Here is a 71793-nt window from a genome sequence, read left to right on the forward strand (position 1 = left end):
GAGAGGTCAAATGAGAAATGAAGGGTCTGTGCCCAGATCTGTGAGAACCCAAGTTTAATGTCTTGTCCATAGAACCGTTGCTGCCCAGACTTGGTGCTCTAGAAACACTGAGTGCTGACCGTATGCTGAACACCATTCCCAACTGCTTTATCAATATTAAGCCATTTAATCCCACAACACCCCCATTTTACGAATGAGGAGATTGAGGCCTGAGGAGGTTAACTTAATTGTCCATGGTCTTGCAGCTAATAAGTGGTAGAGCTGAGATTCCAACCCAGGCAGAGTGGCACCAGAGGCCTTGACTAAAAACCAGAGTTAATTTGTTGTCCCTTTAGAAGCCAAGTACAGGTCAGGCAATGGGAACAAAAGAGGGAGTTTGTTGGCCTTGACAGGTTTATTGAGGTGGTTTATGTTTGATTTCCCCAATTTCCAGCTCAGCTGTTTCACTCACATCCCCTCCCTCCAGGGCAGAATCAGCCAGGGGCTACAGGCCACTCCCCCGCTCTGTCTATTGCTTCTCCCACCTCATTCTCCAGGCCCCTTAGGGTCCCCTGTAGCAATCACCCTCAGCTCAGGCTGGTTTTTTGGGCTTCCTGCCTAGCATCCAGTTGGCCAACCTGAGGCCCGCAACCCTCCCTCCAAAGGAAGGAAATAGAAATCGTACAGGTTCTGGAGTCCCCAGGGGGAAGGGGTAGATGATAGCCAGCTGAATGTGTCTTCATGGATCCTCTTCATGCTTCCCCTACCTCAGCATTCTGGTTTCCCACCCTTTTTCCACTGGACTACCACCTGCCAGGCACACCAGTTCCCCAGCTTGGCACAAGTTCGAGGCTGCCAGCTTCCTGTACTGACAAATGGGCAGGTGGGCCTCTGGACGGTCAGACAAGCTGGTAGGTCAGAGTGTCTTGAGGCCATGGCTGTCCTTCCAGGGATAATGAGTTTTTCCAGCTGACATCTTTGTAATGATTGACAGTTTACAAAGGCTTCTCAGAGCATTGTCTTAGTCATCACAAGTACCTTGTGATGAAAGCCTTTTTACACGATTTCTCAGGTGAGGGAACTGAAGTGGTTTCAGAGAACAAAGCAACAGGACAGAACTCACATGGACCTGCTTATGCTGCCTTGAGCCAGTATGGTTCTATGGTGCCCCAATGATGCCACCGAAGACCTGACCTCAATTCTGTTTGGGAGGTATTAGGGCCACTTCTTGACAAATGAAATGGAGTGACTGGACCAGCTGAGAAAACTCTAGGAAAAGTTGGGGGATTTGACATGCTTTGTGCTGGTCAGCTTCAGGGATGCAGGCAGCCTTACTCTCTTGTCTCTTGCAACTGGCTCTGCTGGGAAGAGGTGGACAAGCTGCTGCAGTCATGCTCCCAGAGGACTGCTCCAAGGACAAAAGGCTCTCTCGGGCGCCACCCCAGTCCCTTATCCTTCTTTCCCAAGTCTGACTTCACCCTATCACCACTCTGAGTGTTCTCCATGAATGCCTATTGTACTGGGAACAAAGCTACCAGCCTCCAGATTTTCTCCAAGTACATTCTCCCTTTACTCTCAAATCAGAGCTGAAACCAGGTATCTGCCTTTAGCAATTCTCTCCAGTGGATGCCCTGCTTTTACCTTTGCCCAGGTTGGCTTCTAGGAGCAGTAGGGAAACTGGTGTAGTCCATGTTTGCAGTTGTTTATGGCCCAAGGCTCCTGTTCCTAATTCCAATTCCCTGTCTCCCATAGAAACCCGTGCTATTAACTAGAAGACCCTCTCCCCTTGCTCACCCCCACTGCCCTACAGAATATTGGATGGTCTTCCATTCCCACAGCACCAGGTCCCAAGCCTTTTGCTCCAGCCTGGCCCCTGCTGCCTTCCCTACTGGCTTTAGCATCCTCATGGACATCTCCTTAGCCTGACCCCCAACCATCCCACCTCCATGGCATCATCTACTTCCCCTTCTGTTGAAGTTTCCCACTGGCTTGGCCACATCCAGAGCCTTGTCATTACTTGGGTTGGACTCCAGCTCCAAAATTTCCTATTTTGGCTCCTCTGCACCAGTCCCTCAGATGACTGGCTGCTTTATTCTTCCTGAACCTTGTCTTGGATCCAGTGCTTGGTACTGAGCAAAGCAACCATTTGTTGGATAAATGAAAAAAAGTGAATTGATCCCTCCACTCATGAGCACTTTAGTCTCTCATCCCCATCCCCTATCCCATTCTTCCAGCCCTCAGTTCTCTTTAATTCCCCTCATGTCCCCACTTTGTCTCCTGCGGACCCTGGTGCCAGCCATGACCTTCATGACTTGAAACCATTCAAGCTTTGCTATTTCTTGCCTTCTCCTGTCCCTTGTGCTGGCCAGTTAAATCATAGCACTTGTAAGTTTGCAGCCTCAACAGGAGGCCCCTGCTATGCTGCCGTTCTACAGTTCTTTGGCTCATCCCATGGAGACTGCTATTCCCATCTTCCATTTTTCTTACATTCCAGCCTCACAACTACACCCACCCCAACACTTGGCTTCCAATTTTGCTAAGATAAAGGCTGTCCATCTCAGAATTTCTCTGTATTCCCCCATCCCTCCCAGTCTCTCTTATTCCTTAACCTCCCTTCTTTCCTCCCCTCCTCTCTTCCTCCCTCTTGCTTTTGTCTCCTGGGAAGACATGTCTATCCACCTCTCCATACCTAACCTCTAACTCCATCAATTATTCCCTTTCTCTTATATCTCCATCTCTCCCTCTGTTTTGAGTGCTATTTCCTCCACAACCTTTAAGGATCTTCACTTCTCCCCCATCCTTCAAAGAAACACTCCCTTGACCCTTCTTCCTCCCTCTTAAGCTATCATCTTCTCTCTTTTGCCTTCATTTCTCATCCAAACTTCTTGGAAGCATTGTCTACACTCACTGTCACTGTTTCCTCACCTCCCACTCTCTCCTCAGCCTATTGCATCACGTCCTCTCTCCCTTTCCCCTAAAATTGCTTTTTTAAAGGTCACCAATGATTTCCTTATCTCCAAATTAAATGGCCTTTATCCACCCTCTAATCTGACCCCTCCACATGTCCCTTCCTACTTGACATTCTCTCTTCCCCTGGCTTTTGAGACACTGAATGCCTCCAGGTCTCTTGACCATTGAAGCTCCTTTACTCTCCTCTCATGTCATGTATGAGTCAGTGTTGCTCTAGCTTTTGTCTCAGGTCTTCTTTCTCTTATGTGCTCTCCAGAGCAGTAATGTCTACTTTCCTGCTTAGACATTCTGATCCCGTCCCATTATTTATCACTAGCCCTGGTCATTCATTCAGTCCCAAACTCAAGTCCAAACCTTGAACTCAATGTATCAAACTGAGGTCATCATTTTTTCCCCAAGCTGGCCCCTTCCCATATTGTTCAGTTTTATCAGTTTCATAAATGGCCCAACTATCCACTTGGTTGATAAAGCCCAAAACCTGGAAGTCATCCTTGCCTCATTTCTTCTTCTCCCCACATCCAATACATCACTAAGTCTTATTATGTCTGCTTCCTCAATCTCTACAGTTAGTCTCCTTTTTTTCCAGGCTTATGATCTGTTTTGCCTCATTTATCCATTCATTCAGCAGTTATTGAATTATTTGTAATAGTCGCTGTGTCAGACTCAGGGGGACACCTGGTGAACAAGACAGCCAAAGTGGCCTCATGACACTTACATTCTGGTGAGGGAAACAGATAGTGAACAAACAAACAAATATATAAAAAGAAATGAAGGGAGTAAATAGATGGCTGTGACAGAGAACAGCAAGGGGACCTATTTTAGATATGGTGTTCAGGGAAGGACTTTTAAAGGAAGCCTTATTTAAGCTAACGCCTGAAGGCTGACAAAGAGCCAGCAATGGGAAGAGCCAACGAGTAAAGGTTTTAGGCAGAGGGAACAACAATTGCAAGGATCCTGAAGCCAGAAAGAACTCAAGCATACTAAGAAGCTGAAAAGATGCCAGTATGGCTGAAGTGGACAGAACAAGGGGGCCAGTGGGACAAGGTGTGGTCAGAGAGGGAGACAGGGGCCACATCTCCAGGGAAACTGTAAGCCAGAGTAAGAAGCTTGCATTCTATTCCAAGCACAATCCAAAACCACTGCAAGCTTGTCATTTAGGGAGAGACACAGTCTGATATGCATTTTGTAAAACAATTGTTCTGGCCACTGTGAGGAGACCAGACTGTAGCAGGGTGAGACAGGAAGCAGGTTGGTGGAGAAGAGGTCTGTGCTATCATCCATGAGAGAGAAGATGGTGATGGTGGGATAGGTGAAGAGGCATGGATGGACAATATATGCTGGAGATAGAAAAGAACCTATTTGTAGGTTGAACGTGGAGAGTGAGGAAAAGGAAAGAATAAAATATAACTCCTGGGGTTTGGGCTTAAGCAACAAGTAAATGGTCCCATTTACTGAGGTGGAAAGACTGGGGGAGGAACAGGTTTAAGGGTGAATTCAGACTTTTCCTTTGGATATAGTGGATTTGGATTTTTCTGTAGGCATTCAAGTAAAGATGGCAAGTAGGTAGTTGGTTAAATGAGACTGGAGATCAAAGAGGTTTGTGATGGACGTAGACATTTGGGAGTCACAAGCATATAAATGGGAATGGTTGCAGTCACCCAGGGAGAGAATGAAGAGAGGAATGAAGATATCCCAGAATGGGTCTCAGGGATTTCAGTACTTTGAGGTTGGATAGAGTGGGACTGAATACAGGGACCAGTGAGGTGGTGGAAAGAACTGGGAGAGTATGTGGTCGGTCACAGGGTAGAGAGAAGAGACATTTTACAGAAAGTGGAAGTTGACCAACACTGGTGAAGTCTTATGAGAAGTCAGGTCAGATAGAAGCCACTGATGGAGCCAGCCTATATGGATGTGTGCCAAGCACTGTGTGAATGTACTCAACCTGTATTACCTCATTGAATCCTCACATCAACCCTATGATGTAGGTGCTCTTATTATCACCTCCACTTTACAGATTAGGAAATTGAGTCCCAGAGAGGTTAAGTATCTTTCTCAAGGTCACAGTCACATAGTTGGTTAGTGGTAGATCTGGTGTTCAAACTTCAGCATGTTGGCTCCAGAAGCCCTGTCTTAACCACTACACTGGCTCATCATAGTATCAGCTCCTAGAAGTGTCTGCTGAATCTGGCAATCTGGCATTTGTTGGTGATCTTGACAAGGGTGGTTTTTAACAGAGAGGTGAAACTAGAAGATAGAATGCAGGGGTTGACAGATGAATGGAAGGTGAGGAGGCAGAGATTGAGTATATATAAATGGCTCTTTCAAGAAATTTCCCTGTGAAAGAAAGCCTAGAAATTGTGTCATAGCTGGAGGGAGTTGTGGATCAAAGAGAAGTCTTGTCTTTAAAATTATTTCCTTTTTTCCCTTTCTTTCCCTCCCCTGTTTTCCTCTCTTCTACTCTTCTTTTTTGTTAGGAAGAAAGACATGGAACTTTCATCTTTGTTAGAGGGTATGAGTCAGAGAGTAGAAGAAGCTGCCCTAAAAATCCTAGGGAAGGTGAGAAGGGTGGTTTCTGGAGGATGGTCTGAGATGGGAGAGAGGCTTCATCCTCCATTGTGATGGGGGAAGAAGGAACAATGGGGATATGGGGATATGGAATTTGTGGAGATAAAAGGAAGTTCCTGTCTGATAGCACTTGTTTTCTCAGTGCATGAGGTGAGGTTATCAGCGGTGATGGGTGAGGTTTGGGGAAGAAACAGAAGAATGGAATCATAACTCCATCAATTGCCATTGCAATAATCCCCACCAGGCCTCCCTGCTTTTACCTTTTCCTCCATCCTCCACATGGAAGCTAGATTACTCTTTCTCAAGATTTAGAAAGGTTGACCTCTGCTCCAGAACCTTCAGTGTCTTTACCCATGTCTTCTCCTTTACCTGGAATACCTTCTCCAATGGTCTGCCTCTGTCTCTGTCCTTCTCTGGAGCTCTTCAAGTGGATATAGCTTTTCTGTCCAGATAGAACTGAACACTCCCCCCTCTTTGTAACAGATTGACATGCCCGGCTCTAAGCCCTCAGAGAGCAGGAGTTCTGCCATATTCACCCCTGTGCCACTTCCATCTCAACACAATGCTTGGCACACAGTGGGCGCTCTGCTGTGTGTTTATCTACATAGAAGATAAATGCATATAAATCTGAGCACACTCATGGGCTTGAGAGTCAAAAGAGCAAGTTTCTGGTCTCCCTTTCTGTGCCTCCATTTCCATCTTTGTAACATGAGGGGATGGTATCTGTCCTGATACTTTATGCCTCCACCATTGATGAATGTACCTGACTTTGGGAAATCCAATGCCATTACCAACCTGTAACCTATGTTTCCAAGCCTCTGGATGGAGAGGGATGGCTTTTGACCTATGTGCCAGCCTCTGCCTGAGTCAGCCTTTCTAGCAAATGATGATAGCCAGCCCCCGTTGAGCACTTACTATGTACCATCGTAAGATCTTGGTATTTTTTCATTTCATTTTCCCAACAATCGTGGAGGTCATATTTTACAAATAAGGAAACTGAGGTTTGACAAGATCAGGTAATCTGTCCAGTAAGACACAGCTGAGTAAGTGGCAGAGCTTGAATTCTGATGCAGACCTGCCTACTTGCAGAGCTCCTGTTCTTAACCACTCTGCTGTTTACTAACCTTAAACTTTGGCAGCACAGTAGACTCACTTGGATGGGGGGGCTTTAAAAAATTATCAGTGGCTGAATCCTACCCCCAGATATTCCAACACAGTTGGTCTGTGGTCCTTGGGGATGTCCCAGACCTCCCTAGGTTATTCTGTTGTGCAGACAGGATTGAGACCACTGACCTAGAGGCCCAACCCTCAGGCCTGAAGCTGATCTTGACCTGGACCACCTCAGCTCTACCAATTGTTTGGAATAGGGGTGGGAGTAGAGTTTGGGATAGAGACAAAATGTAGGGGCAGGAGCAGGTAGGGATGGTGTAATGGGAAAGGTATCTAGAAGCTCTCTTATTATTTAGGCTATGGCACCTGGGGCTGGGAGAGAATTCTGGGCCAGATTTGTGTCCTTCGTGACTTCCTCTCCACCTGCAGCTATCCATTGGTCCAAACTGTATGACTTGTTGACCAAAAAGCATATTTCTTCCTCATGGGGTTGATGCTCTGTCCAAAGCCCCCTCCTTACCCACAGCCTTGGATGCTAGTCCATGGATGCTCAGGGCCTGGCTACAATGCCATCATCAATGCAGAGTACCTAGAATTCTACCACTCTGATACCAACAGTCAGCTACCCCCTGCCCTCTTGTCACTGGACCTGCCCCAACACGAAGCTTGACCAAAGGTCGGGGGACACGATCTTTTGGACCAAGCTCCCTACTCCGGAATCAGATTCCTGTACTCAGCTTCCTCAGGATCTGGCTTCCTTTTCCCCCACCAATGCTGACGACTGAGGTCACAACAAGCCTTTATAAAAGCCCACCAAAACTACAGCATGACAAGGTCAAGCAGCTTCTTTGCAGAGGGCTAGGGTGCTCTTTTGAGGACAGTGCCAGGCTAGAGAAGTCCTGTGTCCCTAGAAACTGGTCTCTGCATGCCTGCATGCCAGGGTGGGGCACCCCTGAGGTGGAGAGGGCCTGGTCAGGGGAGGAAGTCTGTGAGCTGCTGCGTGGGCCAGGTGGGTGTGGATAAATTCTCTGTCCAGCTGCACATCTTTATTCATAATGTTTGATTGTTCCTGGCTAAGGAGCTGGTCATGCTGTGTGTGTTGGGGTGGGGGGAGCCCCAGGCAGGCAGGCAGGCAGGCAGTGGGCTCACCCTGCTCCCTTCTTCTGTAAGTGCAGTGGGAGTGGGGGTGGCCACGAGCCCGGGGCTCTCAGGCTGCACACAGCTGGTCCCGATTTGTGGACAATGGGAACTCAGCTCACAGTGCATCTCATCCAAGCCCCAGCTCCGTCTGGGACTGCTTGAAGGCTTGCACAGGAATGTGAGGCGGAAAGGCTCAAAGGGCGAGCTACAGAAGAGGCTGCAGGAAAAAGCTCTGCCAGAGAGGGGAGTGAAGAAGTGCGGGGGAGGGCAGCAGGAATGAGGCATGCCAACTGACCTCACTGAGCCAAGGCGGGGGTCTTCACAGTGACCCCCTACTTGCGCAGCCTGGAGCCCTTGCAGCCCTGCCGCTGGGGGAGAGGGTGCCAGCTAACACCTATATAAGCACAGGGACTCAAACAAGGGTCCCACAGAGTCCCTGGCAAGTCTAGGAGTGGTATCCAGGCCTCTGGACCCCAGCCATGCCCTTCCCACTCCTAGAGCTGACTACTCCCCATGCTGAAATCCCATTCCGGATCTTAGTGTCCAGGCCATCCAGAGCCCCTGTGAGCCTAACATCCCCAGGCCTGCCAGACGGCACAGGGAGGAGCCCTGGGGTGACATGGGTTTCTGAAGTCCTGGCCCCACTTCCTCTGAGAGGAGACTTTCTCCTTACCAGGCATGGGAGCACCAGGGGTGTTCTGAGGGGATTTAGGTTCAGGCTGGCCCAGATGGCACGGTGTGGGGAAATGGAGGCAGAAGGGTAATGATAATAATAGCCCAATGTGTTCTTATCTATCTATCTATCTATCTATCTATCTATCTATCTATCTAAAAAAAACCGTGTGAGGTGGTAGATGTTAACTATACTTAGTGCAGTCATCATTTCACAATATGTATGTATAAAAATCATTATTGTTGTACACCTAACATGAATACAGTGTTATGTGTCAATTATATATCAAGCAAAAAATAATAGTAGCCGAACACATTGATCATCTAGTATGTGTCAGATGCAGTGCTAAGCACTTTGCACACAAGCTCTTATGTCATCCTCATAGGTACCCTAGAGGGTAGCTGTGGTTATTAACCTCATTTGAAGAGGAAGACACTAGGGCTTAGAAGATAGAGGCAACTTGTTCAACATCTCACGGCCACTGATTTTTCAGGGCAGAGATTTGAACCTGGGACTGTCCAGTCCCCAGATGTACATTCTTGCCACTAAGCTGCTTTCATGAATGCTTTGGGCAAAGAGCGCTTTGGGAACATCATCTAATCCATGCTCTGAACTCAAGCAGGGGTGTAAATGCCATCCCCAAAGGCACAAACTCAACTGAAATCTTCAAAAGACCTGTCAGGATCTGGTGAAGCTCCCTCTTCCTGGATGGAAGGAAGGACCCTCCTGCCTGGAGGAGGCAACCCCTGCCCTGGGGACAGGCAGGGGGGCCAGGAGTGAAGGGGTAATGTGGGTTTCTTCTGGCAGGGCCTCAGGAAGGCCAAGGACGCCAGTGAGGGATGGAGTAGACATTCCAAACCTTGGTCTTCTCCTCCATCCAGGGCTGGGCTGAAGTGGTGTGAAAGACAACCTTGGCACTCAGCTGGGCTCCTGCCTTAGGAGATGTGAGTTACTAAGAAACCAAGAATTCAGAGAAAGACAGAGAGACAGAGAGAAAAAGCTAGAGTTAGTTCATTACGGATGTTTGGGACCTTTGTGGACCTACATTGGCCTCCGTGCCCTGGGCAGCTTTGTTTGTTGCCCAAGCAAGTTTTCATTAAAGCAGCCTGGCCTGGTGGTGTGGGGGCACAAGGAGAGGGAGCCCAGCAGGGCCCCAGTCCCAGCGTAGAGCTGCACGAGAACAGAGCACAGCCAGATCTGACAGGGAGGGTCTGACCAGAGGCAGAGGCCTGCTGGGGGTGGAGATGCTCCCCAGCAAAGGAGCCTCTCTGTGCCTGGACACTCTGTTGGGCTCTCTGAACAGAGGACCCCTGATTTTTCCCACCAGCCTTGCAAAGTGGGCCCGAGGATTCTCCTCATGTAACAAATAAGGACACCAAGGTCCTGAGAGGTGACCAGGCAGCCAGCAGTCACAGAGCTCTGAAATTGCCCAGCCAGGGCTGCGCTTTGTCCTTCAGCCTGGTGGCCCCAGGCACTGGAAGGATTGCCCTGGTTTCCGTCCCTAGGTGTGACCTGTCCAGGCCGGGCCAGGGGTCAGGCCGGGAAGAGGGGTGCAGGCTGCCAAGATGGAGAGCTGTGTGTGTTTGCTTGTCTTTTTGTGGGTGTGTTTGTGCCTGTGTGTTTCTGTGTGTGTGTCTCCCAGCGGCTGTTCTGCTTCCTTTAGCAAGCCTTCCCTCCCCCCTCGGCTTCGTTTCTCTTTCTTCTTCTCCTTATTCCTCATTGTCGTCTTCTTTTTTTTTTAATGAGACTTAATTAGCATTGAGTTCCTCCTCTGGCTCCCTCTCCGCCCCCTCCCCTCCCCTCCCCTCCCCTCCCCTCCCCTCCCTCTTTCCCGAGGTACAGGCCAAGCGATCTGACAAATGCACTTGAGAACAAAGCGCCAGGCTAATTCGGGGCCTGCTCAGGAAGCAGGAGCTGAGCTGAGATAATGGGTCTGAAATAGCCCAGCATGATTATGCTTCCTCAGCTTGTGGCCAGGTCCGTGCGGACTCAGGCCGGCAGGCGGGTGGCCGGTGGACGGCGGGTGCCGGAGGCCGCTTGCCTATGTCCGGCCGATGGGACAATGCCAAATCCTGAGCCCTTCCTTAAAAGCCCTCCAGATGCTCCGGGTAGCAAGGGCCGTGCGCCTACGCCCATGTCAGTCCTCTTCTGGACCTTCCAAGAGCTGTTCTCCCTCCTGGAAGCCTACCGACCGCAGCAGGGATAGTCCCAGGTGAGCAAGGAAGGGCCAGACACTCGACCACAGTTTCCTCATAGGCTTATGGCAGAGCTACGTCGAGAGTCCAAGAGGCCAGACCCCCTGCCCTCAGTCCTCCCTGCTTGGTCTGCTTGGTCATGCCATCCCAGAGCCCAGCTTGGTGGGAGAGGAGTGGGAGGGATAACACAGAGCAGGGCTTGGGGCTCCAGTCAGGACCCTCTACGAACCTGAGTGCTGGGGAGGGATGGAGCCCCCTAAGATGACCAGAGAAGGAGGGGAAGCTGTTCTGTTCTGGCATCTGAAGCATGACAGGACACTGCCATGGTGCCCACCAGAAGGGCGGGTTCAGATGTCACTTGGATATCATCTGCCTCAGCTTCATGGAGTTTGTCCAGAGCTTGAAGCCAGACTATGGGAGGGACAGTCAGAAGGATAGGCCCAGGATGAGCAGGAATTACTTGCTGCAAGCCACTGGTCCATCCTATCATCTCCCTGTCCCTGCTGCCATGCCTTCATCCTCATCCAGACGTGGCCCAGAACCCTGCAATGAGAACAGATCTTTATTCCCTGGCCCAGTTTTTAAGTCCACTCCCTTTCCCAGGCCAGCAACCAGTGCACTGCATTTGGACACGTATCTATTTTGCCTCATTCATGCAGACAATATGCGTGTCTTCAGCTCCTCCTAGCACCAGGCTCAGATCCAGGCCACAGGGACCCAGGCAAATTGCACAGAGGTCCTGCTCTCAGGGGCCCTTAGCCTGGTGGCGGTGACAAAGCCAAGAGATAAGGTGCAGTGTGATCTGTCTGATGACAGCTGGAGTCCCAGAGGCCACAGGACCTGAGAGACTATCAGGGGCAGGGGGCAGGGAAGTCTTCACAGAAGAAGGGGCATTTGAAATAGGCTGGAAAGATGGATAGGGCTCCACCAGGGGGAAGATGGAGAGGGTAGAGTTTTGCTCCCTTTCAAGGCTTAAGGGAGCTGGAGTGTGAAGGTGCTAAACCCATGTGTTCTGATGTTCTAACCATCACTGACAGCCTCAGGTCCTGGGGCTAGAAGGAGGGAAGAGGGGGCTGCCCCATGGGGCACATGGACCCCAGTTGCCTGCAGTCCTGGCAGGCCACCACCTCCTGTCCCTGCCCCTTGGTGATCTGACTTAACACAGGACCCAGGGTTCCCTCCCCAGACCTACAGCGCTAATCTCTCTGGTCCTTGAACAAATCTCGGTCTTTACATCCTGTTCTCCAACTAGAACCTCAGGCCTTACCCCTTTGGTTTTCACTTTGAATTTTATTTTTCACCCCCTTGTGCTGGCATGCCCTCAGCCCTAAATCACCTTTCTAGCTACCAGGATCCCAGAGATGGCCTGCCTTTCCCAACATTTGCTTCAGTCATGGCTGTCTGTGGAGGGAGCAGACCACCTTCCTTTGATGTTTTTCCATCTCTTGAGCTGTTCCAGGATTCAATATGACCATCCTGGCTTTTCTTGTAGCAAGGTCTCCGTAAGAACCCAGTCCAGGCTTTCTTAGCTTGCATTAGAGAGCTCAGACTCCCAGAGTCACCATGTATCGCTGTACAGGCTGTTAACTGCACAAGGATGTCTGGCTGAGGGTGGGAGTGGGGACTGACCTCCAGCCTGCCTTCTGTTTACCAACCTTATATAAACTGGTAAAGGCTGTGTCTGCCAACAGGGGTGCCCTTTTCTAATTAGCACAAAGATACTGGATGGATGAGAGGGGCCCTGGTCCCCCCTCCCCCCCACTGCCCATGCCCCATCCCCATTACAGAGCCCTGGGTGAAAGGGACTGGAAATGATGAACTCTGCAAGGCCCTCCCAGTTGAGAAACCTAGGTTTGTGAGCTGCAACAAATATCTGGTGAGTGGAGCCAGCTCCAGGACAGAGGCTGTTCTGGGCTGTGCAAAGGGACTGTGTGTGAGGATTAGTGAGAGGAAATGAAAATTGGGGATGGCCCTCAGGGGAATTGACTGCAGATGATGTCAGAGAGGAGGCTGCCTCCTGGACAGTAAGGGACCCGAAAGGCTGCAGAAACAGGGGAAGGCATGGGAAGGAGGGGGCTCTCTCCACTGTCCCCAGCAGCTAGGCAGGCTGCCACCTCCAATACCCAGGCCCCAATAAGTCCACCTGTTTTTCTGACCCCTAGCTCTCCTGGCGCCTCGGGAGCTGAGGGGGCACATTCCTGGAGAGGGCCTCCCAGGACCCAGAGCAGGAAGGCAGGGAGGATTTTACCTCCTGACTGCACATTTCACAACCTGCAGAAGGATCTGTTCTTCAAATAGGTTCATCATTGACTCCCTGAGCCATGCCACAAGGTGGGTATGATCGTTGCCATTTATAGATGAGGACACTGATGCTCAGGGAGATAGGAAGAAATTTATCTGAGCCCATTGAGCTAGTCAGTTGTAAAACCTGTATTTGAACTCCATACTGCTCAGGCTTTTCCAATTTCACCCCACTGCCTGCTGTGGGCACAAGTTGAAGGCCAGGTGTTACCTGTTAATGATTTAAAAAACTCAAACCGCTCAGTTTGGGCAGGTTTGACTCCATTTTCCAGATGAGGAAAACTGAGGTCACACACAGCTAATAAGTGACAGAGTTATTCATGATGGCCTTGGACAAGGCAGAGAATGGGAGTGTTTTGAGAAAAAAGGAGAACATGTACATGGACATGTGTCTGGGTATGTATGCATGCTGGGCAAGGGGCCAGGATGCATCACAGAGCTCTCATGCCAGCTGAGAAGAGGAACAGAGATGGGAGGGCCCAGCTAGAAGTGGCTTTAGGATGGGTGGAGAGGGAGGTGGGTAGTATGTGGGTCTGATGGCTAGAAGGTTGTACCTTGGAGGAGCGCAGGCTCCATTTATCAAGATATTTCCCTGAGTTTGAAAATAGCTCTTTCTTCCTTTTCAAGGAGTGCTTTCTCTCCAAGGCTCTGCCACTGCCTGCCCCCCCTTTACCCTCTGTGGGGGCTTTGCCTGCTCCCAGGTCCCCAGCTGGAGCCCCCAGCCCTGCTCTCTAATTCCAGCAGGGTAGGCAGCATGCCAGCATGCCCAATTGATTCTCCCAGTACACACAGGTAATTCATCTCAGCTTCCCTTTCAGATCCCCACCCCCAGATGTGCGGCCTTCCCAGCAGCCAGAGGCCAGCTCACCCCACCCATATCCCTGGCCAGCTGCAGCCCCTTATTTCCCAGGGAAGAGAGAACTAATAAAGGACAATCTCTGAGTCACAGCACCTCCCCCCAACACCTAATTCTTTCTTGCCACAGCCGCCCCATAAAACTGAAGGGAGAGATATAAAGGGAGCAAGTGTGAGTGGAGATAGAGTTTCCATGTGAGGAGGGAAGTGGAAAGGTGGGGATGTGTGGCTAGGGCTAGAACAAGAGTAGGCCAAGGCTGGGGCCTGAGTAGTCATGGAAGTCCCTATTAACAGTCCCTTTGGCCCCTACAGTAGCTCTAAAGAAGGGAGAAGGGTAATATGGGGTCTGCAAGAGATGGTGGTAGTGAATATGCCAAAGATGGTAGGCCTGGTGTGGGCACCAAGGAGCGGTAATCCTGAGAGCATCCTGTCTGCCTTTCCCTTCCCTTCTCTGATCTGGCCCAGCACCCAGCAGGAGAGTCAGGAGCCCTAGCTCTGCCCTGACCCAGAGGGACTTTGGTCTGCTCCTTTACTCTTCTCTTCAGGGCACAGTATCTTTAACTGTGGAATGAGCTCTGCCAGACACCCTGCAAATCTGAGTCAAGACAGGGTGTGCTATTGGCTGTGCCCCATGGGAACTCATGGAAGCCCATTGTTCTTCACTTATCAGGTCAGGCAGAGCTCTCAGGAGAAGGTTGAGTTTTACAGGTATATGAGCCAGGTGCTCCAGGATGGGCAGTGTCAAGAGTTTTACTGTTGAACTCTACAGGAGGTATGCCCTTTCCTGATGTGTCCAAGAGAAAGGGGGGAGCAAATCTTAGGGTAGGAAACCCTCCCCACTTTTGGGACTCCTGGCATAACATTTATTTATTTATTCAATTCACCTATGACTTATTGAGTACATTCCATGTGTCAGCCATTGTTGCAGGCCCTGGGGACAGTGCAGTGAACCAAATGCACACATTCCTGTCCTCGAGGAGCTGACATTATACTGGGAACAAAGAGCGACAATAAGCAGGTGACTCCTCTTCTGTAAATCAGAGTTTGAGAGATGGGAGTAGGCAGTAAGATGGTGGGAGAGGGGGCTCTGGGCCATACCATGGCCACTTCTCCCTGGTATTGCTCTCAAAAAAGAGCCTTACAACCTTCTCCCACAGAAACTCCTTTGCCAGCATTGGGCCAGTTGGATTGGGTTCAGGATATAAGCGTAGGGTGTAATGGCCAATCCCTTCTGTCTAGATCGTGGAATAGGAGCAACTTCCATACTGTCCCCTGGCTTGTGCCTGTGGGGTAGACCTGAGGCCCAGTCCAGTGAATGCAGCCTGAGATGGACCTGGTGTAGGCCCCATGGCTGACACCAAATTTCCCAGTGGACAAATGGTTTGGGCAGTTTGGGTCCCCAGCTGCCAGCAGGGCATGGCAAAAAGAGCTCTGGATCTGGGATTGTATGAGTAGGCTCTAATCCTCTGTCTGCCATCTACTTCTTAGCAGACAGTGGGCATAAGGTTGATCACCATTTACCTTAGCTATTAAAAAGGAGGCAATTGTGACAATGTATGGGAGCATGCCCTGGAAACAGTAAAACTCTTATCAGATATGAGAGTTTATTTGTATCTGTGCATTTCCCTGGGTTCTTACCCAAAGGGGGACCTCAGTGTGTGTTGACAAAGCCTTTACAAAATGAGTGGGAAATATCAGAAAGGGAGACAGAACATGAAAGACTCCTAACTCAGGGAAACGAACTAGGGGAGGTGGGCGGGGGGTGGGGGTGACTGGGTGACGGGCACTTGACGGGATGAGCACTGGGGTGTTATTCTATATGTTGGCAAATTGAACACCAATAAAAAATAAATTTATATATAAAAAAAAGACAAAGCCTTTACAGCAGAGAGCACCTACCTGCTCCTTTGCCCATGATTCTGGGAGAAGAGTCAGGATAAGGCAGTGCACACTTTACTCAGTAGATTTTACCTCTGGTCTAGATCTGGCACTGCCTAGCTGTATGTCCTGGGCCAAGTCCTTTGTCTTGTTGGGAATCAGGGATCTTGTCTATGAAGTAGGCAGCAGAATCTCCAGCTCTGCCTCCAGAGCTTGCTAGTGACAGTCAGCTCAGACATTATCAGATGTGCCAGGTGTAAAATGGGGCATGGGTGGCAGCAGCTCAAATACCTATGGGGCCGACAGGGTGCCAGGACCATTTCCCAGCCCCAGCGATCCCAAGGTTTAATTGGGATGGTTATTCCCCAAGGCTGAACTCCAGGAAGGACCTGGCATGGGAAGGAAGGGAGGGAGGGAAGAGTCATCTTCCAAACAGAGCCAGGCCTTGTGCTGTCTTTCCCTGCCCTGCCCCCACGGGCTTGCCCCTCCCCCCCCCCAGCAGGAGTCTGGCACCCTGAAAACCTTGCCCATGCCTGTTCCAGATGCCCCTGCTCGCTTCAGGGAGGGGCAGAGAAAGATTCAGGAGAGAGCAATATGGTGTCTGAGAGAGACAGACAGAGATGGCAGACAGATGGAGGGAGCCAGAGCGAGCCCACCTGACACTGAGATGGAGAGACAGGGCGAGTGTGAGGGCCACCATCAACCAGAAGCAAAAGCAAGCCAGACGGTTTTTCTGCTGCTGCCTCCCCACCAAGGTGTGGACTGGGAGAAGCAGATCTGAGACGGGCAAGGGTGAGCCCTTTGTGATAGGGAGGTAGGTGTCAAATCCCCCCACTTCTTTGGCCAGGAGAAGCCCCTGGGGATCGCCCCAGTCCCTTGCTGCTTCAGAGAGACCCTGAGAGCTTAAGCTAGGAGCAGACCTACAATTAGGGAGATGCAGAAAGGGCTCTTGCTTGGGAACCCTGGATCTGGGTTCCAGCCCTACCACTGCTTGGCTTCAAATCTGAGGCTGGAACTTTCCCTTTTTGGGGCTCCAGAAGGCCTTTCTTATAATGGATGTGTCAGCGGAGGGTTGAATCGAATAATCTCCTCCAGCTCTAATGTTCTAGGATATATCTAAGGAAAGGCAGGAGAATATGAGGAAAGGCAGGAGAATATGAGGTCCCTTAAAATACAGAAACCCGTGGGCGGAGAATTTCCAAGCTCCATATGGATATTTATCTTTTTTCTGTAGAGAAGGCTAAGAAGTTAGATTTTCAATCTCTGGGAGGGGGGAACACAATTGGGTATCTGAGAGTTGGGACTGCTTGTTGTTGAGCAGAGGGAGGCTGCCTCAGGTGGAGAAGAGCTTCTCTTGCCTTCAGGTAGGGGACTGGTGAGACTCATTGCAGGGGCCTCTGCCAGTCTGCTTAGAGGCTGTGATGCTCTGACACAACCCAGGGGGGTGCCCAGCCCCTGGGGGACATAGTCTTGTTCCCCCTTCCCCCGTTTTAGCAACTGGGAGCTCAGTTAACAGGGTAAAGGCAGATAGAGTGGAGGTTGTGTTTGTTCCCAGGAGTGGGCTCGCTGGGAAAGGGGCTAACAGAATCCTGTTGTTCTGCTGTGCTGCTGGAGAAGGGACCCACAGAACCCTCCCAAGTCACTGTCCCAAGCGCCAGAAGCCTGAAGTGTGACAACAAAGATGACAGAGGGTTTGCCTGGTGGGTGGTACAGGGGATAAGTGACGGTGGCTCTATGCAGGCCCTTTCCAACACGTTCCATGCTTCCTCTTCTCCACCTCATCTGGCAAGCCTGCCCTCCTCTTCTGTGCCCACAGGTCTTGTCCTCGGGGGGTCGGGGGGGCTGCTGTGGCCCAGGAGGCAGGCACTGCTGGTGTGCTGGGGTGCTGGGGTGGGAAGGCTTCACCCAGCCCAGGAGCTTTACCCTCTCCCACTATGGCATGGGGGTCAGACTTGCTTACAGCACTCTCATTTTCCACATTGATAAACTGAGGCCATATCCTCCCCCTTTCTCTTAATTTGGCAGGATGAGGACAAGCTGGTAGAGACTGAGGGCCACATTGAGTGTTTGTTTGTACCTTGGTGGCTTTGTCTGGGGATGAGGATGCCAGTCTCTCCACCTTTGTTCTTGATCTCCCTGGAGTGACCAAAAGAAAAGGTTAGGTTGGCTCTACAGCAAAGACAGAGAAATGGGATATTTTAACACTCATCCCAGAGGTGAGATATTGGAGACTCAGAGAGCCTGGGTGACTTGTCCATAGTCACACAGCTAGTGGAGGCATGGCCACGATCCTCTGTGGGTCAGGCTCTAAAGCATCTTCCAATTTTTGTGCTTGGTTCATTTTTTTTTTTTTTTTTAGATTTTATTTACTTATTCATGAGAGACACAGAGAGAGGCAGAGACATAGGCAGAGGGAGAAGCAGGCTCCCTATGGGGAACCTGATGCAGGAATCCCAGGACCCTGGAATCATGACCTGAGTCAAAGGCAGATGCTCAACCACTGAGTCACCCAGGTGCCCTGCTTGGTTCATTTCTTTTTGTTTTTTTTTTTTCATTTTCATTTTGAGGGAGGAGAGGTGAATGATAAATGTAATACCTATTCACTGAAAAAAATGTAAAAACCACAGAAGAGTATTACCAAGAAAATATTACCTATAATCCCACTAACTGGGGAAAAGCACTATTGACTTTTTGGTATCCTTTCTAGTCATTTTTTTCCTCTGCATAGTGCATACACATGCATGTGGCTGCACAGACACAATCCTCCCTTTTACCCAAATGATCATACTGATCATACTGTTTTTTTTTAATGGTGGTAAAAAAAAATCATATAACAGTAGGTCCATCCTCCTAACACATTTTTAGGTATAAGTGTAGTTAACTCTAGGCATGATGTGGTACAGCAGAGCCCTAGAACTTTTCTATTTCACAAGATGACTGAAATTCTAAAGCCATCAAATGGCAACTCCCCCATTTCTCCCTCCTCCAGGCCCTGGCAACTGCTATTCTACTTTCTGTTTCTAAGACTATTTTAAGTTCCTCGTACAAGTGGAATCAGGCAGCTTTTGTCTTTCTGTGACTTGCTTTTCTCACTTAGCATAATGTCCTTCAGGTTCATCCATGTTGTCACATATGGCAGGATTTCCTTCTTTTTAAAGGCTGAGTAATATTCCATTGTGTGTGTGCGTGTGTGTGTGTGTGTGTGTGTGTGTGTTATGTTTTCTTTACTCGTGTATCTATTGATGGACACTTATGTTGGCTATTGTGAATAGTGCTGTTATGAACATGGGTGTGCAAATGGCTCTTCCAGATCCTCATTTCAATTCTCTTGGATAAATACCCAGAAGTAGGATGGCTGGATCACAGGGTAGCTCTCTTTTTAACTTTTGGAGGAACTTCCATACTGTTTTGCACAGTAGCTGCGCCATTTTGCATTCCCACCAACAGAGCATGAGGGTTCCGATTTCCCTACCTTCTCTGTTATTTCCCTGCCTTCTCTGTAATTTTTCATTTTTGTTTTCCAGACGGTGGTATTATTATGGCCATTCCAACAGGTGTGAGATGATATCTCATGCAGTATTGATTTGCATTTCCCCAATGATGAGCAATGCTGAATGCTTTTCACATACATGCTGATCATCTACATGTCTTCTTTTGGCCACTGTATTTCATACCCTGAGTCACCTGTGTATCACTGAACCAGAAGCATGTTTATATATCATTTAATATTCCTAGCACTGCCCCTTACTTCACCCTGAAGGCAGGGGCCTGAATTTGGAGAGCCTCGAGTTGCTGCCAGGCTTCTCTTGGTGCCCAGTGTACCAGCAGGCCCATGGCTTGGCAGGGATAGAGGTGAGAATACATCCAGGAGAGGCCCTGGAGCAATAATAGCAAAGAGTGTCAATTTGGTAGCAGACAACCCTAGGTTCAAATCAAGATTTTGTCACTTCAAGGCTGCCTGGCTTTGGGGCTAGTCAGTCCCTTTCTGAGCCCTGGCTTCCCCATCTGTGAAATGGGGATAAGAGTAGGAGCTATTTCACGGCCCTTTTGTGTGGTCTCACTGAGCATGCTGGGACTTAAGCTACAGGCAGCCCCCTGGAAACCATTGGCTGTTATTATGGTGGGAATGTCAAGAAGTCTGAGCAAGTCCCTTCCTCTCTCTATGGCTTCAGTTTCTTCATCTGTACTAGGGAAGACTATACTGGATGCCCCCTTTCAGCTCTGTCTTGAGATCCCTATGAATAGAGGTAGAAGGAAGGTGAATGTCAGCTGTGGAGAAGCTAGGCGCTCTTCCTCTGACCTCCTTGTTGTTATGGTCCTTGGCCTTTTCTTCCAGAAAACCCATTTTCCCTGGTCTGAGGCAGACAGGCTCTGATGTGGCCCTGGCTTGGTTGGGCCGTCTGGCCAGAGTGGAGCAAGGCTGGGCTGCCTCCATCAACACCCAGGAGAATGTGAGCATTTAATTTTGGCATTTGTTAGGAGTGTCACAGGGAGGGGGAAGCTAGCCCTCCAGAGGCTGGGACTGGGCAGAACTGGGCTCACTCTGTTCCAGCTCAGAACTAGATACTCAATTAGGTTTTATAAAAAGAGATGGGATCTAATATGGGGTTCCTGCCAGTCCTTGAGGTTTGATTCTCTTCTTGTATATGGAAGGAACTCCAAGAAAGGGCCTTCAGAAAATATTGAATCCAATTCTCCCCATCGTACAGAGACACTGAGGCTGAGAGGAGAGAAAGGGTTAGCCCACACTGCCCATCTCTTCCATGTTACTGAGTAGGATGTGAAGGTCAGATCTGTTTTAGTCTCCCTGGAGATTATCCATGAGCAGAGCCAAAGGATACATTGGTTATAGATTGAATAAGCAGATGAACTTCCTGGCAAGACCCTAAGCTCATTGTATTTTCCAGTATCAAGGCAGGAAGAAACCATAAGAGGTTATTCCTTTTTTTAAAAGATTTTATTTATTTATTTGAGAGAGAGAGAGAGCATGCATGCACATGAGAAAGAGAGAGCACAAGTGGGGGGAGGGGCTGAGGGAGAGGAAGAGAATCCTCAAGCAGACTCTCTGCTGAGCATGGAGCGCAATGTGGGGGTTGATCTCAGGACCCTGAGATCATGACCTGAGCTGAAATCAAGTCTGGCCACTTAACCAACTGAGCCACCCTGGCACCCCGAGAGGTCATTCTGAGCTAAAGCTTTAGAAACTATTTTCAGCCATATTAATTGTATAGCTTGAGACCTAGGTGGGGACCCCAGGCCCTCCACCATCTTCCAGCAGTGCCCCCAGACACACCTACAAAGAACCTTTGGAGTTGAGCTCCCAAAAGAGAGGAACTGGCTCAAGGTCCAACAGGGAAGTACCCAAGACCCATTTTGGTGTTCGTCCCAGAACACACTGCACTTGAGTTAGTCTCCTTCAGCCTGCCCCCTGCCAAAATGCAAGCTCACTGGGGACTCTAGCTTATAGTCCCTTCAGCATCTGTATTTGCCACCACATGCCACATCAGGGGCTCAGCCTTGTATGTGCTGCCTGAGTGTGTGAAGAACAAGGGGAACTGGATGCAGAGTGACATGGGCAGAGCAGCTGGCAGAGCCCTGGCTTAGTTAAGGCCCTGACAGCTGTGACCATCTGTGCCCTGACACTGGAGGATCTCTGTCCCAGTAGCAGCAACCTGGAGACTTTCCTAGGCAGCCTCCACATGCCCAGGAGTTGCCCAAAGAACCATGCCCATAGTCCTTAGGCCACAGGATGCACTGGAGGGAGACAGGTCAGTCCATTTAGCCCTTACCTCTGGGGCCCATAGCCCCTTTTGAAGTCTAGACAGGTGGCAGCAGGAATGGCTGACATGAAAAGCCAAAGCTGAGGCTGGGGTCACAGGCCCTGTCAGGAAGCTTTCCATTTCTTACCCAAATTCATGCAGCTGCCCGTTCTGGAGAATTCCTTCTTCGAGACCAGGAGTGGCTGGCCCTGCTCTCTGGATGATATTTAGAGAAGAGGAAGATACCATTCATGAGTTTGTTCATACGTATTTTGTGCCAGGCATTAGGCTAGGTGCTTTTCTTATGTGATTTTACTCATTTCTCAGACAATGCTGTGAGGCAGGAGCCATGGTCCCCATTTCACAGCTAAATTAACCAAAGCTCAAAGAGGTTGCATTACTTCCCTAAAGCCATGCGGCAACTAAGAGACCAAGCTGGGACAGAGCCCATGGTACTCTTTTTATTGCTCCTGCAAGTCTCTCAGAGAAACTCAGCAAGCTGCTGGCCATTGGGGCAGGGAGAAGAGAACAGTGAGGTTTGGTGCCCTTGTCTTGGGCCCCTGGAGCACTGCCCTTCAACCCCCTTTCCCCTTTCTAGGAGTTCTCTGACCCTGGGAGGGCTTTAAAGGGGCTGGGGGCAGGAGAAGTGGGGGGAGGGTGCTGCAAAGAACTGCTGCCCCAGGAATTCCCTGCTTGACCCCATGCCAGTGGGGTAGCTCCAGAAAGGCCTTCTGGGAATAGAGAGAAATTCATTAGTGGATACGCAAGTCCCAAACTGTTTAGTGATTTATACTCTGGGCTCAAACAGCAGGTGGCTTAGGTTTATTATCTGACTTAGCCCAAAGGCCACCCAGTTCCACCCCTCCCTTCTTCTTTCCCTTCTTCCTTCGATTGTCAGAACTGGATCATCAGCCTGATTTATCTTAGGCCATTTCTTTAATCCCTATAGCCCAGGCCACTTCCCAGGAGAGAATGCACTGGGGATGGTAGTGGTGGGGAATGATAGGTGGCAGGGTGCCAGGATGGCCTCCTGAACAGGAAGAGATTTTCTAATTGGAGCTCTGTTCATTCAGGGACCAAAGAAGACTTCGTTACCATTTTGGGGCAAGGCAAGAGGAAAGAGGGTGAGGTACTGCAGCAGGAAGAATAGGGGATGGATATTAAGGGGAACTTCCAGAACGCTTGAGTTTTTATTCCTAGGCTGGGATAAATGCACTGCTTGCCTATGGGAAAGGGGCTGGGATGGAAATTATACAGGCTGGGCCTATAGCCAATGGGAACTTCCCCACAGAAGATGCCACTTAAAAGTGTTATTAAACCCTTAGGACTTTTAAAGCAGAGAACAAGGTAACTATGAACACCGTTTAAAGTGATATTGAGAGTTCCCGAGGGAGCTCTGTGTCTTTTGCACTCCCCTCTGCCTTGGGATGAAGACATGTGGTGTTCCCATATACCCACTACCACCAGCCCTGCCCCGGGGCCCCCACTCACACTGTGTCTATGGTCATGGTTGCCATGCCCTTCTCTATCCTCCAGCCTGACCCGTCTTTAGCTCTGAGGCAAAAGGCCTGCATTGATTTTTGGGCTCTTCTGTAGTAAAGACAGAGGGTGGGCCTGTGGTCTGCCTTAGCTGGGTTCTACCCCCTGGTCAGCCTCTGGGGAGACAGAGGCTTTGATGGCCTTGAGTTTGCACCTGTAATCAGCAGCCTCAGCACTGTACTGAGAACATTCCCAGTTCGCTTCAGACTACTAGACAGGAAATGAAGTGAATTGACTTACCCCACTTCCTAATGCTGAGCTCTAGGCTTAGGGATACAGGTGGAAAAGTCAAAGCAACCAGCCCTTGCCCAGCTCTGAATGTTACTTCCCCATCCCCACTCCCCACCTCAGGCTGGCTTCCAGTTCAGGGCCAGAGACTTCAGAGTCCACCTGGATTGCTTCTGTGGGGTTCCACCTTCGGGAAGTTCCTCCTGATGTCTGACCTGAGGCCTTCCTGCTGTAATGAAGTCTTTTTTTTTTTTTTCTTCCTAGTTCTGTCTAGAGAATTATGAGGGGAAGTTTTTTGATTAAGATCACACTGTGTGCAGAGCTTAGAAGACTGGGAAGCATTGGCTGAATCAGGAAGCCCAAAGGGGCTCGGAATCTGCTGGAGTGGTTGCAGAGATGGCTGGCCCCTCCCTCTTTGGCTATTTTCGAGATCCCATGAAGGACAGCATTATATGGTGACGAGAAAGGATGAAGCACTACTTCTTCCTAGCTGTGTGATCTTGAATGGAGCCAGTCCTAGCCCCCTGGTTATTTGCCTTCTGGTTCATGGTCTTGTCACTCATTCTCTCCTGGTACCATTAGCCCTGCCTATTAGTCTGTTATTTGGCCAAGGGTTGTATGTCCATCCCAGAGTGAGGCACTGCTGGGGGTAAGAGTAGCACTGACAGGAATGTGACCAAAGTGGCCAGGCCCTATCCTTCAGAGTCTCCCAGCCTAGCAGCCCTTCCCAGACTCACCTTCTTGATAAACCATCTGGGCTGGGAGTGGGTGTGCTTCCAGTCCAGCTGAATTGAGTAATTAAAATCTCTCCTCTCCCCCTGATAGATGACCTCCAAGGTCTGTTCCAGCCCCATGATTCTATGATTCCAGCTGGGGGTAACCAATTAACCCTTATCATGCTTGGCTGGGCTTCGTGGGTTGTAAAATGGGAAGAGGTGGTGATGGACATACCAGGATGCTCCATTCCTTCATCTCCTCTCCTCCTCTCTGCTCGCCCCCCCCCATTTGCCCAGCCCCCATGACAAGGCTGTACTTATGAAGCCTGGGCAATGAAGTCAGAGCATCAGAGTAAGGACGGGGCTACTGGTACCTAGATCTGAGATGCTGTGTCTTTCCACTGTGGGACTAAGGGCAGATGGATACCAGCTATGGCTTTGCATAGTATCTTCCTGGCCCTTAGTTCAGGTCCAGGCAGAATGTGTTCCCAAAGGAAGGTTCTGAAGGGTGGCTTTGAGGCAGTGGGAGGTGGGGGCTTTGGGAGCACTGGCCAGTAAACAGGTCATCTGGAAGACTAGCATCTTGGATCACATCCCACCACCCCCCGAGCATGTATTGACAAGGCAGCCTCCTCTTGGTGGTATCTTCTGCCCATTCTCCAAGGGCATGGCATTTGGATGAGGTTTGGACTCCACTTAGGATGGTGGTGGAGCCATAGATGTGGTGATTGAGCTGATGTGGGCCTTTAAGACTGCCATAAAAAGGCAACTTTTGGGCCACTTAAGACCCTCAAAAGTGTTTTATTTGGTTTGCACAATGCCTACATTAAGAAGAAACTAGCTGCTATCATTTCAAATTCAGATTTTTACATAAAAATCCAGATTTATAACTTCTAAACAATCCAAAGATCTGGTAGCACCAGGCCCATATTCTCACAAGGCAATGACTGGAGCTGAGTGGCAGTTGTCCCCTTAGCCAGGGCATATGCTCTGCTTCTCTGCTGTTCCCACCTGCTCAAGTTTGCCCCTCATGGGAACAAATGGGGAAATTGGGGTTCAGAAAGAAAGGAGGGCACTTGCCCAAGGTCATCCCCCTATGCTCTTCCCCTGCACCCTCCTCCCCAGAGCCCAGAGGCTTGGAGGTCCCTGCCACTGCCATCTCCTCCATTCCTGAGGCCTGGGTCGCCTCAGCAGCCAGGCTTTGTCTGGTCGCCTTCCTGCACGGCCCCTTTTAGCTGCTGGGCCCCAGCCCCAGCCCAAGCCCCCTTCGGATGAGAGCAGAGGCACTGCGGGGCCTCCACAGCCCGGCCCCATCTCCCGCAGCTCTGAACAAGAATCTCATTAAGTGCAGGGGGCTGCCGCCGCCGGGCCTGGGGCGCCCTGACCACAAAGCTGGCTTCCTTCTGCAAACAGCCCTGGCTGGACCCCGGCCGGCTGTGTGTATGTGCATGTGGGGGCACTGCAGCAGCCTGTATCCAGCCCACCCCTGCAGGTTCTCATACTGCTTTGTGTCTCCTTCCCCACCTACCCCTCTGACCACCCCATCAGTGATTTTTGTCTTCCACCATGCCTCCTGCCCCCACCCCCTTTATCTCTCTCTCTCTCTCTCTCTCTCTCTCTCTCTCTCTCTCTCTCTTTTCCTCTCTCCTACTCTATTTTCTTTTTTTCTTTCTGCCTGCCTCTGTTTCTGTCTTGCTTTTGTCCTCATCTCTCCAGCAGCCCCAGATGTTCTTCATGATCTGGTTTTCTATCTCAGCCAGGAGTCCTGCCTACTTCCCTCAGGTACCATCTTGCTGCTGCACCATCTTTTTGTCCCACAGAGGTGCCCTCTGAGCTTCTGCTTCTTTCTCATCCTCTATCTCTGAGCTTCACTGTCTCTCTTCCTCAATCCCTCTAGTGCTTACACCCCCATAGGCCTCCCTCACTTGGAGCCTCTGAGTCACTCTGTGTCTCCCTTACTTGGACTCTCTGGCCTGCTCTGAGTCTGTGTTTCTGAGGCTGCCACAAGATGCTTCTGGGGAGGTTTGCTGTACTGGATAAACATGGCCCCAGCAGCAGGACATGAGGAATTCTGCTGACGGTGCTCTCCTCAGGGGCTGAGGGGGTGAGGGCTGGTGGTGTGAGCCAGCAGCCAGGGGCTCCGAGGAGACAGCAGTGTCCTTTCCATGCCTGTACCCTGGACTTCCCAGCATCTCAGCCCAGCTCAAAGTGTCTCCCCAGCTGGAATAAAGGAACAGACCCCAAGGGGCTGCTTACCCAGCCTAACCCACTCACCAACAACCCCTCCTCACACGCTGTGCACATTCTTCCCTCTAGTATCTATGCCTGGAGCCAACTAAATGGAATTCAGTCCTGTATTTCTTCTGGCCTGGACTGCCTAAGCCTCAAGAGCAGGGGATGTGGGGATGGAATATAACCCCAGGGGTCTTTGATCTGAGGTAGTAGATTCAAGAGCCCATTAGAGGTCATTGCAGCCACCCCTCTGCTCCCAGACAATACCCTACCCTTTGTAATTGTGCTACATTTAAAATCCATACCCCGCAGGAAAAGTTTATCGCCTCCCCCCTCTAACCTATTCTCAGGCCTGATCCTACTGTCAGAGGTTCCTGAATCAAACAGAGATCTTTCATCCTGAGACTCAGATGAGTATGGGTATGCCTGTGATGTGTGTGGCATATGATCCCTGTATGTTGGGATATGGCTGAGGCTGGCTGCCTGGAGAAAATGGAGAAGGGATAATTTATTTGGAGGTGTGGCAGTGGCAGAGGATGAGAGAAAATACAGGGAGCCCAGAGGAGAGGCTGGCACAGGAGTCCAGGGACAAGACAATGGGGTCCAGTGGCAGAGGAGCTGAAGGAGGGAAGGCTCTGTGGATACAGATGTGGGGGGAGGAAGCAGAGAAGAAGGCGCTGCATGGCATGAGTCCAGGAGACTTCCTGAAGAGGAATTGGGCAGATTTGGGAGAAAAGACTTTCAGACTGAGGAAGATCAAGTGTTTGGAGGCATGTGGAGAAGCGAGAGGTTCTTCAGAGGTAGGCAGCTTCTAGGAACCAACATTCATCTAACACTGACTCTTAGGATGACCAACTCATCTTGATTTGCTCAGGACAGTGTAGAGTTTAGCACTGTAAGTGCCACGTTCCAAGAAACCCCTCAATCTTAGGTGAATCAGGATGGTTGGTCACCCTACCTATCTACCTACCCACCCCACCTACCAGGCAGTGTGCACAGGATGGCTCCTGCCAACCTCACAATAATCTGACAGGATAGACTGTATTAGCCCTGTTTTACAGATGAGAAAATGGAAGCTAAGAAAATTTAAATAACTTGCTTTAATGGCAGACAGTGACTGGCAGGTTTGAAGCCAAGTTCTGTTGTTTCACTGCATTGAGTTGTTTTATCCTAGACTCAGAGACCTTCAGGGACAAACATACACACCCACTGCCTCCTCTACATGCATTCCAACCTCAACAGAGTTTCAAAGTCTTGATATAAGCCAGTGTCATTTGGACCTACTGTCAGAGTCCCACTGGACTAGGGCTGGGAATAGGGGTGGACGAGGGGAAGGGGGGCTTCATTCGCTTCAGCACAAGGCATACCAGGGCTTTGCTATGGACTGCCACTTGTTGATTCTTTGGCTTCTCCCCCAGCTGGGGGCAGGACCAGCTGTTGGGGGATGGGGGTGGGAGGCAGAAACTGGGGGAATTCCTTAAGGGGGGGTGTCTCCAGGGCCTTGCTGGGTTCCTGGGCTCCAGGTGGTGGGTCTAGGGAGGGCTGGCCCAACATCTGAGAGCAGGCTGGGGGCCAGGCCCCAGGAGTCCCGCACTGCTGGTCAGCTCCTCCCATGTGCTGGGGTGTGAGGAAGTGGCCACAGAGCAAACAAACAGAGCCTGTGAGGACAGGAAGCAATTATAGACCACCCGGCCTAGGCTGCTGAGGAGTTCAGGGTGGAGGGAGGTAGTCTGAGGCAAAGATAGGCTGCCAACTAGGTGTGGCCTGGGGTGAGGCCAGAGAAGCAGGATAAAGAGGTTCTAGGCTGATGAAAGTTAAGGATTTTTAAAAAATATTTTATTTATTTATTTCAGAGAGTGAGCAAGAGAGAGCAGGTGAAGGAGCAGAGGGGAGGGAGAGGGAGAGAATCTCCTGCAGATTCTGTGCTGAGCGCAGAGCCGAATGTTGGGCTCTGTCTCATTTCTCTGACATCATGACCTGAGCTGAGCTGAAACCAAGAATCAGATGCTTAACTGACTGAGCCACCCAGGTGCCCCAAGAGCTAAGGATTTTTAGCTAACAGGGATTTATTGAGTGCCAGCTATATGCAGCCCCTGGGGATAAATGGTGGGGTTGGGGAGAGACACTCGGAAGTTTCAGACATGGGTTCTGTCTTTGAGTAATAATATTATCTTAAAAAATAATATGTACTGAATTTTGGCTAAGAATGATATTGAAATGACATCATCAAATTTCCTCCCAAATCCTGCAGAGTAGGTACTTAGGTATTATTTTCATTTTATAGATGAAGAGATTGAGAGTAAAGAAAGGTAAGTAACTTGCCTCAGACTACCTTATCTAGGAAGAGGAGACCCAGACTTTGACCTAGATCATCTAACTCCAGAGCCAGTGCTCTGAATCTCGATTCTAAATTGCTTCTAATACAGATGAGAAACCAGTAACTGTCCACAGTCTACATAATGTGCTCATCTGTTCATTAGCTTATTTCAGCTTCACAATAGCCCTGTGGGCCTGGTGATATTGTCCCCACTTTATAGAGAAGAAGATTGAGGCTCAGAGATATGAAGAGCCCAACTGCCCTCCTGATGCCTAATGTGCATTAATGTGATTGACGTGAAGCCAAACTCCCTGCTCCCCAACCCCTGGCTCCAGCAGAAAGCCAGCAGTGCCCCTGCAGTCACCTGGGAAGCATCCCATCTTGACACTCGCTATGCAATGAATGGACAGGCAGGCAGGCAGGCACCATTTGACCCTTTGTTCCCCTCCCTTTCCATCCCTCTTCAAGGATTTATTAGGCACTTATCATGTCCCAGGTGTTGTGCTGGGGAGGGTCTGTGCATTATTCCTTTTTTTTTTTTTTTAAGATTTATTTATTTGGGGACGCCTGGGTGGCTCAGTGGTTGATCCTTTGCTTTTGGCTCAGGGCATGATCCCTCAGTCCCGGGATCAAGTCCTATAGTGGGCTCTTTGCAGGGAGCCTGCTTCTCCCTCTACCTATGTCTCTGCTACTCTGTGTCTCTCATGAATAAATAAATATAAATAAAATATTTAAAAATAAAAGATTTATTTATTCAGAGAGAGAGAGAGAGAGAAAGAGAGAGAAGAGAGCGCACATGCCCTTAGGCAGGGGGAGGGGCAGAGAGAGAGGGAGAAAATCTCTAAAAGACTCCCCACTGATTGCAGAGTAGGTAGGGCTCAATTTCCCAGACCCGGAGATCATGACCTGAGCTGAAACCAAAAGACAGACGCTTAACTGACTGAGTCACCCAGGTGCCCCCTGTACATGATTCCCTTAATCACACAGCTCCCCATGAAGTAATTTGAACCTTCATTGTGCAGATGAGGCAAGTGAGGCCCAGGGCATTCCAGCCTCCTTTCTCCCTCCCAGGGCCCAGTGCTGGGCCTGCAGGGGCTGTAGGGGCCTAGGGAGCCCGGCTTACAATTCTATTCCTTTTCTGGGACACTCTCCAGTGAATTGCCGAGCCAGAGCTAGATCTTTCTCTCGGCTCCTGGAAACAAAGCCATGTTCAGCCCCTCTCCCAACACCCTTCCTCTCTCCCTTTCTGACTTGCATGGAGCTGAGGCTCCTCTGGGTCCTGATCTTAAGCACTTTTGTGCTGCTGGGACCTCAGCTCACCAGTAATGTCCAAAGCTCTGCTACCTGAATTACCTCATTTACTCCTTACTGCAATCCCATGAGATAAGATGGTTATTATCACTGTCATCTCCATTTTCCAGATAAGGAAATTGAGGCACAGGGAGGTAAAAGGAATCCTCAAGGTCATCAGCTAGTAAGTGGCAGAACTAGGATTCACACCCAAGCCAGCTGGTGCAGGACCCCTATGCTGAGCCAATTTGTGAAAATTTTTAAGCGCCATCCTTAAGGAACATGGCCTTGATCCTGAGGCAAGAGGAAGTAATTGAGGGCCTTAGCCTCGGAGGGACATAATCTGCTTTTGCCTATGAGAATAATCTGTCCAGAGGCGAGAAGGATGGGACTTGGAGGTACAGATGAGAGGCAGGGACACCAGGGAGAAGGATGAGGTGGCTGGAATCCCAGGAAGGGAGGATTCTGACTTGGGGCAGTGACAATGGTCATGGACAGAAACGGACAGAGATGGAGGACATTTGGGACTTGAAGGTAGAGCCACTGCCCTGCCAAAGGACCAGTGGGACCTGGAGTACTGCTCCTGCTCCTCCTGCCAAGCTGTGTACCCTGGTGTGAAGGAGCATCTGTCCTCAGGAAGGGGCACTCCTCTCTAAATTGTCTGCCCAGAGGGGCACCTTGTTTCAAATTGGCACAGGACACCATATGGGCTCACTGAGGGTCCTGACTGGATGCCCGCAGAAGCTCCCACCCAGCCTTTCTTCTTCTGCTCCCTCCTGTGCCCTGGAGCTTCCTTACAGTTTGGGTAGATTGTGACAACGCGAGGAAATGCAATATACGTCTGTGTGTGCGCACATATACCTGTGTATATGTGTGAAGGGGGACATCTAGATAGAGATGACAAACTGCTAGTAGTGGTTCTGCTGGGGAGAGAGGTGAAAGACGTGGAGAACCTCACCTTTTGCCATGCACACTTAGACACTCTATGAATTTTCTTATATGAAACATGTTTGGGGAAGCCCGGGTGGCTCAGCGGTTTAGCTCTGCCTGCAGCCCAGGGCCTAATCCTGGGGACCCGGGATCGAGTCCCACGTTGGGCTCCCTGCATGGAGCCTGCTTCTCCCTCTGCCTGTGTCTCTGCCTCTGTGTCTCTCGTGAATAAATAAAATCTTAAAAAAAAAAGAAACATGTTTGGTCTAAGAAGTTAATAGGAGGACTCCTAAAGGGCGTAAAAAGTTAACGTTCAGGGTCAAGAGGAGTATCAATTGAGAAAATGGAGAGCACTTGGCAACTTGAGGGCTTGGATGACCGATTAGTGATATTCCCACCCCTCTGTGAAAAAGGAAAGGGCAAAATGTCCCAGGGCTGATCATTCCCAGGCGCAGAGCCCTAGGTGGCCCAACCCCTGGGAAGCAAGTGGTAAAACTCAGCTGCCCTGGTGTCCTCAATGGTTGCTCTTATCCCATCAGTCCCCTGGGACCAGTCAGAGTTTGGACAAAAAGGAACTTTAGTTGTAGGGCTTTGCTGGGGCCCTGGGAATCAGTGGCAAATTGAATGGGATAATAAGTTAATTAAAGCTGTCCCATATGTGAGGCATCCCAGGGCAGGAAAAAAAGAGGCTTGGCCAGGGAGTCACACAGGGCACCTGGATTCCTGAGCCACAGACTCCCTGAGGAACCTTAGGCCAATCCCTCCCCGTCTCTGGGCCTCAGTTTCTCCATCTATACAATAAGGAAACTGGCAAACCTGGTCTCTTAGGGCTGTGCTAACATTCCAGGAATTTCTAATTAAAACTGTCCCCTGTGTATTAATCTTCTTGTCAAATTTTTAATTAATGGCTGATGGAGCCAGAGCAGGCACCAGCTGCCATCCCCCTGCTGGGAGGCAGGGGACACCCACAGGATGCTTGACCTGATAATCATCACTGAGTGGCCTCTATCCCCGTCTCTCCAACCCAGGCCTGCTCTCATAGTTGAATGATTTTTCCACTACACTAGACCACCTAGGGATTGAGGGCCTCTCTCTCTCTCTCTCTCTCTCTCTCTCTGTGTGTGTGTGTGTGTGTGTATTTGATGGTGGTAGAGGGTATAGCCTTTCTCTCAACCCTGCCACTAACTAGCTCTGTGACTAACTTAGCCCCCTGATCTTCGGTGTCCTCTTTCATTAAATAGGGATAGCAGTTGGCTGCAAGTAACAGAAGAAATGCTGAAAATGCCTTCATGATAAGCCTTCACATTATCCCACCTGAAGAAGAGTGCCTCAATGGTTGGTTCATTCAGCATAAAGAACTCTGGTTCTTTCCATCTTTCTGCTCTACCATTCTTACTCTTGGCTTTTGTCCTAAGATCTGTCCCCTCATAGTCATAAAGGTGGCTGCAGGAGCTTTGAGTGTCACACTCTAATTCAATAAAATCCAAAGACCAAAAGAAGTAGCAATCTTGCCTCATGTCTATTATGTCCCCTTTCAAAAACAAGGCAGCCTTCCCCAGAGTCCAACAGCTTTCTGCTCATGTTTCTCATTGGTCAGAATTGTGTCACATGCCCAAGCTGAGCCCAAAACCATGGCAAAGAGGTTGGAACTATCATGAATGACTTGGGAAGTATTGTCAACAAGATTTTCCTGGGGTGCTTTTAAAAATACCAGTGCGGGCAGCCGGGTGGCTCAGCGGTTTAGCGCAGCCTTCAGCACAGGGCGTGATCCTTGAGACCTAGAATCGAGTCCCACGTCAGGGTCCCTGCATGGAGCCTGCTTCTCCCTCTGCCTGTGTCTCTGCATCTCTCTCTCTCTCTCTCTCTCTCTCTCTCTCTCTTTCTCTCTCTCTCTCTCTCTCTCTCAGTCTCATGAATAAATAAAAAAAAAATCTTTAAAAAAAAATACCAGTGCCCAGACCAATTTAATCTCTGGAGGTGGGGCCTAATTAACAGTATTTTTTAAAAGCTTTCCACATGAGTCAAATATGCTTAGACTAACCAAGATTCAACCCCCAAAGCCCAGCCATCCACATGCTGCTTCTGATAGAAAAGAGGAAATGGTGGCAAGTGGCTGTGAGTGACCCACTATCCACACACATTCTTTGTCTCATATTAGCACCAGAAGTGGGGTTTAATCCTGTGCAAACATGTGTCCTCCAAAGACTTCCTTCCAAGACCAGCCCTGCCTTTAGAATCTAAGGCTGTCTTAAAGCAGTTGCTTCCAAACCAGGTTATACTGCAGATGCTCCTGAGGTACTTGTTAAAAATACAGATTCTTGAGCCTCCTTAATGGCTATAGCATTGGAATCATTAGAATAGAGCCCAAAAGGGCTCTATTGGTTAAGCATCTGACTCTTATTCCCAGCTCAGGTCTTTATCTCAGGGGCATGCGTTCAAGCCCCATGTTGGGCTCTGCACTAGGCATGGAGCCTACTCAAAAAAAAAAAAAAGAAAGAAAGAAAGAAAGAAAGAAAGAAAGAAAGAAAGAAAGAAAGAAAGAAAGAAAGAAAGAAAGAAAGAATGGAGCCCAAGAATACATACATAGTCACAAACACATATATTTGTTAATTCCTCAGATGATTCTCAGGCATTTACCCATAGAGTGGTGTTTTGAAATGACTACTCTACATATCCTCCTCATAGGCCTGAAATGGTGCCCGAAATTTCACCATTAAGTTCACTCTTCTAAGTTATTCTCCCTAGTATTGCCGCCCCACATTAACACGTTACATTATTGATTGTTAACGAAAGTTAGCTGGAAAGTCTTGCATCAGTTTCCTTTCTCTTAAAATGAAGGTAATCGTGCTTACCTCATCACTAATTACAAAAAGCATCCAGGAGATAACAGAAGGGAGTTCGTCAGCCTGAATGTGTTGAGGGACAGTGAGAAAATACCCCTGGAACTGGAGATCAGAGGCCAGTGTTCTATCCTGTTACTGGCTCACTTTGGCCAAGTCTTTTCTACTTAGCAAACCCCCAAACCTCCATTTTATAATTTGTGAAATGTGAAGGATTGCATACATGAATATATTTTTTGAGCACCATTCTTTTTTTCCATTGCAGTATAATTGACATACAATGTTTTATTAGTTTCAGGTGTGCAACACAGGGATTCAACAATCCTATATGTTACTCAGTGCTCATCATGATAAGTGTACTGACCATCTGTCTCCATACAATGTTATTCCAATATTATTGACTATACTCCCTATGCTGTACTTTTCATCTCTGTGCCTTATTTATTTTGTAACTAGAAGCTTGTACCTCTTCATCCCCTTTATCTATTTTGCCCATCCCCCCCACACCTCCCCTCTGGCAACTGCAAGTTTGTTCTTTGTATTTAAAAGTCTGTTTTTAATTCTTTCATTTTATAGATTCCACATACAAGTAAAATCATATGGTATTTATCTTTCTCTGTCTGACTTATTTCACTTAGCATAATACCCTCTAGGTCCAGCCATGATGCTGCAAATGGCAAAAATCTCAATCTTTTTTATGACTAAGTAATATTCCATTGTATATATACCACTTTTTGTCCATTTCTCTATCAATAGACACTTGGATTGCTTCCATATCTCGGCTATTGTAAATAATGCTGCTACAAACATGAGTGCATGTATATTTTCAAATTAGTGTTCTCATTTTCTTTGGGTAAATACCCAGCAGTGATATTACTATGTCATAGGGTAGTTCTATTTTCAATTTTTTGAGGAACCTCCATACTTTTTTTCCACAGTGGTTGCACCAGTTTACGTTTACATTTACACAATGTACAAGGGTTCCTTTTTCTCCAACACTCATTATTTCTTGTCTTTTTGATTTTAGCCATTCTAATAGGTGGAAGGTGGTATCTCATTGTTGTTTTGATTTGTACTTCCCTAATGATGAGTGATGTTGAGCATCTTTTCACGTGTCTGTTGGCCATCTGATGTCTTCTTTGGAAAAATGTCTATTCATGTCCTCTGCCCATTTTAACTGGATTATTTGTGGGGAGTCTTGTGGGTGTTGAGTTGCATCCGTTTTTTAAAATATATTTTGGATGTTAACCCCTTATCAGATATGTCATTTGCAAATATCTTCTCCCATCCACTAGGTTGCCTAATTTTGTTTCGTGGATGGTTGCCTTTGCTGTGCAGAAGCTTTTTATTTTGGTGTAGTCCCCATAGATTATTTATTTTTTGTACCATTCTTAATGACAACAAGAAGAATCTCCTCTGCAGAAATAATTAGCCAGTTTAGCAAGTTGCCTTGCTATGTCCTGATGGGTAGTACAGAAGTCCTCTGTGTTTGGCAGGATGAGGACAGAGGGAAAGGGCTAGATTGTGCAGTTCTCTCCAGGGAGGAAAGGCCTGGTAGGTGTCCATGGAGAGATCTAGGGAGGCCTGTAACGAATGAGGACGTTTTCCCATGTCTTTGGGGATTTCTTCTGGGGCCCATGGGGCCCTTAGGGTTCCTCGTTGGACTTTCTGAAGCTCCTGATCCAGAAGCTCACTGCCTCACTCAGGAGCAGTATATTGGACAGCTAGGTACTGCAGGGTTTGTGAGGTCAGCACGTCCCAGCCTGGCCTCAGGTTCCAGTCCCCCTCCAGGCCCCAGATGTCCCGTTTCCCCACTCTCTTTTGCTCTAACATTTAGCTACAGGTCAGATGTAGATTTCCTTTTACCTAGCAGGCCTGAGACTGTCCATCTGGGGGGCCAGAGCTGGAGCCACAGGCCATGTAATGAGCAGCTCATCCATCAGCTGAGTCCAGGCTGGAGCTGGGAAAGAAGACTATGGGGTATCAGGCCACCCTGGATGTGGGGTGGATGAGGGGAGCCCGAGGAGGCTTGTTCTGACTGAGGCAATCTGAGGAGTGGGGCAATCCAAGAGGAGGAATGAGGAATCCCAAGTCTAGTCCTCTGGGTACCACTCTCCGTGTGACCTCGAACGTGACCCTGCCTCAATCTCACCTGTAACATAAAGAGGTTGGATTAAAATCCCAGAGCCATGGACTCTCAAGGTTGAATGTACCCTTAGCAGCTATCTAGTCCCAGCCCACACCCTGAGCTTGATCCCCTCTGCAGCATTCCTGCACAACCATAGTCCAAACTCTGCTTGCATACCTCCAGGGACGGGAAGCCTACTTCCTCAAATGGCATCCTGTTTGATCTCGGCATAGATACCTGCTAGATGTTTCATTTGAAGTTGATCTCCCTGGCTCCCATCAATAGCTCCTAATTTTGTCTCCTGCAGCCACATACTTCATCTTCTCTGTGACAGATACTCAGAGGTCTGAAGTTCAAGTTCCCTGAGTCTACTTTTCTCCAGACCAAATACCCTCTTCATCTCTAACTATTCTCATAAAGTCTGATCTGTGACTCCTTCATGTTTGGAGCCTGTAACTGGACACAGTCCCCCAGGCGGGGTCTTGGTAAGCCTGCACAAGACCCAAACATCCCCTGGCTCCTTTTACAAGCAACAGTTATCGCAGTTGAATCTAAGTTTCCATTGGATTTAGCACCTATAGGGTCTCCTCTAGCCTGTGAGCAATGTGAGGGCAGAGGGCTTTTCTGATTCCTTTCTGGTACGCAAGGGCCCAGCCCAGGACCTTTTCCAGAGCTGGCATCATAAATTGTGTGTTGAGGTAGCTGAAAGCAAGGTGCATGTGGGGATGCAGCCCAAATTAGAAGAGTGGGCTGGGCCATGGAAGGGCCCAGATCATCCACATACATTTAGGGAACCTCCTCCCACCTCTGCACCAGCTACATTGGCCCACAGTGAGGGCCCAGCATGTTGTCTGGGTGCTGCTGCTGTTCATCAGTGCCCACGCCTCAAAGAGGCTGATATCTTTATCTGCAGCCCCCAAGGGCTCCAGAAAGCCCTGCCTGTTTCTCATAGCTCCGTGTACAACTTGACTATGCTGTATAAATCTGTGTGTGGCTGCTGGAGGTACCCACTAGTATCTACCAGAGGCAGGAGATGGCAGCTGTATCCTATGCATTAGCAGAAGTGACCTAGGGATCCACCTGAAGCAATACGAAATATGCCCCATCAGTCAGCAAGGGTGTTCTTGGCTGGCTGATGAGGAAGAGAACAGTGGCTATCACTTGACAGTGGTATTCCCAGCTGTCTGCATGAAGAGGGGGAGGCAGCTGCCCTGGCAGGCAGGCAGCTGGGGTATCCTGGGCATGCCCACCCTGATGTGGCCCTTGTGTGTGTGTGTGTGTGTGTGTGTGTGTGTGTGTGTGTGTGTTCTCCTGCCAGTCAGCTGTCATCAGCCCCAGTCACCACAGGGGAAGTCAGCCCTGCCAGAGCTCAAGGCAGGGAAAGGACACTTTAATTATTCTACCATCATCTGTCAGGGTCCCAGTGGAGCGGGCAACGGCTTCAAGGCTGGCTGGAGGGATTGTGTACTAGAGAAGAACAGGACAGATTGGGAGCCTGGGTGGCTCAGTGGTTAGGCATCTGCCTTTGGCTCAGGGCATGATCCTGGAGTGCCAGGATTGAGTCCTGCATCGGGCTCCCTGCATGGAGCCTGCTTCTCCCTCTGCCTGTGTCTCTGCCTCTCTGTGTGTCTCATGAATAAATACATAAAATCTTTTTTTTTAAGAACAGGGCAAATGAAGGAAAGGAGAGGGAGGGTCATGAAGAAACCCATGAGCTATCTTGAGCAAAGGGAGCCAGCAGAGACTTCTCCAGACACACAGCTGTGGATGGGATATTTCCAGAGCCGATTTCTGCAGGTGCTAGAGTGGCAAGGGCAAGCATGGATTTGGGAGTCAGACAGTCCTGGTTCTGCTGCTTCCTGGCTCCCTGGCCATTTTTTTTTCATCTGAGAAGTGGAGATATTGTAAAAATCCAGATTAGGGCCAGGGTACATGCCTAGGAAAGGGAAGGCCCCTCTTGCCATCTCCTCTCTCTAAGGCTACCCATCTGAGGCAGATGGTGGCTGGCAAAGGTAGAAACAGGAACTGCTTTGGTGGGGGGATATCTGTCAGGTATGTCCTAAGCCCAGTCCAGAGTCTCTTTTCTCTTTTCTTCCCTTTTGCTGAGAAACCTAGTTGTCATAGGTGATAGGAAGGGGTGACAGGGGGAGAAGCTAGAGTCCCTAAAAGTGACTCCGTGCCCAGCTCTAGCTTCTGCCTGGGTATTTTCAACATTCCTCAACTCTAGGAATCTTTCTAGAAACATAGCCAGAGGCTGATGACACACCAGCTCCACAGACTAAAAGGCTCTTCTTCCATCCCTTTCCCAAAGCAAAAGGCAGGCATTGGTGCAGATGAGGAAACCGAGCCTCTGTTTAGTGACTTGTTCAAGGTCACACAACTGTGGGATTGACACAGGATTCAAACCTGCCAGACCCACTGTCCTTTTAATCTTATTCCTCATCACCCTACCTCCCCCATCACATCCCCAGAATCCCAGGCCCCAGCTGTGACAGACTGACTGCTCATGACTTTCACAATACTCCCTGCATCTTCCTGCCTCTGTGGTTCTCCTCAAAGGCTCCTCTGGCCTAGAATGTCCACTGTGCCCTGCCCTGCCCTACTTCTCCCATTTTCCCACACCCATATCTCCTCCTGGGCCTGTGAAAATCCTCCTTATTCTTCAAAGCTCTGATGCCTCTTCTGATTGCTGAAAGCTGAAGGACTTCCTGTGTTCTCAGAGGGCTTTGCTTCACTCTTGCCTTATGTTGCTAGTTGCTGTGCTCACAGAACAAGAGAGATCTTGGAGATCATTGAGGCAAACGCTCTCAGTGAAGGGACCTAAGAGGACCAGGGTGTAGAAGGGGCTCCAATACCTTCCTACTTTCCTGCTTTTCTCTCCAACCCTTTGGCCATGAGTTCACAGTTTCTTTCCTGTTGGAGGTCTCAAGGCTTTAGATCCTCCCTCTCCCCCTTGCCTTTCCCTTTTCTTCTCCTCTCCTCCTTTCTCTCACTAGGGGAACTCATCTATGATGAGACCTTAAGGATAATATTTCTAATTGCCTCCAGGTCATTGATATTAGGATGTCCCCTACCCGCCTCAAATTCAACCCGTCACAACTAAATCCATCAGGTGCCATCCTCTCCAAACCTGCCTTTGTATCTGTGTCCCCTATCTCAGTGGATGGCATCACTACATCCCCACCAGAATCTTGGAGACATCCTCCAATACCTTTGTCCCCCTACCCTTGTCACATCCAACCAGCCACCAAGGCCAAATTCCCTTATTTCTCTCTCTCCAGCTCCATGGTTTCCATCTTGGTCTAGAACTCACCAGCTTTAGCCTGTGGTTGCCTCCTTCCTGCCTTCTGGCTTCCACTCTGCCCCTGGGTCTGCCATCCCATTCACCACAAGGGGAGGAGAAGGAAGGTTTCAAAACACAAATCAGATTATGTTACTGCCATGCTCAGAAATCCCCAAGACAGAGAATAAAATTGAAGTGCCTAAAGGGTCTCACCTTGCTTTCCTCTGCCCCTGTCATATTGATCGCGCTAGTCCATCTTCTGCTCCTGAGCAGGCTCAGGTATCAGGCTGCTGCTTCCGCCTGAACAGCTGTCCTTTCACCCTTCACCTGACCAACTCCTTCTCCACCTTCAGGTCTCAGGTTATCCATCCCTCTGTATGTGTCCTTTAGGACTCAGCTCAGGTACCACCTTCAAGAAGTTTCCTGACTTCTCTTCCCCTCAAGTCTGGGTTAGACACCCCCTCCCATGAGCTTGGATTCCCTTCCATGACCCCCCTACTGCCCTGCAGATCTCCTGTATCACAGCACGGTTCATCCCGGATTGTAAATACTTGGGTATTTATTCATTTCTCCCTCTAGACCAGGGGCTGGCAACCTTAAAGTCCCCAGGCAAAGTCTGATCTACCACCTGTGTTTGTAAATAAAGTTTTATTGGCTCACAGCCATGCCTATTTCTCTTATATATGGTCTATGGCTGCTTTTATACTACAATGGCAGAGTTTAATAGTTGTGGCAGACCACAAAGCCCCAAATAATTACTATGGGACCCTTTACAGAAAAGGTTGCTGACCCCTGCTGTAGATCATCTGCCCTAAAAGGACAAAGGTAGTGTTCTCCTGGCTCATTGCTGGGTCCTCATCACCCAACACAATGGTTAGTGGTTGACAGGTAGTCTAGAAACATTTGTGAAGTGTTGCTTACAGTGCATATGATCACAGGGTAAATCTGCAGCCCACCCAGGGTCCCTACAGCCCCCAATGGCCTCAGACTTGTGGTTTCTCAATCTGAGTCCCCAGGGAACAAGAATGAGGTCTGATTCCCTGTGTATTTCCAGCCTTCTGCAGAGTAAGACCAGGTCCAGAAGACAGAGAAGCTGTTGCTGTGGGCCACCTAAAGGGCTCAGGGAAGGACAGCAGGGCCCTTGAGCTGCCCTGAGGGGGCTCTGCCTACATCAGAGATGTGCCCCTCTACCTTAAGACTGTCCCTGACATTAGAGCAGTGGACCTCAATCAGGGACAACTTAGCTGCCCTCCCCCAGGGGATATCTAGCAATGCCTGGAGACATTCCTGGTTGTTACATATGAGAGGCTGGAGAGACGTAGCCACTAGTGGCACCTAGTGGGTACAGTCCAGGGATGCTGGTAAACATTCTACAAATGCATAGGACAGCCCCATACAACAAAAATTATCTGGCTGAAAATGCCAATAGTGCCCAAGTTGAGAAATTCTGCTCAAAAACAAGGGTTTTCAGCCCTGAATCTCCATCAGAAATGGGCATTGCTTGGGCTTCAGCCTGGATCAATTAGAACAGAACCTCTGAGCTAGGACCCAGACATCAGCATTTTTAGAATCTCCCCCAGGTGATTCTAATGTGAAGCCAACACTGAGAACCTCCAGGCTTGAGCCTACTTTCTGGGAAAAGTTTCCAAAGATGGACCTGCATACAGCCCCAAATCACCTATAACAGTCATTGCCTCAAACATTTGGTCCCACTGCCAGGCTCTAAGGCCAGCTAGTCATTTGAGAAAATCCAACTGCTGCTCTCAGGGATATCTCTGAGCACTGAGGGGCCAGCAGAGCCCTCTTCTCCCACTTCCCTCCCTGCCCATCTCTGAAGGAGGAGGGGTGCTGGTGGAGAAGAGGGGAGGGGCTGGGGAGTACAGCTGGGATTCCAATCACCTCCAACCACAAAAATCCATATCAAGCCATCTCTCTTCCTTCTCCCCTTCCAAGCTGAGCTGTAGAGAGAAGCACCCCCTTCCTGAAAGCAACCCAGAGAGAGGCCCCAACCTGATGTGGAGAGAGGGGCTCAGCAGTGTGGATGTTGGGGAGGAGGAACAAAAGCTCCTACCTCCCTTATTTGGCATTAGCTTGGGGGATGTGTATGAAGCTCCTGGCACCTCCTAAATCCAATCAGCCCCTGGGCCTGAGCAGGCTCCCCAGCCCGGGAAAGGAAGGTACTGGATGGGCAAGGGAAGGTGGGTATCTCCACCATGGGAGAAACTTTTCCTCTCCCTCTAAAACAGTGCCTCTACAGGGGCAAACCCAGTCTGACTCCCCCATCCTCTCCCCAGGGTGGAGTTGTGTATCCCTCCCAAACTGAAGGCCTTCCTCTCCAGGGAGAGCCCCTCTGCAGCTCCCACTCTTCTCCAGGGCTAGGCAAGCCCTGATCCCTTTCTAGGCAATTCTAGTCAAGGCAGCTTAGCCACCAAGTACTGAAAGGAGAAGATGCCTAAAAGAATAAGGCCAGGCTTCCATGGGACTCTCTGACCAGAAGACTTCTGCAGTTTGAGGCTGCTGGAATTCAAGATTGGAGAGGCCACAGTTCAGCCAGGCTCTGACAGTAAGATTCCTGGGGTCTAGGCTGGCAAGCTGCTACCAGAGGGACAGAGAAGAAGCACAAATGGAATGAAGCTGAGCAGCAGATTACTGCTTCACAAAGTGAACCCTGGCATATGCTATCCAAAAATGACAGGTAAGGCTCCCAAGAACACTGGAGCAGGAGCAAGAGGATAACTGCCTTACTTTGGTGGGGGCGAGAGACAGGGGGTTGGGAAGTGACAGGCAAGGGACTTTGGAGCCAACCCTGAAGCATTTAGGAGAAATTGCAGAAGACAGAAAAGAGGAATCAAGTGGGAAGACACAGTGGAGGCAAATGCCAGGAGGGGTGTCGAGTCTGGATACGTGGCACTGGGCCTTGTGGATAAAACACATGGTATGCATAGGCCAGAGATAGAACTGAGGCCCTCAGCAGGAAGTTCTTGGAATGGGAAGGCCTGTGTGTCCACCCATATGAGAAACCTGACTTTATCCTGAGAGCTGTGGGGAACTGTGGATGTACTTGAAGCAGGGTTAAGTGATATGATCACCTTTGACATTTGGAACAGTTCTTCCCCCTCATGGTTGGAGGCTGGATTGGAGGATGGAAAGGCACAAGTCCTAAAGACAAAGAATCATCTAGGGGACAGTGGAATGGTCTGAACATAGGCCCCTGTGGGCCCTAGTCACCATTTAGGCATCAGCTTTCTGGGAGGTCCTCCAATGATCCCCATGCCTCTTGTAAGCTCCCTTGGCCCCTTGGAACTGCTCTTAACTTGGCCCTTAGCAACCTGGATGGCAATTTTCTGTAAGCTGTGGGAGGGCAGGGATCATGACTGACTTGTTCACCACTATCACCCACCTCAATGCACAGAGTTGGCACATGTTCAATACATATGGAAGGAAGGAAGGCAGGAAAGCAGGAAGGAAGGAAGGAAGGAAGGAAGGAAGGAAGGAAGGAAGGAAGGGAGAGAGACATGTCAATGTCAAGAATGATGCTCAAATGGATGGATGGTGATATTACTGAGGCAGAGGATGGATTTTATTTTGCTGGTAGAGAGAGATAAGTTTAGAGTTGACCTGGAGGTACATGATGGTCACCCCAGAAGACATATTGAGTAAGCTGTCAACTCTGTGGGTCTGTAGCTCAAGTAGCTGCTTGGATTAGGCCAGTCTGCTGAGAAGCATGAGCTAAAGCTGTGGGAATTAATTTAAATTTAAAACTTGATGTTTTTGATTCCTAAGTAAACAGCCAGCCAATATCCAGTGTATTTTGAAACACTGGTAGCCAAGGACATGACCGGAAGAGGTGGAGGGAGGTGGCAGAGGGAGGTGGCGGGAGGTTGCGGCCTCCCCCTGTGGGGTTGAGGAGGATCCCTTCTCTGGACCTAACTCAGCTGTCACACAGCTCTGTAGGGAGAGAGAGCCCTGGCTAGGGAGCCTAGCTTGGGATGGAGGACTGGACAGAACGAAGGTCCTCTGGCCTGTGCCCCTACCCCACCAGGTACCCCTCAATGCTCTCTGGGTCCTTCCTCCTCACTGGAACCAGTGAACCTCAGTTTTGCTGTGAGTCTCCCATCTCCATGGACTTACACACACCCCTTTCCCCACTGCTTCATCCTTGCCCTAGCCAGCCACTGTAACTCAATGCTCCTGCTCCTTCCTTAGCTGGGCCCAGGAATCCTGCCAAACATTGTGCTTCCTGCCCTGGGGATGACTCAGGCTTCCTTCCCCAGCACCACCCCACCCCCAGTCCCTGATCCATGCTATAGGCTGAGCAGGGAGACTTGCTGATGGGCAGCTTCACTCTAGGAGACAGCATACTAGGGAGATGGACCCAGGCCTCTGCTCCTCATGCCAACCAGGCAGCATCCACGGGGCTGTGGGTACTGCAGGTAAGGCATCAGGGCTGGGGATTGCCAGGAGGCCTGGCAGCCTAGCATCAGTACTCCAACATGATAGTACCCTAGGAACCAAGGGGCCTCAGATACCCACTAAGTTGCAAGCCAGGCTGTCTTCCTTAAAACCTTAGAGTTAGCCATTTAAGATGGAGGGTCAGTCATCCAGGGGTTCCAGAGATCACGGGCCTGACATAAAATCCTTGTGCCACCTCTTTTTAGCTGAGTGACCTTGGGCAAGAAGGTCACTTTGAATGAGACTCAGTGTACCCATCTGTACAATGGAGAAACAACTCTCCTACCAGGGTTGTTAAGAGGATTGAATGAAGGAATACATGGAAAATGGTCTGTAAACAGGAACTGTAACAGGAGGGGTGTTATATTTATCTGCATGGCTAGGATGGAGACAAAGAAACAGGTGGCTTTCTGCTTTTCTGTCATCCAAGGGCACATTGCCCAGTCCTTTCCATTTGACACTCTGGGATTCCTTGAGGCCTCAGCCCATGGAAGGAAGGTCAGGGCTCAGAATGGTGGTTGCATATTTTGCTAGAGGACCTTCAGCAAGAGACTTGAATTTTCTCAGCCTCAGGGGGAATTTCTTGGGGAGGATTTCTCCTTCCCTCTCTCCCCTCCCAACCTCTTTCCTTCCCTGGGGCTGGTGTGGTGTTCAAAGAGGAAGTTCACGCAGAGGTGAGGCCCAAAGGCCCAGTACTCTTCTAAGATGTGCTGGGGTTGGGGGAGGGCAGAAGAAATGTGGATATGTGGAGGGCAGGGCCAGAGCTGGCCTGTGTCTATGATCAAAGGCACAGTATGGGGTGGGCCAGGGGGTGGAGGGTGAGTTCTTTGCATTGCTGAGGGTTTAGTGCTTTCTCTTGGTTGCCTGGATGCTTTGGTGTCTACTTCCCCCCAACCCCAGTGTCCACCTTGGGCTTATGCCCATACCCCCCACTCAGGACTAGCATGAGTGAAGAGCAGGCTGCTTGCCTGGCCACTGGTGGGCAAGTTGGTGGATCGCCTGCCTGGTCAGCTGTCTGAGACCTGCCTAGCTAGCAGCTGCCTAACCTAGCTGTTGTATGTGGAGTCACGGGCTGCAAGTTTCCTGGGTTGACTATCAGAGGGCTGTGCTCCCTGCAAGCTGCCCACGGCCAGAGTTCAAGGCATCCTACTGCCCCACTGCCTGGGGCTTACCAGCCTCCAGCATGTGTGAGAAGGTGTTAGTGCTGTGGCTGAGTCTAAGCCTCTCAACCTCTTGGCTCAGGGCAGCAACGCCTGTATGGCCATGTAGACCTCTATAAGCCTACATGTTCTGTCCTGGGCCAGAGGAAATAGAGCTCAGCTCTACAGGCCTGCAGCTTCCTCCAAAGGAAGGAACAGGGGAGCAGAAATAGTGGCTTTGTTCTGGAGGAGAGGAGGAAAGATTCAGGCCCTCCTGGGCTCACTCCAGTACCCTGGGGGCTCTGACTGCCAACTCATCTAGGAAACGTGCCTTCTAAACAATACCTAGGCCAGCCTGTCCCAAGCCCTGCTTCCCATCCTTGGTGGGAGTCCTGGGGGGAGATGCCTCTGAACCATTGTTCCCAGGGACACTCACCAGGGTCAGGTCTAGGCTAAACCAGGGTCCTGAGTTCCCACACCCTAGGAGGAGGCATACCTTTGTTTGTGGCTGGGCAGCCAACCACTCAGGACGCGATGGTTTGTTGGGGAGAGGGGTTGGAGTAGACAGTGCTCCTTTTTATTTGCTTTGGGAAGGGTTTATAGGGAGTAAAATGAAGAAGGGAGCAGACACTTGGCCTCAGATCATGGCAGACTTGGAAGGCACCACAAAATGGAAGGAACCCCCAAAGTGTGCTTAGTTGTTCTCTGGAGTGTGGGCTCCATGTGGGTAGGAACTTTGTTTTGTTCCTGCCTGTATCCTCAGTGCCTAGAAACAATGCATGGCACATAGCAGTGCTCAAAAAAGATCTGTGACTCTATGAACCCCTTTGCTTTCCCATTTGACGCTCCACCTGCACAATTGAAGGCTGCCGATACTCAGAGTGCTCTGGAATTACCAACAAGGTTGGTTTCCATTTTGGTCTATATAACATTCTAGCTAGGTGGTCTGATGTCTCAGTTTCCTTATCTGTAAAGGGGAGATAGCTATTCCTATCTATCCAAGTTACCAGGAGGACTTTTTGAGATAGCTTTGGGAGCTTTCCTGGAACATAGTAGATGCCCCACAAATGTTAGTTCCTTTCCCCTTTCTTTTTACTGAGTCTTATCCTATTCAGGCTGAATGGCCCAGCAGCTCCAGACATTCCTTATTATTTCATTTGATCCTCGAGCAACAGGTCCTGTCAAGTGTGTGGCTGTCCATATCCCCATCTTACAGATTTGGAAACTGATGCCCAAGGAGAAAGATTCTGGTCACACATGAAGTGCTAGGGGCAGAATTTTTATGCCATTCTGCCTGGCTCCTGGCCTTTTGACCTAAAACAACACTTGGCTCCTACCATTCATAATAGCTTGTGTCTGACATTCTAGCTGTGTGACCTCAAGCACCTCACTACATGTCTGTGAGGCTCAGCTTCTTAATCTCTCCAATGGGAATAATTATTCTGACTCCGTAGGCCTTGATGCCAATCTAGGGTGGCTGGCTATATCATCAGTTCTTCACCTTCCCTGCTGCTTCTCTCCCAGTGATTGACAGATTATGTGCCTCTGACCACCATCCTCCCCAGGCATTCCTTGCAAGGTGGCTGGAACTCCAGCCCTTTCACTCTCTTTCCAGGAAACATCTCTGAATGCAAGTGAGTGAGAGGGACATTATTAGAGGGATAACTTTGGGTCAACTCTAGTTTATTAAAATAGCAGTAAATCATTTTTTAAACTATTATTAGCACCAAATGACTTTCAACACACTGTACAACTGTTTGTGACACACCAGTGGGTCACTCTCCTGAGGGAGAGTGGCTGGTGTTTTTGATAGCTCTTCTGTGAATGTGTAGAGTCCTGTGGAAATGCAAGCAATGATAAGCATTATTATAATAATTACCATTGTTCCTATCCCAGGAGCTATGTAGCACAAAAGTTAAGACTTTTAACATTTTTTTGGTTTAGAAGCCAAACTGCTTGGGTTCAAATACTTGGCCTGTCACTTTCCAGCTATATAACATTGGGCAAGTTACTTCACTACTGAAATAAAATAAAATAAATAAAATAAAATAAAATAAAATAAAATAAAATAAAATAAAATAAAAAAGTTACTTCACTATGCTATGAGCCTCAATTTCCCCATACATCAAATGGGAATAATAATAGTAGAATCTACTTCCCAGGGTTGTTTGTGTTTCAAATGAGATAATGTAATAAGTATGTAGCCCCTTGTTTCATTTAAGGGTCAGCAAGCTACAATCTGCAGACCACTTTGGCTGTCTACTTGTCTTTGTAGATAAAGTTTAATTGGAACACAGCCAGGCTAATTTGTTTACCCATTGTCTGTGGCTACTTTTATGCTATTTAACAGCAGAGTTGAGTAGTTGCAACAGAGGCTGTACTCTCTGGTCCCTTATAGAAAATGTCTGCCAACTTCTGTGCTAGTTCATAGAAGAATTGTTCAATAAATGTGAGCTGTTTTTCATTTCATTTCATTTCATTTCATTTCATTTCATTTCATTTCATTTCATTTCATATTTTTCTAAAAGCTCATTCATTGTAAATGTGAGGGTGAGTCCAGAGAGGGGAAATGACTTGTCTGAGGCCACACAGTTAGGATGGTACAGGATTGGTGTTGGAACCCAGGTGTCTTGACGCCTAGTCCAGTGAACTTTCTAGTATATGACATTGACCAAGGATCCCCTGTACTTAGAGTCCTTGGGTTCAAAGTTCTTCCTTCAGGACATGGAAGGAGCATAGCCTACTAGGATAATGGACCCAAGACAGAAAGCCAGAGAAGGGTCCTAATGGACCTGCATGGGGCAAAGAAGCTGCTCTGTGCAAGCTTATCTAGCAGCGCCTCTGACACAAGGAGGGAATAGTGTCCATGGGCTTTGCAGCTGGTGTCCCTTCTCTGGCTTTCTGTCCTTGGGTCCATTATCCTAGTAGGCTGTGCTGTGGTGGCTGGCTTGCTAGGTGATTAATGTTTCTGTCTCACACTCAGGATTCTTATCTGCTTGCTGACCTTGCCCTTGTTCTTGTAATGAGCTGTTTTAGGTCATTTACATTTCCTTTGTAACTTCATGCTCTCCTGTCCAATAGCAACTATGACATAATTATATTGCTCTCCCTTATCCTTAATCCTCTCAAACTGCCTAGTTATCTTTAACTTCCTGTCCATTTCCCTTATTGGGGAGCTAAGTGGAGCTAAGTCAGGCCAAAACTTATGGGATAGTGTGGGAAAGCTCATAGAAGCTCACCCAAAGTCCCTGGAGGCCAGAGAGGAAGCTCGGACTCCAGAGCCTATGAGGGCTGGTAGGGCACACCACTTCCCAGTCTCTACCTCCTCTGTTAACAAGTATGAATCATTGGTAGGGGCAAGAAGGGAATACCTCTGAAGTCCTTTCTCCCAACTTGGGCAATCTGGAAGTCTTAAGACCTAATTTTAGTGAACTCCAAAACCTCCAGCCTCTCCACTTCCCCTCAGTGTCTATATCAAATATTATTCCTGTCTCTGATGTCTTCCCCAGTCTCACAGCCCCAGAAGTGACAGGCCCAGGACTGATTCTAGCTAGAGTGACTGTGTGCACATGCATCTGAAGGCTAACACATATTTCTGTGACCACGGACGCCCTTTGACATATGGTAGGCACTCAAGATGTTCTCATTTTCTTCCTCTCTTGGGTCACCATAGTGTCTAACATGGAGCAGAGCTAGTCAGGTGGGAGCACAGTAGATGTTCAATCAGTGCTTATCAAATGATTAGATTGAGTAGAAGTGTTCTTCCTGGGAGTGTGTTCTGTGTATCATGTATGTGTGTGTGTGTGTGTGTGTGTGTGTGTGTGTTTCTGTGTATAGTATATAGAATGTGTGTGCTTTGGGTATGGAGTGTGTACTCTGTGAGCATGTGTACTACATGTGTTTGGTATGTGGGCACAAATGTGCATGGCATGCTGCTGTGTATGTGTACATGGGAGTGGGTGTAAGCAGGAAAGTACAGAGTTCAGTGCACAAGCTGACTGACCTGGATTTGAATCCCAGCTCCCTACTTTCTCATGGTGTTACCTTGGTCCCTGAATTCACCTAAGTTCCCATTTCATCACCTATAAAAAGCAGAGGAAGGGGGCACGTTGGAGCACCTGGGTGGCTCAGTTAAGTGTCTGCCTTTGGCTCAGGTTGTGATCCTGGGGTCCTGGGATTAAGCCCTGCTTCTCCCTTTCCCCCTGCCCCTCCCCCACCTGTGCATGTGAGCACTCTCTCTCTCTCTCAAATAAATAAATAGAATCCTTTTTTTTTTTTTAAAGCAGGGGTGGTTATCAATGCCAAACTCACAAGGATGCAAAGCATGAAATGTGCTAATGTAGCAAAACTAGCACATGACCTTGCACATGGTGAGTGCACAACAGCTGATAATTGATGATGATGATGATGATGATGATGATGATGATGATGATGATTAGTACATGAAGAGCTTGGCCATGAGGGTGTATGTGCTATGTGGGGGGTGTGAGCGTGTGTGTGTGTGTGTGTGTGTGTGTGTGCCAGTGTGGGACAGACTGTGTGAAGGAAGACTTGATGGGAGAGGCTGGAGGGGTTGGGAGACCCTGGGGATGTCCACCTAGAAGGGAAGCTTGGAAAGCAGGAGCAAAGGCCACGTGCTCCACAGAGGGAGCTGAGAGAAGCCTAGACTTGCGTGTATGGATATGATGACTTAATGAGCCTCTTCTGCTGTCAACAGCAGGATTAATGGGTTGAAAGTGAGCAAAGGACAATTTAGCTGGAGATTCAGGAAACAATCCCTGATAGGGCAGCCTATTAGCTTAAGAAATAGTCTCTCCTAGGACACTCTGTGGCTCTCACTCAAGGCATTTCAAAGCCCTGCCTGCCCAAGTGAGGGGAGGAGGAATCTAGAAAGGTGAAGAAGAGACAGCAGGGAGCCAGGAAAGCAGTCTGGAGAAGAGACCAGGAAGCATGGCAAGTTTGCAGGTGGTACTAGGAGAAGGGGTTGGAAGAGGAGAGGGTGGGTTTGAGAAGAGAGAGAACAGAGGGGTTGGGAAGGAGGGGAAGAGAAGAGGAAGGCAGTGGCACTGGGAAAGCCAACTTTTCCCTCTCCCTGGGCCTGGTGGCATTTCCTTTAAGCCAGGCATTGTAGCTTCTCTGTAAAATACAGGGGCTATTTCATGCTCAGCTGAGAATATGGAAAGTGACCAAATTTCCAGAGTGATCCAGAGACACCTCAATATGTGGAAGAGATACTCCTCAAACTTGGACTGAGTCTAAAAGCCAGACAATCTACAGCTTCTTAGCTCCCTTCCATGGCATTTTCATCCTACCCTCGAGGCCTCTCCTTTGGCTTCTTTCAGAAGACCATCTAGCCTAGCTTGGCCCTTAGTTACTCCTAAGGCTCAGCTTAGGCTTATCTGCCACATACTTTGGGAGTAGATGGCTGGCTGACCTTACCATTTCCTACTGTAAGTTTGAAGTCCTACCCACTTCCCTGTACTCTCCAGGGTAGATTTGTACCCTTGAGTGGGGAGACTTCATTGGCCATAGTTATTGAGACAGACATCTTGGGATCTCCAAATTGGCACATTTTTGGTCTCTGGCCTCTGGCCTCATCCTCTTTGCTTTCTGAGTACCTATCAAATTTCTATGGGCTTTGGAAGGCGGGGGCCACAGCAACACATTTCATTAATGATAAAAGTGGGAGTGGTAATCATAATATTACCACCAATAAAGATAGTGACAGTGTCAGTGGTAGTAATTAGGGTGCTAATAATAATACCATTGATGGTGGTGGTAAAGATAATGGTGAGGAAGACAGTAGAGGTGATGATGGTGATGATAACCATCGTAGTGGCAGTGGTGTTAATGGACTTGGATAGATGTAGTCATGATAATTAAGGTGATAATGATGGTGGAGGTCATGATAATTATGTTAGAGATAGAAATAGTGGTGAGGGAAAGAATGATGGTGATGATGGTTGAGGTGTAATAGTAATAACATTGCTGGAAGTAGAAATAGTAATGTAGAAGTAGTGACAGTGGTGGTGAAAGTGGTGATGATGAAGGCATGCCTGGGTAGTACAGTTGGTTAAGCATCTGACTCTTGGTTTTGGCTCAGGTCATGATCTTACAGTCATGATATTGAGTGCTACATTGTGCTCTATGTTCAATGGGAGTCTGCTTGAAGATTCTCTCCCTCTGCCCCTCCCCTCATGCTCGTTCTCTCTCTCTCTCTCTCTCTCTCTTTCAAATAAATAAGTAAATCTTAAAAAAAGAAAGTGGTGATGACAGTAGGTGTTCTTGAAATATTAGAGGTGGTGATGGATAGTTGAGGCAGTGGTGGTGATAATGGTAGAGAAGTTGATGGTAAGGGCAATGATGCTGATAGTTGTGATAGCAATAAAAATAGCAATGAGGATAGAAATGGTGGTGGTGGTGGTAATGGTGATAGTGATAAAGACTGGAACAATTGATGATGGTGATGACAACATGATAGCCAAGGATCTAATAGGTCTCCTCACTAGGTCTATAATTTTCTACATTGTTTATGATTTTTCCTCCAATACCCTCTCAGCTTTATTTTGTCTTTCATCCTTCACTATTGCTGGGGAATTAGAAATTTGGGCCAGCCATTAAAGACAGTGTACAAATGTTAGTTTCCAGAAGAGTAGCTGATTTTCCCCATTTCTACTACAGTCAAAACAGCAAAGACTTGATATCAGGAACTAAAGTTAGGTATTATAAAGAGCACCCTAATGATGAGAAATATAATGCTGAGAAGTTACCTGAGGAAGGCTATAGAATGTCTTTAATACTTTCAAGCTGGCACAGAATAAGAGAGAGACCCTCAGTGTTTTAAATGAATCATGCCCTAAGGCAGGAAGGATGGACATAATAATCTCTGTAGGTCAGGACCAACTTCAGGATTCTGATTCTTTGGCTTGCTAGTCAGGGAAAGAAGTTCCATCTCTGAAGCTAATGGTGAGGAGATGAAAGGAGGAGGTTTGGGAAGGGAAGTAGCAATGAAATCTGGTGGTTTAGAAAACTGTTGGCATTCTCATCCAGATTCCTTGTGGCTCTGAGTGGGAGGTGATGCAGGATGTGGGCCTCTGTGGCATTGCCTCCAGCTTTGCATCTATTGAGAGGCTGCCCTTCAGGGCCATTATTCCCATCCCTCAGCCAGCCTGTGGTAAGAAGGAGGGAGAGGAAGGAAAGAGGGAGGGACACTGCTCAGAGTTCTTGGGATGAATCTGTTTTCTCCCACAGACTCTTGGAGCTTTTACCTCCCCCACAGTTCTCCTTTTTCCTCCCTCCTCTCAGTTTCCTGATTTCTGAAGGCCACTCAAAAAGCCTGTGAGGGACAGGCTTCCTGTAGCAGCTGGATAGGTACCAAGGCAATGGCCAACATACCAAGGGAAGGAGGAGCAGAATGTGCTTTAGAGTCAGAACTAGGACCAAGTCCTAACTCCATTACTTAATCACTGTGTGACTTTAGACATACTCATGCCACTCTCTGAGCCTTAGTTTCCCCTCTGTAAAATTGGTACCTATATTGCAGAGTTTTACAAGGATTAAATTATGTATGTAAGGTTCCTAATATACTTTGGCACCTAGTAGATGTTCAAGAAGCATTAGTCTACTACCCACCCCATCCCTTTCAGAAGGGGAGAGCATACAGGCCCTGGTGGCTCAGTCAGTTGAGCATCTGACTCTTGGTTTCAGCTCAGGGCATGATCTCATGGTCCTGGGGCTGGGCTCCATGCTCAGCGAGGAGTGTGTTTAAGATTCTCTTCCTCTCCCTTTGCCCCTCCCTCCTTAAATAAATAAATAAATCATTTTAAAAATTGAGAAAATAAAGAAGAGGAGAGCATAATCATGGCCTAATCCTCTTGCCCAGGCTCTATGGGCACAAGCCTTTCCAATCTTGTTATACCATCTGAGTCTCCTCCTCATATTCCCCATGAGACTGGGAAAGTCTGCCTAAAGTGAAGGGACAGGCACCCCTTCTAGCCTGGGTGCTGGGTTTGGAGTCAGAGAACTTGCTAGTGGTGTGACCTTGGTTGTTGCCTAGCTTCTCAGAGCCTCAGTTTCCTCATCTGAAAATAGGGATAATAATCCCTGTTTTGCTGGCCTTGCAGAATTATTATGAGACTCAAACAAGATCATGCTTTGGGAAGTACGCAATGCTAGATACATGTGGGGGTTATTAGCTTAGTCCAGAATGGGGGTAAGGGAAGATTAGTCCCTGGAGACTAAATTAGTGCCCAACTCAAAGGATTTTCCCCTCTGGGGATACCAAGGCCAAAGTATTCAGGGATTCACAGTGGCTGGGGATATAGAATTAGAACCCAGCCACAAAGCCATCTATGTTCAGCGTGGGTGGAGAGGGACAGGGGTTGTTCATATATGTCCTTTAGCATAACTCACATGTGAATATGCCAATTATGAGGTTTGAGTCAACTGCCTGGGCACTTCTTCAGCCACATGACAACCCCAAAAGGCCAAAGGACACCCTCTCTTTCTTCCTCCTGACCTTCTGGTTCTACTGAGGTCAGAACTTGACTTGACCAGTGCCTGAAGTTGGCCAGTCTTTCCCCACCTAGCACAGAAAACTATGGGCCATGCCTTCTGGGTGACCTGAAATCAGAGTAGAGATTTTCTGAGTTGATAATTCTGATGAGGTGAAGATCTTTATGGTACCCTCTGCCCGTGTGACTGCAAGCCCAGTGTCTGTAGCCTAACAGCTCTCACCAATGGTATTTCTTCCACATGTCCTTCTGTCTTGTTCTCCTCATCAACAGCCCACCTTTCTTTCTCACAGTAATGGCCAACTTCTGCACACCTTAAGCTCTCATCAGTGGGTCCCCTTCTCCCTGATCAAAGTCTAATTCTCCACCCCCACTTCTGGGCAGCAAGGTTGACCATGACTGTCACATGCCCCAGGCTGACTATATGGCCTCCAAGTGCATTTCTTTGTTCTTTGTCCCTGCCCACCCCTCCCCAGGCTCTCATTCTTTTTTGGAAGCCCAAGCAAGCCCTTCTCCATGCTGGCCTCCAGCTCTGGCTCCTCCTCTCTCCTCTTCCAATGCCTGCCTCATTCATTTTCCTGAGGGCAACCCAGAGGAGCCTGGAGATTCTCATTTCACCCTTTCCTCCCCCCACCCATCTTACTGTCTTTCCACCACAGTGTCTTCTTCTCTTACCTCAGGGCTCAGCTCCTATCTCAGGTCCCTGCTGGTGATGCATTCTTGTCTTCCTCTCACCATGAACAGCCTGGACTCTAGGCACCCCCTCACCCAAAGTCAGTTTGGGCCCTGCCTATCTTCCACTCACAAAGCTCAGTCCAGTTGGTCCCTCCCTGTGGGTATGCCATGGCAGCCAGATGCTCCCTGCAGTTCATTGGTGGGGACTACATATCAGCCATTCCAGAGATGAGGTTCAAACATGGACCTCTTATCATGTGTTTGACTAGCTGAGACCAAATCCATAGACTTCTAAGAAATGGCACCTACCAGTTCAGCTGTGCTCTGGATCCAGGGTCCTCAGTCAGGTCAAGCATAGCCCAGCAGCCAAGACATGGGGAAAGGAGGAAGGATAAGGATAAGGAGAGGAGAGCTCTTTTCTTCTCTTCTGTGTGCATGAGTATGTGTTTGTGTGTGTGTGCGTGATGAGCAGGGGTGGTGGTGATCCATGTGTTGTGTCACTGTGTTGGAAACTACTGGGTGCCTCAGGAGTGTCTTGGGCTGTCATTGTGCCATACAAGTGCTGAGCACTTTCTCTGTGAATTGTGTGCCAGAGGTGGAGGGCTGCCATGCTTTGGAGGTGATGAGTGTGTTAGGTGTTACTCTGTCCTGTGTGTGCTTATGCTGTGTTGTAATGTGTGCTGTGTCAGTGGTCTGGGGTCTGATAGATGCTATGATGAGTGCATTATCTCACTGAGGTGGGGGTGCTGTGAGGAATGCATCGCACATGGCCGCAAGTGTAACAGGTATGCTGGAAGACTTGGGTGTCATGGTGCTGGTGTGTAGTAGGGACATACTGTGTGTCATTAAGTGTGTATGTCTGTCAGAGGCTGCAATTTGTGTAGTGAGGCTTATGAATCTCAAACCCAGTTCCTAGTGCCTGTAACTCAGACCTGAAAGTGTCTAATCTCAGGTGAACTGGGGCCAAATTCTTGTATACATTGTCCTACTTCTCACCCTATCCCCACCCTGCAGGTCAGGTCATCCTTCAGTTCCTGTGGTTAATCCAAACCATTGGCTGAAGTTGTCTGAATATTCAGCTTCTGATGGCCAAAGTGAAAGGTGGTAGAGGAGAAGCAATGGGAAAGAAGGAAGGGGAGAAGTAAGGAGCAGGAGGGAGGGGAGGAGGGAGAGGGAATGAAGAAGAAGAGGAGGAGGAGGAACTGGAGGAGAGGAAGGGTGGAGCACGGAGAGCCAATTGGAATGTTTGCCAGAGCCCTGAGACACACTTCTAGGCCCTGGAGATGCAATAAATTCAAGTGAGGTCAGCCCTCCTGAGGCCAAGTTCAAAGGGCCATGGGAAAGTCAATCAGGTGAAGCTGGTTTAAACTGGGGGAGCAGAAAGACCTTGAGAGGAAGAGATGTTTGAGTTGATGTCTGAAGGTATGATGTGTGTGAAATCTCTAGGCTTCTGATTCCAGCATATGGGAACATTTCCAATTACTTTCTTGGTTACCTAGGCTCAAGCTGAGGGTGTTATCTTGGACTATTCCTTTTACCCCACATCCAATCAAGTTGGCAAATGTTGGAATGGCTCATGCTTTTAATCATTCACTCAACAAATAGTCATTGAGCCTGGACTCTGCTAAGCACAGTGCCAGACCCTGAGAAGCCATCAGCAAGCAAGCAGGACTAGGTGCCTGCTCCCATGGATCCTGCCTCTCCTCAGTGCTGCCCTCTCTCACCACTGTTCTGGGTCAAGCTTAAAGTCCTCCACACAGGGAGGATTCTGGCAGGCTCCTCACTGCTCCTCTGCCTGCAGGTTCATCCCTCTAGCCTACCATTCTTATTGTAGCGAGGGGAGCTGGAAAGGGCTGTGTTCATTTTATGTTCAGTCACCAAAATTCACTGTGGTCTGACTGTGCGCCAGGTACAGTTTTAGGGACTTGGGATACATCAGAGAACAAAACAAAGTTCCCTTATGGAGTTAACAGTGTACCAGGAGAAGATGAATAAACAATAACATAAGTAAATTATATAGGACATTAGAAGATGGTACAGATCAGCGATTGGGGATGCCAGAGTGAGGGGTGCAGAATTACTTAATCAAGGTAGGCCTCATTGAGAAGGTAATATTTGAGCAAAGACTTTAAGGAGGTTTGAGAATTAGCATGCAGGTATCTGGGGGAAGATCATTCTGGGCAGAGGGAACAGCTAGTCCAAAGGCTGGGAGGTGGGAGCATGCCTGGCACAGTTCAAAAACAGCCAGGAAACCAGTGTGGCTGATGTACAGTGAATAAAAGAAGAGTAGCTAGAAATGCTGGGGGGTCAGATTGCAGAGGTTCCAGAGGCCACTGTAGGTACAATAGTGTTTACTCTGAGTGATATGGGGAACATTGGGAAAGGCTCAATTTATGTTGTAACAGGATCTCTTGGGCTTCTCAGTGAAGTGTGTAGGGGGCAAGGGTGGAGGCAGAGTATCAGTCAGGAGGCTACTGCAGTGATCCAGGCAAGCTTGAATGGATTAAATGGGAAAGGGGCTGGGACAGCCCCTTTGTGTGCTCTAAAAAGCCAGCCAGATAGGCAGGGCCAGAGGGGTATCATTACTGGTGGCAAGGGGAAGACCTAAGATGTTGCATGGAGACCTTTCTGCCCAGGCAAAGACTCTAACCCCATCCCAGCCTCCAGATTCAGCCAGTAGTGCTGGGCCACGTAGAGGCTGAACATGCACATTCATCACTAGAGCTTATGAAGCCCTTGTTCAGCCATTGTCTTATATACTCCTCCCATAGTCCTGTGCAGTAGATATTTGTATCCTCGTTTTACAATAGCAGTGGCTGCAACTTGCAGGGTGCTTACTACAGTGCAAGCACTTATTCTCAGAGCCTGACATCCATTAAGTTATTTGACACTCACAACCATCCTATGAGTTAAATGTTATTATCCCCCTTGTACATGTGATGACATTGAGGCACAGAGAGGTTAAATAATTTGCCCAAGTTAAGGCAATTGGTAAAAAAACATAGCCAGAATTCAAGTTGAGGCATTCCAACTCCAGAGTTTGGGCTCTCATCCCTATGTTGATAGGAAAACCAAACCCAGAGACTAGAAGTGACTTCCCAAGGTTACTCAGCAAATCTGTGATGAAGTTCATATTTGCACCAACGTAACTGACTCAGCCCACCATTTCCACTGATGCGTCACACATTTCCCCAGCTTTCCACCCCAATCAAACTTTTACAGACTGAAGGTCGACTATTGTCTTTAGACTTTATTGTCGTTACAGATTTTTTCTTTTGCCTCATCCCCTCCCCCACCTGCATGTTTCCAAGCAGAAACTTGGAGCTTTCACCCAGCCCAATCCCTGAATGGTGGAGGTCAGGAAAGGAGGCTGAGCTGGCGCCAAGTGGGTGGCATTTGCTGGAGGCATTTTTCCATTCAGTTAGTGTCTTCATCCCCCAAAGACTAAAGGAAAGATCTAAAGGAAGCATGCTGTGCTGTGGGCTGGGCTGAAACAATCCCTTCCAAGCCTTCCCCGGAAGGTACATGCATGTCTGTGGGTGTTCATGCATGTGTGTGCCTGTGTTTTCACACATGTGTCTGGAGGAATGAGGGTGTTGGGGGACAGAATGTGTAGGAGCTTCTGTGTGTGTGTCTGGGCATGTGAGTATTATGTGTGTGTGTGTGTGTGTGTGTATGTGTGTGTGTAACTGTAGCTGGGTGAGTATGTGTTAGTGTGTATGCCTGAATGTGTGTATGATGGGAGTGGGGTCGGTATGTGTATGTGTCTGTGTGTGGAGATGGGTGTGTGGGGCTCTGGAGCACAGGGCTAACCACTTGGCCCTTGTGCTGATCTGGCTAGCCTCAGCCTACCCCACCCACCTCAGGCACACCGGTTGGCCCAGTTCTGCAGCCCACATCAGAGATCACCTGGCTCTCTGCTTCAGCTTCAGCTTCACCCTCCTCCTCACTCCCTGCCTGGTTTGTAGCCTCTCCCTCAAAGCCTCCAGGCCTTGCCCAGCGGAAGCAAAGACCACTGTGAGGGAGGTACACACACACTAGCTTTAGGACCCTGAGATTCCCATGATGATGTTCCCGGGGTCCTGGGGCATGGGACCAGGCATAGCTTGCCACCACCAAGATGGGAAGGGTTTTTCATGTTGACACACTGTGAAAACCCCTTCTCTTCCTATGGCACACAGGAGAACTCTGTATCTTAGAATGTAGCCAGGAAAACAGAAACCACTCTAGGTCTTTCAACAGAGGGAATTTCATCCAGGGTTTTAATACAGGTAGCATGGACTTGAGAGCCAGACAGCTCAGCTGCAGGTCCCAGCTCTGCTGTCTATTTGCTGTTTGACTTGGGTAAAAAGTTACTTAACTTCTCTGTGCTTCAGTGTCCTCATCTGTAAGCTAGACATAGTAACAGTGGTATGTAGTTCCCAGGCTCATGGGAGACGTTAAATAACCCAATGACCGTAAAAGTGTTTAGAGAAGTACATGGCACATACTAAGTATTGCATAAGTGTGGGTTGTTATTGGTAGTAGGATGGAGTACAGATAGAATTTTTGGGTTTCTAGGATTTGTCCCACCTTAGGCAGGTACCTTCCTCTCTCTGAATCTCCACCTTTTCCAGCATCTGGTCAGAAAATCCTTGCACACTGCTAGCATGTTGGCAAGAACAGGAAGTGGACAGCACCTCGCCACTCAGCTCTGAGCCAAGTCTCCTCGCCCTCTTTTTCTCAGAGTGCTCTTACCATTCAGTTTCTAGATGCACACGCACATCTGGATGCACACCAGAGACTCAGCCTATTCTGGGTGTGGCCCAACCCTATAATCTCAGCCCTTTGGAACATCTCTGCACACCTGCACAACTCATGATTCACAAAGGACTCACCAGTCATTAACTCATTTGGCAGACATGACAATCCTGGGAGGTGATTGTTAACCTTTTTTTCCCCCTATAGACAAAAGCTGATTCTCAGAGAGGTTGAGGAACTTGCCCAGGGGCACACAGCTAGTGCATGGCAGAGCCAGCATATGAACTCACATCTGTCTGAATTCAGGCCCACATTTATAACCACTCTAGCCATGGCCCCTGAGGGTCTGTGGACATGTCTGTCTTCCTCACAGGACTCTAAGCCCCCTGAGACTCTGTGTCTCTTTGCCTAGCATTGCCAAGCAGTGTCTGACACAGAGCTGAGTGCTCAGTGGGGTGCAGCTCATATGCCAAACTCAGCCAAGAGATATGTTTTGTTTAGCTTGTAGAATATTTCTAGGAACTTTAAGATTAGTCATCAAGATGGCAAAATGTGATTTTCTGTAAAAATCCAAATTTCCTGCTCCTCTTGAAAAATTCAGTAGCTGTGGCAACCCAAGGCTTGCATTCCAACATAGCAACCACCAACTGTATGTGAGGACCCATCGCTCCTGGAGACTGGGCACATAATCACCACTTTACCCCAGCCCCCAGTACTCCCTGTGTTGTCCCAGCTGCCATTCCTCAACATGCTTATACTATGGTTTCCTGTCACTTTATTTCTTCACTTATATCCCTCACTTGGCCTGAATGGGCACCTGTGTTGGCGCCTCCCGGGGCAGGGCATGAGCACAAAGGAAGTCCTGGGGGTTGACGTAGTAGTTGTCTATCCTCATGAGCTTTCCGGTATTAACTATGTATTCTTTTATCCTCTGGCCCATATGCCCAGCCCCCCCCCCTCTTCCATCTAGCAGAGAAGGAACACAGACAGTTTTGTTGCTCATAAATAAAGGTCTATAGGATGGTAGAGGATAGGGGCATTGTTTCTGGCTGGAGTGAAATCAGGGGAAGCTTCTAGGAAGAGGCTGTACTTGAGCCAGGAAGGATAAGCAGGCTTTGCATGGATGGGGATGGGAGCAGAAGGGAGGGTAGAATTAGCAGCAGAAGCAACAAAGAATTAGGGAGGTGGCTATCTATGTCTGGGTTGTGTACTTGAATGGTTAGGTATGACTGGATCTTGGGGTGACAGAGGGAAGCAGGGAAAGGGAATATGGGAATTAACATTTGCCCACCCCTCATCTTTGGAGACTCCTAGTCCCTCCCTGGCACCCTGTGAGGGACCCACATGCAAGAACTTGGCTAGTTCTCACAGCAATTCTGTGAACCTGGAACTATGGAAACTGTCATTATAAAGCAGTGAATTGAGGTTCAGAGGTTGGGCCATTTGCCTAAAGCCAACAGCTAGTGGAAGAGCTGAATTTCTTCCTAGGGAGAAATAGGGTTGGGGAGCCAACCCAGCAGGTTGGTGACTGGGTCTATCATGATTTCTGGGCTGTGGGCAGGTGGCTCAGGGGATATGGGAGGGGAATCCCAGTCTCTTCTGTCTCCTCCCCTCACAGTTTACCCTCTCCAAGTCTGTTGACTCCCCACCCCCTAAATAGCTCTTCATCCCTACTGCCTTGCCCCTAACCTAGGCCCCCATACCTCTCATCTGGACCACAGCAGGAACCTCCCACCTGGTATCCCTGTTCACATTCTTTCTTCCTTCCCATTCACTCTCTGGCCAGAGCCAGAGTGAACTTTAGAAAGGTCAGAGCTAACAGTATCACTCCCCACCCTGCATTCACAGCCATTCATTTGCTGGGAGCTTTCCAAACAACTCCCTATTGCCTGAAGGGTCTGCTTTTTCGTCATCCCTCCACCCTTTCAGTGCCTGGTGCATTCCTTATGTGCTTTAGGACTCAGGTCAGGTGTTACTTCCTCCTGGAAGCTGGCCAGGACTTGTCTCCTTCTCCTGCGTTTGCATTAAATGGCTCTCTCCTGGACTCCCACAGCCTCCTGAGCTTGTCTCCACCACGGGCCTTTCCCATGCATCCTGTAATAAGAGCATCTTCCTTTGTGATCTTCTACAAGACTGGCCATTCCATCCTGGCAAGACCAAGGCCTAGTAGAGTGCAATGCTTTTCTGCCTGGCTTTGAACCCTTGTACTGCCATTTAGTAGATGTGTGCATTTGAGTAAGTTCCTTTGCCACTACATGCCTCAGTTTCCATCTGTAAAATGTAGATTATAATAGAACCAACTTGGGCAGCCCGGGTGGCTCAGCGGTTTGGTGCCACCTTCAGCCCGGGATGTGATCCTGGAGACCTGGGATCGAGTCCCACATCGGGCTCCCTGCATGGAACCTGCTTCTCCCTCTGCCTTTGTCTCTGCCTCTCTCTCTCTCTCTCTGTCATGAATAAATAAATAAAATCTTAAAAAAAAAATAATAGAACCAACTTGCCAGAGGGCTTTTGTAAGAAAGGAGAGTCCATGTAAAGCACTTAGGCCAGCACCCAGTTTACAGTGAGTGCGTGATAAATACAACTATTGTTACTCATTTCTGTATCCCCAGGACTTGGCACAGAGTAGGTGTTTGGTGGCTGGATGGGAGTCTGGAGTACCCTAGGTCAGGGGAGACTGGCTTTCTTGGAGGGAGACCTTGCTGGGAGATGAGCCCCTTGGTAAGTGGCTGGGAAGTGCTGGGAACTATGTGGGGGCAGATGTGGCCCCCAAGGAACAACTTCAGATCTAATAGCTGCTGCATGTGGCAGCGTCTATCTGGTCTACTCGCCAGCCTCCCCGATCAATGTGGTTCTGTCAGCTGACACCTCATTAGCCTAAGTCCAGTCCCAATTCTGCTGCTGCACAGTAAGTGAGCAAGCTGCTGGGGGGCCAGAGGCTCATTAGGGCCAGGCCTTCATCAGGGCCAGAGGGCCCACAATGTGATACTGGCTCAAGGCCTAGTCAATGTGTTTCCAATCAGCAATTAGTCTTTAATTAATGGGGCTGCAAAATTATTGTTTTCCCATCTGAATGGTGGCATGGGCAGGGAGCAGGCAGAAATGGCCATCTGGGGAGTGTTAAGCTGGAGTTACAAGAGGAGACATAAAGAAAGGAATAAAACACCCCAATTTGGGCCCAAATCATGGCCCTGGGCAAGCTGCATGGCATCCAGCCCAGTGGCAAATAAAAGCCAGGCCTGGGGTCCTGGTGGCACCTGTTCTTGCTCAGGCTTTAGTGTCCCCAGTAGCTCTGGAGATGGCCAAAAGGATATCCTCTGGCATACCATGAGGAGTTTCCTGGTGGTTCTCTAGGGACCCTCACAGCTCTGGTGTTCCAACAGGCTTGCACAAGTTACACATGACTCAATGGAAAAAAACAATCTTCTGGCCGTGCTCCCTGACATCCCAACCAGGCCTCATCTCTAAAATGGAGACCATCATTCCTACTTCCTGGGCCTTTTGGGGGTGGAAAAGAGTTCTGGTAGACTGCAAAGTGCTATGCTGGGCCCCTGAAGCTTGGAGCTGGGAAGTAACCCATCAGCTCTTTGGGGTTCCTGTCCCTGAGTGCCTCTGAGCCCAATTCTATTCTCATCAGCTAGAGAAGCAACATCTAATGAGTATAGAAGTCATTGTATGTATTGAGCATGATCTTATCTAGTCTTCACTCTAGCCCTCTAAGGTAGGGCTTGTTTTTATTGCCCCCAGTTTACAGAAGGGGAATCTGAGCTACTGAGCAATTTACTGAGTGGGAATTGAGCCCAAGAAAGTCTCACTCTGGAGCCCATTCTCTTTGGAAGGCTCCATTTTGGACAACAGTTTGATACCTTCCCCTGACATCTAGAACCACAGGCAAAGAACATCAGCCCTGGCTGAGCCTTTAATGATAAAACATACTCAGCACTCTTATGGTATGGATGAGGAGACTGAGACCTAAGGAGGGTTAGGGCTGTGTCTAGGACCATACTAAATGTTCCTGGCAGTTCTAGGGTTGGGGCCCAGGTTATTGACTCCTAGGTCTGTTCAGTTGGAGCAAAATCTCACCCCCTTGGGCTCCTCCTTTCCTGATCCCTGCCATCTGTTGATTCCACCTCTTAGGTATGCCACTAATCCATCAGGACTTCTACATCCACTCTGTGCCTGCCTGGGGCCGAGTCTTCGCCTACTTTCCCCTTCCCCATGCCTCATCTCCCTCAGTGGCTTCCAGATGAGTCTTTGAAGTGTACACCTTGGATACTATTGCACACTTGCTTAGAACTCCTCAATGATTTCCTATGACCTTCTGAGTGAAGTACAAGTTCCTTAGTCTGCGATACAGAACCTTCTACGTAAAGGTCCAATACACTTTTCCAACTTTAACTCTATTTTTCCACTAATAAATCTTATTCCTCAGCCAAACTGGACTCATCAAAGACTGGTCTCCTGCTCCATAAAACTGTTGTGAGGATTAAATTAGTTGCTCTATGTAAAGCCCTTCAGAAGTGGCTGGAAGAGAGCAAGAGCCATACCAGTGTTGTTAGATACAGAAATATATATGTGGACCTGCATTATCTATACCCAACTCCAGGCTTTTCTGCTCACTGGGTTCCTTTGATCTGCAGTACCCTTTCTATCACTCTCTCTACATGGTCAAATTCTACCCAGCTATGAAGGCCTTCAGCTGCTCCATGTTACTTCCTCCAGAAAGCCTTTCCTGATGTCTTATGCCTTGGAATATCACCAACACTCTCTTCATCTTCTCCCATGGCTGCCTAGTCAGTCTTTTATTACTGGTGTGTGCATATGTTCCCAAGTAGCCTCAAAGTAACTTGAGAGTAGGTGGTATGATGTGGGAAAGTGAGCAGAGGTGTGGGCATCAGACTGATTTGCACGTAAATCCCAGCCCTGCCAAGCTCCAGCTGTGTAACCTTAGACCTAGCCCCTCTAAGTCTCAGTTTCCAGTTATAAAAAGTCCTTACCTGATAGGCAGTTGTAGAGTTGGCCTGAGAGGGCATGGATCATCTGGCACACAGTGGAGCTGTTACCTCTTACCCTTTTGTGCTGAGGGGCTAGAAAGAGGCCCTGGTGGTTGGTTATGGGCTAAAGCTTGGCCACTTTTGGCCTGGGAGGCATTTCATTCATGACTTGACCTCTTCCCATATCCTGAGGCCCAAGTAACTATGTCCTATCTGAATCCTTCCACGGTCTAGCCTCTAGCACTTACAGCAGTGACATGAGCTGGTCAGCACGAGAGTCAGCTGACTTGTGTTTCTTAAAGTGAAATTTGCTATTGACTGAGGAGGGATAGCTACTGAGTCAGTGTCTTCTGGCAGTTTCCTTCCAATAACCTTCATGGGAATCAGAATACAGAAACCCTGGGAATTCCCCATGGATTCCAGCCCACCTGGCCAGTTCTCGATGACCTTGCCCGGGTTGCTTCCTTGGACAGACTATAGCCCAGCCATTCTCCAATTCCCTGCATTGAGGGAGCTTAAGAATGACCTCATGACTGGCCTCACCTTCTGAGGATTCCCAGGAGGGCAGACTTGGAACAAAGTATATTGCCTAGAAAGCTTAGAGACCTAACTGTGGTGTTCATGCTACCAGTGATGCCATAAACCCTAAGTCCAATCCTTCCCCTCTCTGACCTTAAGATTTTGAATTTTTCAAATGGCACAATTGCAGCCTCCTTTATCTCTTACCTGAATGACTACACTAGCGCAACTCATCTCTCTGCTTCCATCTTTTCCCACCTCAGTCTACTCTCAATACAAAAGTCAGTAGGATCCTGTTAAAACATATACCTCATCATATCATTCCTGCACTCAAAACCATCCCTTGACTTCTCAACAACCATAGTAAATGCCAAACACCTTGTACTGATATATAAGACACCACATCATCAGTTTCCAAATGTGGCTGCACATTGGAGCCATCTAGGGATTTTTAGTATTTAGATTTATGGCATTTTTAAAAATACTGATATCTGGGTCTCATCCCCAGAGGTTCTGACTTAATTGGTCTGGGATGCAGCCTGGGTGTGGGGTGTTTAAGAAGCTCCTCCGATGAGTCTAGGTGAGACCCACTGCCCATGTGATCTATCACCATCCTCACCTCTCTGACTTCATCTCCCACTCTCCCTCCATTCACTCTGCTCCAGCCATTGCCCTGGCTATTCCTCAACCATTCCAGGCACACTCCCATTTCAGAGTCTTTGTACTTACTCTTCCTACTGCCTGAGATATTTTTCTCTAGCTACCTATATATCTAGCTCTTTTCCTTTATTCAGTTTTCTGCCAAATGTCTTTTCAGAGAGGCCTTACCTGCTTATCTAAGCTAAAATAGCAACCTCCATCACCACCATTACTCTGTAACCATTGCACTGCTTCATTTTTCTTATAGCACTCGTCACTATTAAGCATATTGTCTAGTTATTGTAGATTTGATTATTTGTCTGTCTTCTTCCACTAAAATATCACTTCCATTAAGGACAGTGCTTTGTATTGTTTATTGCTGTACCCCAACACCTATAGTAGTGCCTGTTAAACAGTAGATGTCTTATAAAGGTTCATTGGATAGGTAAATGAATCAAAGCAATGGAACAGGAAGCTTGTGAATCAGACCCATATAAATTGGAATTTCCAGCTCAGCTCTTTTCTCACTTTGCAACTTTGGGAAAATCATTGAATCTCTCTGATCCTCAGATTCCTCAGCTGTTAAGTGGGCCCAGGGATGTCCACTTTATAGGGTTATTGTACAGAATGATTGTTCAGAAACAGGTTATAGACAGTCCTAGAAGCTATAGGGCAGCCAAGATAGATGACTTGTCATTTGCTAGTACACCTATACTCTAGCTTTCCTTTAACAATACTTTTTAGCTTTTTACATTGAAATAATTATAGATTCACAGGAAATTGCAAAGATAGTACAGAGATTCATTAGCAAGAATGATAAAATAAGGACCTCCAAAAATCCTTTCCTCCATAAAAACAACTAGAAAAATGGTAGAAATTGTCAGGATCAACTTTTTCAGAACTCTGGAAATTGGCAAGGCTTGCAGCAATCCAAAGAGTGTTCATTCAAGAAAAGAGACTGTATCTTGGTAAGGATAGTGAGCTTTTTGGTATTTTAATTTCCCTTATTCCCATTCATGCTCCCCAGCTTTACAGTAGCCTTGAATGTGAACAGCATGAAATCACAAGGAAAATCAACAACGTAGCAACCACTGGAGAAAAAGGAATAGGATAACCCCATTCTCAGAGAATTTTCACTCTTTGACCTGTCTTGTGGCTCACATGAAGACACTGCTTGCAAGGCCTGTGTTTATTTAACCAGACGTAGAGCTTATCCTATGTAAACAGCTTTTTCCTCAGTGGCATTTGTTGAAAAACAATCAGAGGAAGTTTTTAATTGTTTAACATCATGATTGCCTAAGGTAGTAGATAAGAGTTAGAGCAAATAATAGGCTAACAAAAAAAGTTAATAAAAAAGGTGGAGAATGATATGTCCATAAGAGGCTTTGGAAAAACTTTCAATATTTCTGGGAATCTAGAAGACCACACAAGCCTATACAACTGCTCGTGAAATAACTGAGAAGGTCCTAAGCTTTCAGCACTGGCTGACATTGAGCCTCTGCACAAGTAGGAAGTGAGGGCTAAGGTGTAGTTGTAAATTGCCTGGATGAGTATTAGAAGTGTGCTCCCAACATGCACAAAGATCTGTTTCACAAAAACTGAGCGACTTATTAGTTTTAGGCATTGAGAAAACTTTCTGTCTCATAATTACCTAACTACTAAGCTAACCAAGCAGAGACTTTACTGGCCAAACAAGACAAAGAATACATTATGGAATTGTTTCAGAAAACTCATTAAACAAATGAATAGCAACAACTGCAGCAAACAGCAACAACAACACAGCCTGGGATAGGGGATAGTCTGATTTTCGTAGTTGTCATATCAGATTATTTAAATTATTCACTTTCCAAAAAAAACAACAACAATAACAACAACAAAATAAACATGCAAAGAAACAAGAAAGTATAGTCTAAACAGGGGGAAAAAGTAGTCCATAAAAACGTCCCAAAGGAAGCACAGACATTAAACTTATTAGACAAAGACTTTCATAATATGTTCAAAGAACTGAGGGAAACCAAGTTTAAATAGAGGAAAATGTATTCACAATGTCTCATAAAATAGAGAATATAAAAAGATAGATTATATAACAAGTACCAAATGTAAATTCTGGATGTGAAAAGTACAATGATTGAAATAAAGCATTCACTAGAGGGGGGCAACATCAAATTTAAGCAGATACAAGGAGGAAGCAACAAGCTTGAAGATAGGTCATTATTCACTCAGAGGAACAGAAAGAAAAAAATGAAGAAAAATTAACAAAGCCTCAGAGAGCTGTGGGAAATCAGTAAACATGCCAACATGCTCATGAGAAGAGTCCTAAAAGACAGGAGACAGAGAAAGGGGTAGAAAGACTATTTTAAGAAATAATGACTGAAAACTTCACAAATTTGAGAAAAAAAAACAATAATTTACACATCCAAGAAGCTTAATGACTCTAAGGTGGATAAATTCAGAAAGAGATCTATACCTTAACACATTACAATGAAACAGTCAAAAGCCAAAGCCAAAGATAGAATCTCAAAAGCAGCAAGAGAAAAATGACTCATCACATAAAAGAAATTCTCAATAAAATTAATAGCTGATGTCTCATTAGAAACATTGGAGGCCGGAAGGGAGTGGGATGACATATTCAAAGTGCCGAAAGAAAAATGTTGTCAACTAAGATTTCTGTATTCACCAAAACAATCCCTCAAAAAATGAAGACAAAATTAAAACATTGCCAGATATACAAAACCTGAGAAGATACATCATTACCAGGCCTGCCCTATTAAAAATAAAAATTCAGGTATAGGGATCCCTGGGTGACACAGCGGTTTGGCGCCTGCCTTTGGCCCAGGGTGCAATCCTGGAGACCCCGGATCGAGTCCCATGTTGGGCTCCTGGTGCATGGAGCCTGCTTCTCCCTCTGCCTGTGTCTCTGCTTCTCTCTCTCTCTCTCTCTCTCTGTGTGACTATCATAAATTAAAAAAAAATTCAGGTATAAATGAAAGAATGCTGGACAATAACTTGATTCCACACGAAGAAATAAAGAACAGCAATATTTCTTGTTTGCAATGCTTTTTTGATCCCATCTCATGAAAGAAAGTTGCATAAAACAATAATTATAAATCTGTTGATGTGTATACAATGTATAATAATGTAATCTGACAATAAAAACATAAAGGAGGGAGGAAGGAATAGAGCTATATAGGAGCAAAGTTTTTGTATACTATTGAAATTAAATTTGTCTTAATCTGAACTTGATTGTTATAAACTGAGATGTTGATTATAATTCCCATGGTAACCAAAAAGGAAATAGCTAAATAAATGGTAAAATAAAAAAAAAAGATTCAAATGATACACCAGAAGATACCTATGTAATGCAAAAGAAGGCAGTAATGCAGGAATAAAGGATCAAAAAAGACAATATATATAAAAAACAAATAGCACAATGACAGATATAAATCCTACCATATTAGTAATTGCATTGAAGCAAATGGATCACATATTCTGCATAAAGGTATAGATTGGCAAAATGGATTTAAAAGCCCATGATTCAATTATATATGCTGTATAAAAGAGACACACTTTAGATTCAGATACAAATATGTTGAAAGTAGAAAGGATAGAGAAAGATATACCATACAAATAGGAATCAACAGAGATCTGGAATGGCTAATATAAAGCAAAATAAACTATCTGGTAAAACTTGTTACTAGAGATAAAGAAAAATATTTTATGATGATAAAAAGGATTCATCTAGTAAGCAATATAACAATTATAAAAATATGTGTACCTAAAAAAAAAAAAATATGTGTACCTAACAACAGAGCTCCAAGATACATGTATCACAAACTGACAGAATTGAAGGGAAAAATAATAGCTGAAGACCTCAATACCTTACTTTCCATGATGGATAGAACAAGACAGAAGATCAACACGGAAAAAAAAGACTTAAATAATGCCATAAACCAACTAGACCCAAAGACTTCAACAGAATACTCTGCCTGGGGATCCCTGGGTGGCTCAGCAATTTAGTGCCTGCCTTCGGCCCAGGGCATGATCCTGGAGTCCCAGGATCGAGTCCCACATTGGGCTCCCTGCATGGAGCCTGCTTTTCCCTCTGCCTGTGTCTCTGCCTCTCTCTCTCTCTGTCTCTCATGAATAAATAAATAAAATCTTTTTTTAAAAAAAGAATACTCTGCCCAACAAGAGCAGAAAACATACTCTGCTCATGTCCATAAAGCTTTCTCCAGGTAGGTTATATATTGTAGAAAAGTTTCAGTATGGGGTCCCTGGGTGGTTTGGCGCCTGCTTTTGGCCCAGGGGGCGATCCTGGAGACCTGGGATTGAATCCCACGTCAGGCTCCCAGTGCATGGAGCCTGCTTCTCCCTCTGCCTGTGTCTCTGCCTCTCTCTCTCTCTCTCTTTCTCTCTCTGTGTGTGTGTGTGTGTGTGTGTGTGTGTGAGACTATCATAAATAAAGAAAAAAGAAAAAAGAAAACGCTTTGAGACAAATGAAAACAAAACCACAATACCAAAGCTTATGGGGTTTTATAGAACTTGACAGGCTGTGGCTAAAATTTAAATGGAAATACAAGGGCCAAGAATAGCCCAAACAATTGTGATGGTTAATGTGTTGTGTCAACTTGACTGGACCATGGGATGTCCAGATAGCTGGCTAAACATTATTTCTAGGTGTCTCTGTGAAGGTGTTTCTGGAAGTGATTAGTATTTGAAACAATAAACAGAGTAAAGCAGACAGCTTTCTCAAACATGGGCATCATACAATCTGTTGAGGGCCTGAATAGAACAAAAAAGCAAAGTAAGGATGAATTCATTCTCTGCTTGACTGATGAGCTGGAAAATTAATTTTCTCCTGCCCTCCATGTTTCTCATTGTCAGGCCTTCAGACCTGACTGGAATTTACACCATTGGCTCTCCACCTCTCAGGCCTTCAAACTAGAGTAGCAGCTTTCCCTGGGTCTTCAACTTGCAGATGACAGGTTGTAGGACTTCTTGACCTCCATAATTACATGAATCAATACCTTATTTTATGTACATATAAATGTATTTTATATTGTATATATAGATCTATTGATTCTGTTTTCTCTGAAGAACCATGACTAATACAACAATCTTGAAAAAGAACAAAGTTGGTTCTTTGAAACTCCCAATTTTAAAACTTGCTATAAAGCTCTATTAAACCAAGTCTGTGTAGTACTGGAATATAGATAAATAGATGGATAAGAGTGAGTTGAGAGTCTAGAAATAAACCTATACATTTATGTTCAATTGATTTTCAATGAGGACATCAAGACTGTTCAGTGGGGGAAAGAATGGTCTGTTCAACAAATAGTGATGGCACAAATAGAGAGCCACATGCAAAAGAATGAATTTGGACCTCTACATCAGACCATATAAAAATACCTCCAAATAGATAAAAGGCCTAAATTTAAGAGCTAAAACAATACAACTCTTAGAAGAAAACATAGGTGTAAAACTTCTTAACCTTGTATTAGTGATTTATTAGATTTAACACCAAAAGGACCGGCAACAAAATAAAAGGAAACAGATTAATTGGATTTCATCCAAATTTCTGTGCTTCAAAGGATGCTATCAAGAAAGTACAAAGACAACCCACAAAATGAGAGAGGAGAAAATATTTGCAAATCATATATCTGATAAGAGACTAGCATCTGGAGTATAAAGAACATTTAAAAGTTAACAATAAAAAATATAATTTTAAAATAGGCAAAAGATTTGAGTATCCATTTCTGCAAGAAGATATACAGATGACCAACAAGCACATGAAAAGATGTTCAATATCATTAGTCATTAGTGAAATGCAAGTCAAAACAATGAGATAACACTTCACACCCACCAGGATTGCTAGAATCAAAAAGGCATATAACAACAACTATGGGTGAAGATATGGAAAAATTTGAACCTTCAGGCTTTGCTGATAGGAATGTAAAATGAGGCAGCCTCTTAGGAAAACAGTCTGGCCATTCCTCAAGATGTTAAACATAAGTTACCATATAACCCAATAATTTCACTGTTAGTGTAGATACCCAAGGAAATCAGAAACATGTTTACACAAAAACTTGTGCATGGATGTTCATATCAGCCTTATTCACAATAGCCAAAAAGTGGAAGCAATCTGTATGTCCATCAACTGTTGAATGGATAGAAAAAAATGTGACATCTGTATCTATGGATATATACACATATACAAGGAAATAGTATTTAGTCATAAAAGGGAAGGAAGTACTGATACATGCTGCAACATGGATGAAGCTTTAAAACATTATGCTAAAAAATTATGCGAAGTGAAAGAAGCCAATCAAGAGGACCACAAATTACATGATTCAATTTATGTGAAATGTCCAGAATAGACAAATCCATAGAGATAGACAGTACATTAGTGATTGCCAGGGGTGGGAAAAAATGAGGAGTGACTTCTAATGGGTACTGAGTTTCCTTTGGGGTGAAAATGTTCTGGAATTAGACAATGGAAATATTTGTGCAACATGGTGAATATGCTAAAAATACTGAATTGTACACTTTAAAGAGTGAATATTAAGGTATATAAGTCATATTCTAATAAAAATTGTATAAGAAAAAAAGAGAGTACAGATAGGGTCCATGTATCCTCCATCTAGTGTTTTCCAACAACTACATCTTACGTAATTAAAGTGGAATATCACATCCAGGAAACTGGCATTGGTATAATGTGTGTATGTGGTTTTGTGCTATTTTATCACATGTGGATTTGTGTAACCACCACCAAAATCAAGATCAAGAATTGTTCCATAATTACAAAGTCCTCCTTCATGCTGCTCTTTATAGTTACACCCAAACCCCTTTACCCCACCATCCCTAACCCCTGGCAACTGCTAATCTATTCCCCAACTCTGTAATTTTGTCATATCAAGAATGTTATATAAATGTAATTGTATAGCATGTGACATTTGGTATTAGCTTTGTCACTCAGAATAATTCCCTGGAAATCCATCAATGCACATATCAACAGTTTGTTTCTTTTGATTGCTGATATAATACGGATATACCAGGGTTTTTTGTTTTTTTTAACCAAGTACCTGCCTAAGGCTATTTTGGTTGTTTCCAGTTTTGGGCAATTACAAACAATGCTTCTATGAACAACAATGCAACAGTCTTTATGTGGACAAGTTTTCACTGCTCTGGGATAAA

General features: G+C 47.5%; 1 long non-coding RNA gene across 1 annotated transcript; it reads left to right on the top strand.

The window, feature by feature from the left end:
- The first annotated feature begins 10455 nt into the window (after positions 1 to 10455).
- LOC121483451 lies at positions 10456 to 32115 on the top strand. The gene is made up of 3 exons (XR_005985734.1): positions 10456 to 10649; positions 12795 to 12963; positions 31919 to 32115. It is a non-coding gene; the product is annotated as an uncharacterized LOC121483451 (long non-coding RNA).
- The last annotated feature ends 39678 nt before the right edge of the window (positions 32116 to 71793 follow it).

This window comes from Vulpes lagopus, chromosome X (genome assembly GCF_018345385.1).
Source record: "Vulpes lagopus strain Blue_001 chromosome X, ASM1834538v1, whole genome shotgun sequence".
Lineage (NCBI taxonomy): Eukaryota > Metazoa > Chordata > Mammalia > Carnivora > Canidae > Vulpes > Vulpes lagopus.